Here is a 71,752-nt window from a genome sequence, read left to right on the forward strand (position 1 = left end):
GTGCTAGTGAACATATATAGTGGGGTATAGTCTTGGCTAGACCGATAGTTTTAATTCCGCATTTATATCGGTTAGCCAACGCGATTAAGTTTTAGAAAAGACTATTCACCCCCCCTCTAGTCGCCATCTCGACCCTTCATCACTGCCGAAGAAGTAGAACATATGGCTGGCACGGGCAGGACATGGGACTTTGGGCCTTCATTCATGATGAAGGATATGATCGAGGCTTTGGAACGGGAGGGTTGTTTTGGTGTGGGGAAGGCGAAGCCTCCACAGGGTGAGATGGTGCCTAGGCCATAGGCTTGTGTTTTGTGATTTCTTTGCCTGCGGTCTTCACTTCCCCACTGTGCGGTTTCTCTGCCTTGTATTAGAGGCTTTTGAGGTACAGCTGCACCATCTCACTCCAAATGGGATCCTTTCTTTGAGTAAATTTTGCTAGGCCTGTCTGTCTTATGGTGCGGAGCCAAACATTGGTACTTTTGTGAGTATTATGAGCTCCAGCGGTGTCACACCCAATTTTAAGGATAAAATGGGATACAAAATCTTATGTGCGCCTAGAGATCAGTCACACACATAAGCCAACAAATTATGAATAATATCATCACAAGTGTTTATTACATCACGAATAAGACAGAGTTATCACATAAATGTAGTGGAAGTAATAAAAGATCTCTCGCGGAAGCTCCATTTCACAGGGACGTCGACTGGTTGACCACAAGTCTAGAAGTCCTCAGGAAAATCATCATACCCAAGGCCATCTGTTACCCATCCAGGATTTTTATCCAAATGATGAAAATAAACAAGCGTAAGTACATGTCGTACTCAACAAGTGTAACACGGGGTTCATGAGGCTCAAAAGGCTTGATATTTGGAGGCTCTGGCATGTTGTTCTTTGCTGATTTGACAGAGTTAACGTTACGCTGTGATATGTAGATGTCTCTCTCTATGTTTCTTGCCTCTTTCTGACTGCCGTGGACCGTGATGATGCCATGTAGAGCTGGCATTTTGATACACAAGTAGCTCATGTGGATGGCTGCATTGAACTTATTTGCAAACCCTCTGCCGAAGATGGTGTTATACGGGTAGTAGAGGTCTACTACGTCGAAGGTCACATACTCTGTTCTTGCATTTTTTAGCCTCCGAAGGACACTGGCAGAGAGATTTTTTCCTAATGCATCAATTTTCTTTCCTCTAAAACCGATTAGTGGAGAGTCCGAAGGTTGTAACTGGTTTCTACTCAACTTCATCTAGTCGAAGGCGTTAGCGAAGATGATATTAGCAGAGCCTCCAGAATCTATTAGAACCCTATTGATTTCCTAGCCTGCTATGTTGGCCTTGATCACCATGGCATCAGCATGGGGGCAGCTTTCTAATTGGAGGTCTTGCTCTTAGAACGTAATGGGTGTCTTCGACTAATCTGTGTAGCGTACTGGACCCTAGACCGCTATGTTGTTGACAAGCCTAAGGTTATCTTTCTTCTGCTTCTTTGTCTAGAACTCCATTGAAGAGCCTCCGACTATTGGCAGTATCATGCCAATGGTGGGTAGCGATGTATGTGGGTTGAGCTGGTTTTCTAGGTTGGGCTCATTTTTGGGCATGGCTAGTTGCGGTGGGGGTGATGGCAAAGGTAGTGCTTCAAGTTGTCTATTGTGAGCTTGAGCTGGCTGGTTTGACTCTATGAATGTTATGTACAGAGGCATTGGGTTTATATAGGTGATGTTGGCTTCTGCGCACTGGTTATAGGCCTACCCTTACTGCTGGGTGTTTGGTCGCCATGCGAGTAAGAAGTTAGGGTAGTATGCGGCTGCTAGAGTAGATGGGTGGATTTGATTGAAGTTAAGACTTGGGTAGATTGGACAATATGGTTGTTGAGGGGGTGCGGTGAAGGTATGGTTGACTTCTCTTGCGGGTGTTGTGGCGAAGGCTGTGGGTTTGCTCTGTTCTTTATCCTCTCTTGAGTTTCCTTCGCATCTGGGCAATCTCTAGTGATGTGCCCTTTGTTCTCTCCATGAAAGAAACAATACTACCTTCACTATCTTTGGTCCTGGTTCTTGTTCCACTTCTTCACTTGATTGTATTTCTTGCCTTCGTACTGCCTCTAAGGTGCTTTGTTTAGGACTGCCTCCGGCATCTGCTGCCCTTGTTGGCTACTCCCTTGCTGCTCTATATTGAAAACTTGTTGATCTAGCGCTTGTTGAGGCTGTGACTGGCCTTGATTTCTGTTGCTCCTTTGAGTTTTCATGTTGCTCCCTTGGTATTGCTTGTTCTGTTTTGCACCTCTAGCCTTCTGCGAAGGTAGTTGTTGGACCTGCAATATTTCTGAAACTCATTGTACAACTCCTCTATTGTGCTTGGCTTTTCCCGAGCTAGATGAGCTGCGAAGGTTCCAATGCGGAGACCTTTGATTGCGGCTTCAATTGCCGAATCTTCTGGGACATTTGGTGCCTTCGCTTTCAGCTGCACGAATCTCTGAAAATAGTCCCTTAGGGCCTTGCCTTGATTTTGCTTGCACTAGAACATATCCATCGAGGTCAGGGAATTAGTGGTAAACCCTTTGAAATTGGCTATGATTTTGTCGTGGAGGCCTTCCCAAGAATATACCGAACTTGGCCTCAACATAGAATACCATGCCAATGCATCACCTTCGGCTGCAATAACGAATGATTGGTCAGGACAGTGTCATTTCTGCCTGCGGAGGCTACAACTGCCTCAAAGCTCATGGTGAACTGTCGCGGATCTAACTTTCGTTTGAATTTGGGTAGGGTGATGGGTTTGTAGGAGGAGAGCCAAGGTGAGCTTTGGATTCCTTCGGATAATGGAGATTTTGAGTCTATAGCTCTGTGGACTGTTGGTAGAGCGTAAGGTGTGTCGAAGGTTGGCTGGGCGGCCATGCCCAGCGAAGGGGTTGGCTTTGATTTGCTGAGTGGCGCTGGTTGGGTGTAATGGAAATAGGCTGGCTGGGCTGCATGCTTTGTATCTTCACCTGCAACACGGCCAACTGTTGCCTGATCTCTGTTGCCTGAAGGGACGCCTGAACTACTCTTTGGCTTGTGGCGAAGGTTGCAGCTAATCTATCTCTTTCTTGCTGCGTACTCTGCAACTGGGCAAGCTGTTGAAGCACTTGCTCTGGGGTGGGATTTAGGTCTGGTTGCTCTTCGCCCGCCACAGGCTGCTCCTCTATTAGTGTCTCTTCTATGTCTTGATTTTTGGGAGCGCTGGTGTAGGTGCTGCGGGCGCTACGCCTGGACCTTCCCCTTGTAGTAGGCTCCACTGATGCCCTGGCATAGGCTGCTCTTTTTTCTGGCCATTGTGGGATTTGCTTGGCCAACACGCGGTGGGCACCAATGTTGGGAAATCGGTTCCTCGCAGGATGGAGGAGCGAAGGTCTTCGCCTGGCCGGAGGCTCCAGGCGAAGGTGATCGGACAGGTGGGTCCGAACACAATTAGGGTTTCATAAATGTATTCACCAATCTCCACTTACATAGGATCCGGTTCCCCCTTTTATAGGGCACCATACACAGGGGTACTACTTTACATCTTTGCCCTTTGACAGCTAGGGCATATTCTCATGGATATTCCTATACAAGCATAAGCTACTAGGGGCATCTCTAGCTTTCTCTGTCCCAACCGCCTTTGCTTCCTGGGCCTTAGCTCCCGGCCCGTCAGCGCCCCATCTGCGCCGCAAGGGTCCCCTTGGTCGCGCGGAGGCTCCAGCGTTCCTGTCACAACCTCCGTCCTGAACGCTTACGCCTCTGTTTGGGCCTTCGTCCTCAACGCCTTCCCTCCGTGCCATTCTTGGTCGCAGCCCGCAGCTTCCGGTGGCCTCTGCCTTCGCCTCCGTACCTTCGCCAGACCAGGAGGTGTAGGCGAAGACTATTTTCCATGATGCTTGTAAATCATTACTTTCATAGCTTGGTTAGTGTTTTCAGTCCGTTCGTAAGTTTGCCTCCGCAGCTCAGATATCTGTTTCCCAACATATTTGTTTTCTAAGAACAAAGATAAATCGTTGTTCCGCTTGTAGGCAATATGACCATCAATAATGAGGTGTTTGAGGAAGCTTCAACAATATCGGGATCTGCTGGTTGAGGTCTTAGTCTTTTGAAGGTGCTCATTAGAGTTAAGTGTGTGCGTACGTTCATAACGCTGAATGTTCTACGTAAGAATATTTATATTTGTGATGTGATTTGTAAAAATATAAATAAACAGTTGCGTATCCCACGAAAACATCCGAACTCAAATAAAATCCAAGAGTACATGTACATGGATAATGGTCCAAGGTCAGGAGATGATTGTCAAGCTGGTAAAATCAAAAAAGGAATCCCCTTTTTCTTACACGTGACTTGCATGCATCTTTCCGCCGCTATCCTTCCTTGCCACATCTCGACACGGATGAGGATCCTGTGATCTCACGGAGCTGCGCACACACTCTCACGAGGTATTGGTTACCAAGCAAGTACCCCAAATATCTAGTATTATATTCCTCACGAATCACACGTGATTTAAGCGCATGTCTCTCTATCCTTGTATCCACATCGATAGGACAGCCCATGATTATGTATAAATTAAAGACAGGATAAAGATCGAGTCCCAAATCGTAGAAGCACAAGCACCAACGCACTCTGAATACTACATACATATCATAAAACGAAGTAGAAGAGGAGCAACAGTAATGTTGTCATCAGTGCCCATTTGTGCTGCTCTCCGGTCCAAAAGCAACAGCAAGTACCTGCGCTACTCTGCGGACGACGGCAACGACGCGGCCAACAGCCAGCTCCTTCGGCTCATCGGCGACGACGCTGAGAGCCCGCTCTCGAGGTTCTACGTCGAGCCGTCGTCCAAGAATGACGGGCTTGTTCATATCAGGTGCAGCTACAACAACAAATACTGGGTCGCCCAGCAGGGGCATGCTGACGAATGGAGGATCGCCGGCAGCGCCGACACGCCGGAGGAGGACCTGTCCCAGCAGTCATGCACGCTGTTCCAGCTCAAGCATGTCAAAGGCGATCTCAGAACCATCAGGTTTTCTTTCTTTATCAGCACTTCTTCTCAACAAGGTTGCGTTCTGCCACTACTTTTTAATAGAAGGGGTTACCAATGGATATTTGGAAACGAGTAAAATGCATAGCCGGTTCTCAAACTTATTTGGATCTTTCATGTCGGTCGTCATACTAATAAGTACATTATTTTGGTCCTTAAACTTGTTGAAGTGTGTCTTGCTGGTCCTCTACTCAAAAATTGCAAACGGAAATCAAGGACTGAAATGATGCAATTGCAATTTGTGAGCATAAGGTCCGCCACGACACTCCTCGACAAGTTTCAAGATTGGTCATGGACTTTACTCTTAAAAATTAATTATGAAACTATCAAATATATGAACCTTGATCACAAGGGACTTACATATATATGGTTGAAATGAGGCCCCGCTAATACTAAAATATCTCCCTTGGACTAAATAGCCAACATGAGACAGGTATCCTACGGAATATGGACAAGACTACATAGAGAAAATATCTGTTCTCTTGTACTATACACTGAGAACGACACTTTTGCTGATCCAGCTCAACTTGCTTCAATTTCTTTATCATTTCTCCTATATTTCAGGTGCCTAAATTTTATCTGGCAATACTCCTGTACCACCAAGTACAAGTAAATTGTTATTTTTGTAATCTGTTATTTGTCTTTGTGCAAACTTATTAAAAATAACAACTTACATAATTCATTTTCATGGAGTATTGATATAATTTAAATTGAGTTGTCAATGTCATTGATATTGATATGTAGTTTATGAAGGGAAATGTTTCCACGCATGAAAAACTATTAATATAAGTATTTATCCTAATGTATATATATTTCATTTACTTGGTCTCATGGGGCAACGTAGCACTGTGTGTACTTTTAACTTAAGTATCAAGCTATTATGGAAAATAATTGGATAGCCATAAAGTATGTGATATATTTCTAAATTATGTATTTCTGCCACTATTGAGTTAAAAGTAACAACTTACAAACTTAGAGGTTACTTTACATTATCGTTCATAATTGCATATATAAGTAGGTAATTTTTATACAAAATTAGGGGGTTATTTTAAATTTATTTTTATAATGGCAAAAGTGGGTAATGTTGATGCAAATTTAGGTGTCATTTTGAGTTACATTTCAAAATGACGGAGGTGGGTAATTTTTTATAAAACAAAACAGATCCGATGGTTATTGTTGGTGATGATGATTAGATTCTATCAATAAAGCGGCCAAATGATTTTGATTCCTGTGATAATTTTGGATTCATTTTTTTCTAGCACATCTTATGAGGATCAACATGGAGACTCCATTGGGGAGCCTCTGATCCTGGATTAATTGAATATGTGCCATTCAATTTACAACAAAATTTGAGGCTAAGATCTTTTGCATTCATAGTTAAAAGTAATCCATGCATTTAAAAAAAATGTTTGCAGCAATATTTGAATAGTCCCGGTGCACTGTTATATATTGGGCGTCGCTGTGAAATAAATTTATTCATAGTTGCCATGATGTTTAAGAAACAAATTTTATACTTTCCCTCCCTCGTCTAATTAACCATTTTTTCAGAAATATTTTCACTTTGTGATTGTATTGTACGATATAGGTTCTTTCATGCTCGGCTGAGGAAATATGCTGGCATTTTTTCCTCTGACTCGAAATGGGCAAACGAGAGCAACCAAGACTTCTTGTGCATGGGAGACGAAGAACAATCTGAACAATTTGTTCTTGAGCTGTTCCAATGGATGTTGCCCAAATATGTGTGCTTCAAGGGTGATAATGGCAAGTACCTCAGTGCACAGTCACTACACAACAAACCCTTTCTGGTCTTTGAATCCGAGGATATCAATGATCCAACCGTGAGGCACACTACCACGGCCAGTAGAGATGGTACCATGCGGATAAAATCTGATCACTTCGGACGGTTCTGGAGGAACTCTGGCAGCAGCGGCACAGGGTCATGGATACATGCAGACTCCACCGACGACACCAGCAACAACGACGACCCCAACACGCTGTTCCAAGCGTTTTATACCGGTGGAGCAATTGGGGTTCTGAACCAAGGAAGCAACCAGTACTGCAAGAGGCTAACGACGAAAAACGTGGAGCACGGCCTCTCTGCTACCGGAACTCGGTTTGAGGCGTGGTCCAGACTGCAGTTCGAAGAGCCTGTCGTATCCCGGGAGATCGACCACGTCCATTTCAAGGACATGCAGGCGGTGATCGTCGGCGACGACAGGTACACTGTTCTCGCGACGGCGTCGGTCACCAACACCACCTCGTCGACCATGCCCGCCGTGAAGCTCGCCTTGGATTACACGCTGGAGGAGACGTGGGGATGGTACTCCACGGTGACGCTCAAGTCGCCAGTCCGGACCTCCATCACCTCACCGTTCGTGTACGTGCAGTACGGTTTCCTGGCGATGTCACCGCGGTTCTTCCACGGGCTCATCAGCTGGGGAGCCGACCACAAGAAGCACTCCAAGGTGAGTGAAGAGTACGTCGTTGACGTGCCGCCGATGACTAAGGTGACAGTAACCTGCCAGGGAGTAGCGGCCAGCTTTGAGGTGCCCTTCTCGTACCGGCAGACTGACAAACTGATAGACGGAGAGGTGGTCACCCTTCAATACGATGATGGCAACTTCTCCGGTCGGAATGTCCACAGTATCTATTACGTGACCAGAGAAGAAAAGATTGGTCAGTAAGCCATATATTATTATATTATATTGGCAGTTAATTTGAGCGAATGAACTGTGTATATTATATGTAACGTGTGTATCAGGAAAATAAACTGTTGTCAAGCATAAATGTAACATGAATGACTATGATATGTATGTGTGTACGTATGTGACTGTAAGTATATGCCTAAATTTGTATATCCATATGAGATATCAAAGCAATAAGAACTAAAGACCATGTTTGTTTGAATTTATCCACCGGTCTTATTAGCGAAACGAACAGGGCTAATATTAAACTCCATAAAGCTCCCAGCATCCGCACGACGAGAGCGCTCCAGCTACTGTATAGACACTGTTCACGAATCGGACGACGTGTCTCGTGCGTGTGTCCGCGTCCTTTTGCGCTCTCCCAGTTCATTCAATCTGTTCACGAATCAGACGCCTCCACATGCCTCGTGCGTGTGTCCGCGTGCTTTTGCGCTCTCCCGGTTCATTCAATGCCGCCGCCTAGGGCCTTTGAAAAAAAACAACGACCTCCCAGTGCCTCGGCGCCTCCGCTTCATCCTCTTCCCCTCCCCCAGCCATCACCTCAGGTGGGTGCACACTCCTTTTAACCGCGCAACTCCCCCAACCGCGCGCCCCCGTTCCTCCCTCGGCGTCGTCGCTCCCGAACCTCCCATCGCTGCCGCCGCGTCCTCGGAGTCTCCTCCACTATACGCCGCCTCCTAAACGCCTCCTCCCCTCCCAGCGTCGCCGCTCCGCCCTGCGCGACCGGCCCCTAGCGCGGTGGCGGCGGGCTCCAGGTGAAGGTGCGTCCTCTCCGTTGCTCCCCTCCGCTTTCCCTCGCCGATGCCGCGGCCTCGCCGTAAACACGGTTGCGGGGCGCCGCTATAGCGGCCAGACATGCGCAGGCGCGTTACGGTGGAGGTCCTCTGCCTCGATTCAGGCTCATGCTGACGGGGCCTTCAGAATCGATTTTGATGTTTTCTTTCTTTCTTTTTCCCCCTCACCTTCTTCGGTTCCCGTCTTCAGGCAACGGCACACCGACCTTGGATTTGGTTTCTGCACGTCTGGATGCTGCTGGGTTACCTTTGCTATGTCCAGCCTGTCAGCCAACGTCAGGTGTTCCTTCACCTTCCGCATCTACAGCTGCCAAGCCAGGAAGATAGACAGTAGCGGTCCCAGGATTTTTCTCAGATGTAAGCCTAACTAATTGCAATCCTTATTTTGTTCACTGTATTGTACTTATTCAGATTGCCATAGAATTCTAATTATTGGCCTAAGCCATGTCATCATATATTCTACCTATTGGCCAGCTAAATTCGTTTTTTTTTCCAAAATTTGACAGAGAGGAACAAATAAATATGGTAATAGCTGTAGTACCTGCTGGTACTAACTGTAGTACCTGCTGCTAATTTACCACAGAGACCGTTTTCCATCAAGGAGAGCATAACCGATGTGTGTTTTAGTCTTACTTTTTTCTCCGGTCAGAATTGCTTTGTGATATTGTGAGGTTGTGCTCTGCTCACTGTCTGATATGTACATCCAGCTTACGTTTCTTCAGGTTTGTTTTTTTCCCACTCTTATTTTCAGATGTTGTGAGATTGTGTTATGTTCGCTGTCTGCCTGCCACAATGCTGGTGTACAATGTGCGTTTCCACACTCATACACCTGCAAAAATCAAGTGAGTTAATAGCGCCGCCTGCCTTTCCGCTGTTACTATTTATAGGTAACTAACAAATTACACAATTTCTTTTTGCCCTAAGTAATCTTGAGCATATGGAATCTAACTAGGTTCGTTGTAAAATTAATTTTCTTCATGTGTTTCTCTATACGTAATAATTGGTATGCTTACCTACCATGTCCTCTCTGATTACACAATATCAGTCGAATTAATGTATATAGATTTTATCTCACTTCTCCATCACACTTCCTGTGTTACCTCACACTATCTATGAATAATTCCATACCATGGTTGTTAACCTTGTGAGCTGAATCATGATAGTGTCCAGGTGTCTGTAGTTCGATAACAGTTAGTACAGGCTAAATCCAATGAGCCTTTAAGTAGTGTTTATTTTTCTTTATCAATAGTTTGGCATAACTATCTAGGTTAATTTTGTACTGCTGACCTTTACTAATTCTTAGCGACTCAGTATGTTAATATTAACTTTAGGTTGTTCCGCTTTTATTTCTACCTATTTCTTATGACCTCTTGCCCGATGTATGTTGTCCACTGACAGCAGCAAAAACACACCATAAGGCTTTGGTTATGGTTGTTGAATGGTTACTATATCCTTGCTCCTCTATTCATGGTTTCAGTTCCATTCTCTATCTATTTTTAACTAAAAAATGGTCTCCATAATGATTACATCAGAAATTATCTTTTACAGAGCACCTGTAGCTGCAGGGAATGTGCAACCAATCCTATTGGCATGTATTTCCATACGTTTTTCATTTTGCAATGCAGAAATTAGAGTTAGATAACAGCACTAGAGTATGACCAGCAGCATACCGTTATGTCTGTCTTCTAACAAGCACAAAACCCATACTGTATTGTATTGTTAGCTTATTATTTCCAATCAATTGTTTCATCTGTAGGTGTGGATTGTATGACTAATTTGGGTATTGCACCTTATTGGTGCCTTGCCAGTTTTAAGAGAGAAGTTTCACTATATCCAAATTCCTTTAGGGCACGTTCGGTTTCCATGTATTGAAGGCCTGGAACAGATCCGGCCAGGAATACTATTGAATTTTATACAGCCATACTTCACCGGGATATGTTCCGGTCAGGAATGGCATCAACCGAACGGGCCCTTAGGATACTCATTTCGGGATAGCATTGTCTCTGTACGAGGGTATGCCAGATTATGACATCTATCTGTTATATGGTCTCTCTTATATCATCCCATTATTTCGAACGTTCAGAGTTGTCACGATTGCTCGGTAAAATTGTCATGATCATGGTGCACGAGCAATCTGTTTATGTTGCAATGATATTCATGGCAAAAGTCAACACGATAATAGACAACCCACGAACCCGGGCAAAGCTAATCATGGACAATGCATTGCCCGGGTTCAGCCTGCTTGCTTAAAATGATTGCCGTCTAGCGTTTCACGTGCTTGCTTAGGTATGCAGAACTAAAAGCAATGCTTATGCGGGCGCAGCGCAGCGCGCCTGACGTCCTAGTGATATATACAGATGGGCTGTCATCCACACTTTTTCTAGAGAAGTGGTAGCCCCTGCTTTATACAAAGCAAAATTTACGATGGTCATCCATTGAGCGAGATCGGACAGTGAAAAAATAGGAGGTACCCAACTGAAATTATCTGAAGGTACCAAATAGGTAGGGATAATACCAAATTAGGCCCTAGGTGGGCCAGTACCAAAATTTGTGGGACAAAATCTATTTTCTATTTTATATTTTATTTTCGAATTAGGGTAAATCAGTCATTTTTGTACCGTCATTCAAGGGCAAAAATATGATTTCTCATGCCATCTATGTCTGAATCTGAAACGATGCCGTGACCGGTTGGCTCCCATCTCAGTCTCCCTTCCTCTCGGCAACTTCGGGCCGTCTGGAAATTGGATAAAATGGTCTCCGTCGTCGCCGCCGGTGTCGACCTCACCAACGGGAGGAACGTCAACGTCTGGATCTTGGCTCCTGCGTCGGGCGCTGCAGCGGAGAATGCCTCCGTGGCAGCGGAGGTGACCGGTTGGCTCCCATCTCAGTCTCCCTTCCTCTCGGCAACTTCGGGCCGTCTGGAAATTGGATAAAATGGTCTCCGTCGTCGCCGCCGGTGTCGACCTCACCAACGGGAGGAACGTCAACGTCTGGATCTTGGCTCCTGCGTCGGGCGCTGCAGCGGAGAATGCCTCCGTGGCAGCGGAGGCCTCGAGTCGTTTCCATGGAATGCTTTGCCTAGTGTTTGTTTGGTTCACCTCATTCTTCTCTCTGGCTCGGACACTGTCACGAGAGCACACCGATTCTCTCTCTTCTTGCAATTTGCTTCTAATCATTGTTCCACCTACTGAAGCTGAACTTGCATTTCCGAATGTCCTATCTCAAGAGAGGTCGAGCAGAGCACGGTTGCTGGGTTGAAAAAGGGGAGAATTATGTAGTTGGTACTGAAATAAATCGGTCTTTCGTATTTGGCACTAAAAATTTTAAACTTTCTTATTTGGCATCAAGTTAAAATTTCCTTTTCTAAATAGCACTGCCGTCCATTTGGGCTAGTAACGGTGTCAAGTGGCTGGTAAAATGACATGAATGTCTTTCTTTGTAGCAGAAATACATAATGCCAAATAGGAAAATAATAGATGGTCAGCTTGTTAAATAAGAAAATTATAAATATCACAAATATATTGTGAACTAAAACATGAGATTTTGATAATCGAAATATACAAATAAATAAATAATAAATTTCAAATTCTAAGGCAAGAGCAGGTTCCGCTGGGGTAGGCTTAGCACGGGAGAGATTTGCCCTGTCTAGTTAGCTTGGTCAGAAATTGTTTGACGCAGTTTAGCAGCTCGCTCATCTCAGTTTGGTCAGTCCTATATTTTTGTCATATCATCGCAAGACATGAAGACAACAACAAACAGATATTTCTCCACGAATGCTTAGAATAGTACATGTTTGAGCATCTGGTGTCACAGCTAGCCAATCATCTAGAGTTCTCCACAATTGAACATCACAAGTATACAAGTACTCATATTTCTTGCTCAATCGCCGAAACTACGAATTACTCCCTCTGTCTCTAAATGTTTGTCGTCACGATTTGCGTGTCAATAACTTTGACTCAATTTATAGAAAATACATATAATATTTCTATCTCCAAATATATTTATTAAAAAACTAAATTTAAATATCTATCAATGATATTAATTATGTAGCATAACTATTAATACTTTTTAATATATATTTAGTCAAAGTTATTTTTCGGGAAGCGAAAACGACAGACATTTAGGGATGGAGGGAGTATTCAATAAAGGACTTCGCTGGGGCACTGCTTGTCTTCCCAAGCTTTTGGATATGTAGCCGGGGTTAGCACAAAAAAAAGCATTGCAAATCTCAGAAATAACAAGTGCAAGAAAACTCTATCCCGTTCCAGATCCAAGAACATGCCCCCACAATCCTCCTGATCTGGCCTGGGGAGGCTGCCCTGCGGCCTGTGCGTCGGGAGCCGCCGCCACGCTGCCTCTGCCAAGCCGCTGGCTGGCTGGAGGGGCCGTGCCGCCTCCGCCATGTGGCAGAACCGCCTAATCTAATGCCTCACAGGAGTGCTCGTCTTCCATTAGACACTAAGCACCCAAGGGAGAACACCAAATTACTCGGTTCCGTCGGATACACCTCAAGGGAGAACCCGAAAATCCACATTTTTGCCACCAGGATCACAAATGAGAGAATAAAGCTTACATCATTCTTAACCATTTCTTACATCACTTTACATGTACATCAAAGTATAACATTTATTATTATAACAGCGAAATGTAATTATCTTATCAGAGTTATGAACAATTTAATATAACAGCGGAATATAAACATGTGATCAGAATTACAGCGGAAATAAATAGCTAATCACGATATGATAAAGTATTGATATATAAACTATGACAACATATTATGAAACTTTCATTTCTAAAAGCATTTGGTGAGAGTTGTAAATAAAGACTACTATCGCAGCGTAAAGGAATCATCGCTGAGCCCACCAGGAGGAATCCACACACAAGAGTCAGCTCAAACATCCACCTGTCACCTGCAACAGGAGGAATAAACCCTGAGTACTCAATTGTACTCAGCAAGACTTACCCGACAGGGGAAAAAGAAAAGACTCCAAGGATATGCAAGGCTATCTGGCTTGTGGGTTTATTGCATTTGCATGAAGCATTACTAAGCGTGCGTCCTTATATTTGATTTTTATTAATAGCCGCATTGGTTCATTAACTAACCATTCTATGTAAGCACCTGTGCTATTTTCAAGCAGGTGGTAAGCAATCAGATTTCTTTTTCTATCTTTCATCTTTCATCTTCAGTTCTTACTACGATGCTAAACCGCAGACAAGCCGTACCGGATAGTCCGGCGATTCGCGAATCAATGCCCCCAGCTGGGTACCCCGAAAACACACGCCCCGCTTGTACCCAAGGCACAAGCAGGATCAACCCATCACTCTCCTATCCCGGGTGTCCAGGTCCCCGTCCAAACTGGGACTCCAAGCCCCCGCCCCTGAGTCCCGGACTCAGTGCGGTGCAAGGACCTCCTCCACCAAAATAAAACCCTAACAGTCGGTCCGGAAAGAGCCGGATCCGCGACAAGAGAGCAACAAGTCTTCCAAGCGCCCATACACAAGTATGTGCTCGGGATAATAAGTCTGTGACCTGCCTAGAGTCATATGCAACGATCGGTCCTTAACCGACCAGACAGGGAAAAACGGTGTAACCAAGCTATGACCCGCCTCCGCGGCGACACAACTTCTTACACCCACTAATACCCAAGCCATATCCCTGCCCGGTCACCATTTTTCCTTTCCACCATTTTATATTTTCCAAGTGATAATAATTTGGTAATATATTTCCTATCTCTCGCGAGTGACAAACAATCACTCGACTTCTACCGGATTCCTGTAGCATAGCAATCTTCACGATCCTATCATACTAGTAAAACTCATAGGAATAAAGATATATATGCAAGTGGGTTTCATTCAACTCCTTGAAACTTAATGCACAAATATAATTTAAACTGCAGAAAGTAGGGGTTATGCACCGGGGCTTGCCTTGGTAAATATAACCAAAAGTTAGCATTCCATCTTCGTGATATGATCACCATAGCATCATCTTTCAGCTACTCCAGTTGATCCCACGATCCCTCATCGTTCCTCTGTCGATGTGTGGTCACCATCATGCCTTCTTTTGGTTATTCCAGTTAATCCACCATCGCTCCTAAATGGTATACATCTTTGCAATATGCTTGTCTAAGGAAAACATGCATAAACAAGATATTTAAAAGACGAAAGAGATAAGTTGGAGCTTAGCCAGGGCAACAGGTCGGCAGAGACGGAGTCACGTGTGGACGTCGCTATGCCGCGGGCGTGCGGAGGCAACCGGAGCGTGGTTGCGCCGGCGTGCAGTGGCAGTAGCACGACGTGCTGTGGTGCAGGGCGTGGTTGGAGACGAAGAAGAAATGGCCTAATGCAGCTTGCGATGCTTGGCTGCTGGTGCTATAAAAATGCTGCTGGTGCGCTGACTTTCATGTACGAACCCAAGACTAATTGGTCTCCTCTCCTTCGCATAGTACCGGGGCACCCCACCGTGCACGACAGGAAGCAATTTGCATATGCCACTGTCCTCTCCCTCTGCATGGCTGCTGAATGCACTAGCACGGATGCTTGCGTCATTTAACTCTCGTATTAACTCTCTGTTGGCCCTCTCGTCAAAAGTTTCGGCCAAGACAAGTCGCTGCCATCAAAATTTTGGGGCAAGACAAGTAGCTCAGTCAGTCAAGCCTGTATGCCTGGCTGCCATGCACAAATTAATGTTCGCTTGGTCTCCTTTCAAACACTGCACCGTTGGGTCAAAAATAATGGAGAAGGAGAATGAAGGAATTCTTGGAGGCTAGCTACCTCGGTCGATTTCAGCTTGCGGAGAAAACGATAGACGCGGCTTTCTCGGACAAGAACAGACGAACTGGAGTTGAGAGAAACAAGTGAACAGCGGAGCGGAACGGCTCGGCAGCTCGGCGTATCCTTTTTAAAGACAGGAGACGCGAAGGCGCGACAGCGACGCATCGTAAGGTTAGCGGCTAACTAGCTTGCTTAAAGGTAATAAAGCCCTCCTGGTTCATGACGTGAGGCTCGGGTGAACAGTGTTTTCTACGGTGAACAGTACTTTCTGCGGATGAACAGTAATCCCTGCGTGATGATTTCTGCGTGCTACAGTGCCGCGTGCAAGGCTGCAAGATGCGGTGAACCGCGTTTGGATTTCAGGTGGACTTAGTGGTCTTTGGTCTTTCGACGTGTCAACTGGGCTAGTTGATTCATGATGGATTTGGACTCGAGTGTACGTGTGCTAATTAACTTAAGAAGGGGGAAGGAGAAGACCATTTGCAGACTAGCTCAAGACGAACAAGCAAGGAGACGCGTGCAGGCTTGGTTACTTTTTAAACACGACGGCAGAACGCCCAGGCCCAACGTGGCCGACAGGGTGTGCCGGTTGGCACGGACAAGACCGCGGCCGCAGAGACAAGCAAGGCAGGCAATCAGAGAAACAGAGACAAGCAGTGAGGGAGGAAAAATAATGAGCGGCTCGGTAAATGTAGACAAAAGTAATCAAGTCAGAGAGAAACAAAGCAAAAAACCAGAGAACATGGATGCGGATGGATGAGGAGACTTTGCAATGCAGCAAATTGCAGGGCCACGATGAGAACGAGACAGTAATCAAAAGTAATGCCAGGCGAGTACGTTGCACGCCGGAAAAATAAACGAAGCTGCTGCGCTCTCTTTCTCGTTCGTTCGTGCTTAACAAAATAAACCCGTGAGTTTTTATATATATATGCATCATTCTATTTATTAATGGATTTTATTTTATTTATAAAAGTTGATTTTCATGCTTAATCTAACTGAACAAACCGTTTGTTAGAATCGCCGTCGGACATTTCTAAATATTTCTACGCACAGAGTAATTAACTTGGGCGTTTATTTGAGTCCACGAAACTAAGTCACACAGGATTCGCTTATCGCCTCAAGTATGTTTTAAATTAAAAACATGAGAAACTCGTTTTGAAAATTTTACTTAGGCCTAAATCGCGGTGCTAAACGAGATCGTAACACCAGGGGTGTTACACGCCACGCCGCGGGCTGGCCGGAGCGTCGGCCCCGCCGCCGCGACCGCGCCACAGCCTGGCTCCACCGGGTGAGGTCGCCTCGCTAGAGGACACGCGCAGTTGGTGCTAGGCACCGCCGGCCGCAACATCCTCTGCTCCATCATCCTCTCCTCCTTCCATCAATCTAGGATTTGGTGTTTTTTTGGGAAAGAAGGTCACGGACTCACGGGAGACAGGAGCGCTCGCCCGCTCAGGAAGTCCAGAGAGAAATCAGATGCGTGAGTAACAGAGGGTATGTTAGTCACACTAAGAAAAAACTGACACGGTCAAAATAGTCAACTAACAGATGAATGGATGAAATGGACGGTAGTGCCATATAGGGAAGGAAATTTTAACTTGGTGCCAGATAAGAAAGTTTAAATTTTTAAGTGCCAAATACAAAAGACTGATTTGTTTCAGTGCCAAATACATAATTCTCTCTTGCAAAAGCTAGTGTTCTCACTTGCCGAATGTGTATATTTTTTTAGGTTTCTATTTTAGAGGATGACTAAATCATAAGCTTTGTCTTATATTTTTAGCTAATCTCTTGGAGTTGCTCTTACATCAAGTTCCATAAGAGCACAACCACAATTACTAAAATACCCTTTATAATATATTTCTTAATTAATTACTTAGAAAATAGAAAAAGATGAAAGAACTTGAAGGAACCAAGATACTTTCTCAACCATTGTAAAAGATTTATATGGAATTGTGAATACTCTAATTCTATTACTCAAAAGATTTGAGCAATTACTTAAAACTATGAGATAAATAATTTGTTAAGGATGATCTAACAAACAAATTGTTCATTAAAAGGATTAGTAGGGGAATGAAGGGGATTTTATACATTATTAATTCAAATTGCCATCGATTCCTTCTCAATGAAAAAAGTCAACTTACCTCCCTCAACTATGGCATAAGTTTGATTTACTTCTCTCAATTAGAAAACCGTTTTGAGACTCCTCCATCTATTGAAACTAACGGATTTACCTCCCTAAGCGGGTCTGAGAGTGGTTTTGGCTGTCGTGGTGCCACATCAGCCATCCTAAGTGGCAAGAAGTGTTGGGTCGAAATAGCAAATTAGAGGAGGTTAAATAGTCCTTTCTAAAAATTAAACGTGTCGGCTAACCAAAATAAATACGGAATTAAAACTATCGATCTAGCTAATACTACAACCTGTATCTAAGTTCTAAAAAATTTACAAAAATTCTAATTATACAACTACGGTGCCATTTTAGAGAAAGCTCACCTAAATAATTCAGTTACCAAGTCCATAACTGCGGGCGATATGGATTTTGGTGCCTGCCTCAATCATACTCCACATTTTCCTAGACGGTAAACGGTAAACGGGCGGTGACCCTCCGTTTAGCGTTTAGACTGTGTAGACGCCGTTTAGACGGCATCTAAACGGATTAAACGGTTTTGTTACTGTAGCAAGGTTTCAACAGTTTTGTATATATAATTATATATAGATGTCAATTTTACATGTAAGATACCTTGCATAATTCCATAAGTCACAGAACATGTACAAAACATGAGAAGGGAAAAGAACATGAGTCACAGAACTGCACATACCTTGCATAATTTGAGTTTCTGAACTTGCATAACTCCATGTCCACTCCTTTGACTCGATATAATCTATGCACATATAGGAGAAAATAAGTACTGTGACATGCAAACTAAAGACACATGCAATATGCCAATATTTGACTCTTTGCAAACGAAAGCCACATGCAGTAATATGAAAGTTCACAAATCAGTTCAGAATTAGGCAATTAGCAGAAGTGGCAAGCATTAGGCAAATTACAAATGGTTCACAAACAACCAACACACAACATAGTTCTCAGTTCTCACAAGGCACAAATAGGACAACATTACACAAATAGTTCACACTCATAATAAAAAAACAAGGCTCTGATCATATCATATGACTTGGAGCAGCTCAATCGTCACTAGTCTCAGCCCCCTCCTCTGCCTCATAGCCTGCTGTGACCCCATCTTCTTGGTCAGATTCAAACTCAATTTCTTCCTCGTCAATATGATCATCCTCAGGTTCAGGTTCAGAGTATATGTCTTCTTCAATCTCTCTTGGCTGATTCAGTCTTGCACTTCTCCGAAGTAAAGTGACTTCCTCAGCACCACAAGTTTTTGCAATTAGCTGCCACGTCAACCCCATAACAGGATCAACATCATTGATTTCATCCTCTTCTCCACCTTCCACAATCCACCCTTAAGCATATGTTGCTTCAGTAGCTAGAAGGGGATCCACCTTTTGGTTCTTCTTAGCCTTATCTTTCTTCTGTGCATGGAGAGCATTGAATTGAACAAACACAAGTTGCTCAAGCCTCTCACAAGTGAGCCTGTTCCTTCTTTTAGTATGAATCTACAAAAATCAGATTGTGAAAGGAGTGTATACAACACAAATTTTGAGAATTTGAAGCTCTTCTTTATGAATTAGGATTTAGGATGCTTACCCCTTCATGGCAACTCCAATTTCTTTCACAACCTGATGCACTTGAAGTCAAGGATAGAATTCTGATAGCCATCTTTTGTAGTACTGGTACTTGTGTTCCATAGTTTCCCCACCATTTGGCTGCAAAAAATAGAAACAAAAAAATTAGTGAAACTTGTGCAGCCAGTTATAGCCAGCAGCAGCAGCAGCCAACAGCCAACAAAAAAATTACTAAAACTTGCATACCAGGATTCATGTCAAAGTCCTTACAGCCAGCAACTGCCACTTGTTTTCCAAAATGACCAACACGGTCTTTGAACCTGTGCACCTCCTCATTTAGTACTTGGGCTTGCTTATCATAATCACCATGGTAGAATGTTTCTACAGCTGTTAAGAAGCCATCCATGACTTCCTCAGATTGAAAGATGGAGTCATCATTGTAGCTATAATAAGGGTTCAAGAAATAAGCAGCCTTGTGAAGAGGACTGTCCAGCCTATTTTTCATCTTCACATCAATGATTTGCATGATAGAACTATACAACCCTGCTGCCCCAGGAATGTTTCCAATAGCCACCTTGATGTCTCCCTTGGCCTTAAGGATTTCTCCATAAAGAAATGTCATTGATGGCTTCACATCCCCATCAACCATCCGAAGGACTTTCACCAATGGCTCAAATACCCTCAAGCAAAGTGCAACAGAACTCCAAAAATTTGGCCTCACCAAGGTGGCTGTGGCTTGCACTCCTTTTGCACTCTTGACATGGCTTATCTTCTCCCACTCTTCACTTTGAGACATCTTCCTTAGCTGCTCCTTCTTCTCAAACAAACTCTGCAAGGTGAGAAAGTTGGATGCAAATCTAGTCACGCCTGGCCGAACAATCTCTCTTTTCTTTGTAAACTTCCTCATCAATGCCAAGGTCCTATGGTGTGCATAAATGAAGATTGTCAATGCCTTTGCTTGCTCAATTGTGGTCTTGAACTTCTTCATCTTTCCCATTGCTTCAAGCATCAAATTGATTGTGTGAGTTGCACATGAAGTCCAAAATATTTGAGGCCTCTCTACAGACAATAAATCCTTTGCTGCCATGTTGTTTGAAGCATTATCTGTGACTACTTGAACTATATTGTCAGCCCCAACTTTGTCAATGTAGCTGTTCACATACTGAAAAATGAGTTCTCCAGTGTGGGACTCGGCTGAAACATCTTTTGACTCAAGAAAGCTTGTACCAATGCTACAATTGACACACATATTCATAATGCTTCTTCGTTTCTGATCAGTCCAAGCATCTGTCATAATGGAGCAACCATTCTTGCTCCATTCTTTCTCATGTGCCTTCAACATCTCCTTTGTATCTTGAACTTCCTCTTGCAGCAGCTTCTCTCTCAACTCATGCTGATAAGGCTTCTTTGCACCCGCCCCAAAGCGACCGACAGCTTCAATCATTTGATCAAACTCTGTATTATCGATTGCATTGAAAGGTACTCCTAAAAAAGTAAAAATTAATGCAATTCATGGTTAAAAACTTGGAAGTTAGGCAACAAAAATCAAATACTTGCTGCAAAGGCTGAACTGAAACAAACTTACTGCGAACGTACAACCATCTTGCCACATATCTCTTGAACCTATGAAGTCTTTCTTTCTTGACATGCTCACTGATATTAAGCTGATGGAGCTTCTTCCCCTTGGCCAATGAACTAGAGTCCATAGGCTTTGTGAAGTTGTCCATAGGACCCATCACACGCGATCCTAAGCCTCCAATCTCACCAAGCCCAGTTTTTTCTTCCGGTTCTGCATCTGACTCAACATCAATTGTAACAGCATCTCTAACCTCTTGTTCTTTCTCCCTTCTAGCCCTTTTAGCTCTCCCAGACTCTTCAATAGCTTTTCTGCACTTTGCTTTGTCCTCTTCGGTTGCATTGGGGCATGCACGAACATCTCCTTTCTTGCCGCAAATATGCAATTTGAGCCTATAGATTCCTGCCTTCACAACCTTTGGGCACAGCTTGCACTTGATTACATTCAAATCATTTGGATCAATCAAAACCCCATACTCCCACCCCACATCATCAGAATTTCTCTTAAGGGCAGGGGCACGAGCTGGCTCTGGCTGGTCCACGGATGCACGAGTCGATCCGGCAGATGATATCCTGCAAATGGCATGTCATCGACCTTTCAATCAGAGCATAACAGAGCAAGATTGATGCAATTCATGGTGCTAATTCGAAGTAAATGGAATCAGAGCAAGATTGAATCATAACAGAGCAAGATTGATGCATAACAGAGCATAACAGAGCATAACAGAGCAAGATTGATGCATAACAGGGAATCAGAGCAAGATTGAATCAGAGCATAAGCATAACAGAGCAAGATTGAAGTACTTAATCGAGCTAATCAGGAACAACAAGTAAATGGAAGAACGGACAGAGCAGTACCTGGGATTGGGAGGCAGTTCGGTCGGAGGAGGCGTCAAGGCTGGAGCTGCTGCTGCTCGGAGGCGGCGTCAAGGCTGGAGCTGTTGCTGCTCTGAGGAGGCGTCACGGCTGGAGGAGCTGCTGCTCGGAGGCGGCGTCACGCGCGCAGGACGGAGGCGCGACGCGCGCAGGACGGAGCCGCGACGCGTTCAGGACGGAGCCGCGACGCCCGCGCAGCTGGAAGTTGGCCTCGTCGCCGGCGCGCTGGTCGACGCGCGTGCAGAGGAGGGAGCCGCGACGCGAGCGCAGCTGCAGGTCGGCCTCGTCGCCGGCGCGCTGGGACGCGCGTGCGCGAGAGCTGGCGACGGCGTGCGTACGAGCTGAGCAGAACGGGGAAATTTCCTCTCAACCCTAGCCTCCGGTACTTGTACCCGGCCCAAAACTTGTCGAGGAGCCCGCCAAGGCGCCAACTCTTCCCGCCTGCTGCTCCCGCCCCGTTCCCTCTTTCCGCCTCCCGCCCGGTTCCCTTCCCGCCTCCCGCCTGCTGCTCCCGCGCATCGATTTGGGCCGCGGCCATCACCTAAACGCCCGTTTATTCCCGTTCCAGGCGTCCATTCCCGTTTCCCTGCCGTCCCGTTTAGCCCGTCTTCAACCTTTATTCCCGTTTTTGACCGTCTAAACGGGAAAGCCGTTTAACTGTCCACCCAGGCCCTAAACTTCACGGCACCCTGTCGTTTACCGTCTAAACGCGTTTAGACGGCCGTTTAAAACCGTTTAGGAAAACGTGGATCATACTACGCTAGTAGTACTACAATATAGGATTTTGGTGCCTGTCTCAATTGTTTATTTCTCTCCTGACTTCACTTCACTTCCATCCAATCCCAATTCCAATCCAAGAAACTCGTACTCCTCCTCACTCACTCACTCAACACCTGTACGGTACCTCTGCTGCATTGCATTATTGATTGGATAGGAATTGCCCCCACTTGTTTTCACCTCTTTCTCAGCTTCTGCTTATTATTGGCAGACCAGTCTCCATGCTTCACGCCAAAACACCGTACCCTTATCCTTCAATTTCTTTGGCTGATCGATGAGACCAGCCTAAGCTCACTCGATAGCAAACCTACACAAGTCAAACAAGATAGCTCAACGATTATTTAACTATATAAACTAAGTAATGTAACCGGTAAAACTACTCAAGCCAGCTGGTTACTCAAGAGAGCAACTACTTTGCTACTAAAACAAACTAGTTATACAAGAGCAACAACACAAGCACAATATATGACCAAGTCATTACAAGCTTGTGTATGAAGATTCCAAAACAACCGAAAGATAATGATACGATGATTTTTATCTCGAGGTTCGGTGGTTTAGCAACCACTTAATCCCTATTGAGACAAGCTCAAGGTTTTTGTCAGTCCTCTTGCTAGTGGTGATTATTCGCAAGTCACACTCTCCCATATGGAGTGCTTACCACAAGCTCTGGCACTTGACACGGCCGGAGTACTTGACGCTCTTCACGACTCGCTCTACTAGAGTTACTCTTCACGTCTCCCACGGGGCGAGCACAACACCCATCACAAAGCTTTTCACCGGAGCACCGCACAAGCTTTTTACAGGCTTCACAACAGAGAACACGCCACCAAGCCATCTAGGAGGTGCCAACATCTAAGAGTAACAGGCATCACCAGCTTGCAACTCGATCACCTAATGCCACTCGATGTAATCTCTTAATGCAACGCATTAGAATCACTCACTCGCAATCGGATGTAATCGCAATGCACACAAGTGAGTTAGAGGCTCTCCTAGCACTCCCGTGCCAAGCACCAGCCAAGGTTGGCCACACACTTTTTTTATAGCCCCAAGTACTAAAATAGCCGTTACTCCTTCACTGGACTAAAAACATGAGTACTAAGCTCTGATTACTGTTCACACAGGACGCGTGCCAGTGCCCGGTGTATCACCCGATGACACATGTGAATTCGACCGTTTGTGCCTAATGGCTCTCACGCGTGCGCCTAAGACACTAGTGTCCGATGGTCACGGGACGCTACAGTCGCCAGTGTCCTATGCAATCTAGAGAGGTTCCAGGGGCGTCCAATTCCCATAGGACACGTCCGGTGCTTCACACCTGACAACACTTAGCATCCAGTGCTCCTTTGACTTGTGGTCAGTCAGAGAACAGTGCTAGCATCCTGTACGGTGAACTCCTAGTTAGTGTCCGATGCAATGTCCGAAGAATTATAGCGAAGACAGAGGAGCAGCCAATTCACATTGGACGCAAAATCTCAAAGTCCGATGCCACAGTATGCGTCCAGTGTCACAGAACACGTCCGGTGCCAGCATCTTATACTAGCTGAGCTACTCCTTCAACTTCTTTCAACAAACCCTTTGCAAATGTGCCAGCTCCAACTTGTGCAAGTAGGTTAGCCTTTCACAAATATTTCTCAAAGGGTTTTCACTTGCACTCATCACATCACTCGATTCTAGCAACATATGTAAAGTTAGATCACTTAAGTGGCACTAGATAACTGATATGCAAATAAGTTTGCCCCTTTTGATAGTACGGACATCTATCATAAATCCGATTATGCACTTCTCTACATAACATTTGATCGGTGAAATAAAATGCCCTACAAATGTACCATTGCCTTACATATTTCATTTCATCTCCTTCAATGTTGATACAACATAAGCACCAACAACCATAAAAAATGGTATGATTCACTTTATATCATCATGTGACCTTATTGATTCATCGATCGCAACTTTGCTCGATCTTCACCATTTCCTTGGTTCATCAACGTCAAGTCTTAGCTCAAGTTTTCCCACTATGTACGGTTTGTCGCTTTAAAGCCTCTGACTTGCCCTTCACGCTTGTAACCGGTTTATCAAGTTAAGTCTTTTCTTGATCTTCTCCACCTAGTTATATGACTCCATATCATGTCTCATATGCAATGAGCTCCTTTATTACATGTGTGAGCATTGCAACATATCATGCCATTTTTATCTCCATGGCATAGGTTGCTCACACTTAGTGTACCTGTCGATTAATCACCTATATATCTCACAAAAACACATTTCAACCCATCTAGATGGTCACTCAATTACCAAAACCAAACAAGGATCTTTCACCAAGTCAACCATAAGGGATGTAAATCAAACTTTCACCATTATTCATGGAGGTTAATTATGCTTCATAAAAAATATAGAAATAAATTTTCAAAAAGTTATCCAAATATTTTTTCTAGAGTAAATATGCATTAAAAAAATACGAAGACCTAATTAAATTTTATAAAATTTGTTTTTAACTTGGAAACACGCTGCAGCAACCAACATCAGTCTGCATGTGAATTCTTAGCCTCTCGAACCGACTTCGGTGACTTGGCCGACAACAACCGAATGGATACGATCGCTTCCCTTTCGTCATCGCCGTTTTAGGTTTACACATGCAACGGTAGCACATGATTCAGCAGGGAGGCAAACTGGATAGGTTTAGGATTGGACTTTATGCATTTCCTAAAATGAAGATTTATATTATGGTGCCTACCTCAGAAAAATATAGCGCATGATTTTTTTTTTAAAAAAGAATGAAATTGGTTTCATAATTTTCTAAGTTGAAATAATTTTTTCTACCATTTTTCTAATACTAAATAAAATTTTAGTGTTTTTAAATACATAATTGTTCTAGACTTTTTTGCAAATTTATTTATAAAAATTTTAGGAGCGTGATTTTAGGAAAAATATGAAACTTGTTCCATGTTTTGAGTTAAAAAATTCTATTATTTTTCTAATATTAAATCAGATTTTAGTATTTAAAAAATGCATGTTTATTCTAGAAAAATATTTAGATATTTTTTGAAAAAAATCTCTAAATTTTTGTATAAGTCTAATTGACCCTCTTGAAGTCCTGAAAGTCCAATTTATCTTCCTCGTGGCTAACTTGGCACCATATATGAGGCTGATGTGGCGCCACGTCGGCTAAAATCACTCTTAAAAACCATCAAATAGGTAAATTGGGCGGTTTCAATAGTTGGAGGAGTTCAAAAAATGATTTATAGTTGAGGGACGTAAATAAGACTTATACAATAGTTGAGAGAGGTCAATTATTCTTCCCAATTCACTCGATGTCTAACCGGGTCACTTTTGAGAATGGACCGCTCGTTATCGGCCGTCCTACTTCTTTTTAATATGAGATCTTATTTGGTAGGACTTTTTTAAGGTTCCTCCAAAGTAGCTGGAGTTGTTTTGGAGTTTTTACAGTGAAAAACTTTTTTTTTATTTTAACAAATACAGTGACAAATGGTTTCATCCGTTCGCCACAGCTCTTCCACACGATTCCTGGAATCGGAGCCGACGCACATAAGAATGGCAACGGGGATGTACCTGTCGGGTATCGCCGGAACGTTCTCTTCCCTGCTACGGAGAATTCAATCCGTCCCCGTCTTCGTTAACTGTCTCGGGTATAGATTCTTGCCCATCCCCGTACCCGTCGGGCATCGGTCGGGTAATAGATACCCGATGGGTACTGCATACCCGATAAACAAGGACATTTGGGATCGCAGCTTTACGATCGAAGACGTTTCTTCTTCACCCGGGTATAAATGTCGGAGTCTCGGAGATACCGAGGAGAAGGAGCGAGGTTGCGAGGAGGACGAGCTAAAGTGACAGAGAGACCGAACCGAGGAAACGAGGGGCACGAGCGCTCATGAGGCAGATGTGCTTGTGCTGCTGCGGAGATGGTGAGGAAAAATTGAACTAGGGTTCCTAGAACACAAACTATATATATGATTGTTCAGATTTGGACCAAAATACTTATGTTGAGCTTCTTTGGGCCTAATACTCGCATGACAGCTCAAATAGTCGGGTTCCCCAACGGATAACGGAGACGGGTAAACAGGAAACGTTCCCGTACTCGCTATACCCGTCGGAAATGGATTCTTGCCCATTTAAATGCCCACGAGTAAAGATATGATCATATCCTATTTCCTAATAGATTAAATACCCGTCAGATATTAGGTATCGGAGTCTGTTGCCATCTTTAGACGCACGAGAGAAACTCTGCCGCCTAAAACGGCCTTCTTACTTTGAAGCTCCCACAACACACGCTGGGTGTTCAGTTCAGTTTATTCTCTCGCAGCCGAAATTACAAGTCGCTCGTAAAAGTCGAAAACCTGGACAAATTAAATAAAAAAGGAAAAAAACCCCGCGAAGCTGCCGACTGCGAGCGCGAGGCCGCCGTCCTTAGTCACCCTCTCATCTCAGCTGGATCCTCCGCCGCCGCATCCTCAGCTCGTTGTTGCCGCCACCACAGCGCTGGCCCTCCGTCACGGGCGTAGATTTGTTCCCCTTTTGCTGGTACAAGTAATCCCACTAGCCCTCGACTCTAGCTTCCATGGGCGGACTCCCTTGTTCTCAGATTTAGTTTTGTTCTCAGAACCAAAACCAAATCTTTCTTTCTCGCTATTCAGTCTGTCGCGGATTTTTGCCCTGCAACTGATCTGAATCTACCTGTGAATGGTCATTTTTTTGTTCTGCGCCCAAGATCGACATAAATTGACACCTCCAAGATGCAGCTGCAGTTTATTTTTCGAAATGTTTTGGGGTTCAACTGTAGGATCCATAGTTCGTCCGTCCGTGTCTGCATGACTCTTCGTTGTCAATTGCTTTCTGCAAACATACTCGCTTTGGGCAGATAGCTTAAGCTTGGAGCTCTTGATTATTTGTTGACTTTCTGTTCAACTATCCTGGTCGGCTAGAAATTTCAATGGTAGTCACTCCGTATTGTTGAGAGTAGCTCCAAATGGGTGGCGACTTGCTTTGCTGGCTGGAAGGGGGTGTATTATTGAACCTGGAAATCGGATGCATCTGGTATTGCTATCTGCCAATGGTCTATTGTTTGGATCTGTTTTTATTTTTTATTTTTTATAAGATTTGGATCTGTTTTCTTGATATGCACTGAACCAATATATTAATAAGGATTTTTTTGCCAATGCCGATTGCTGAACAATTTTTTTCGGTATTGATTACTGAAATTTCGGGCATAATAACAATAGAAGGCAACACATTGAAATATTTTGGAAATGAATATACTTTTGAAAATAGGTGTTTGCGATTTGGATGTTATTCATTCAAGGATTCATTAATTACAGCATTAACTAGTTACATTAATCTTGTCTGTTTTGGTAGGGCTGTGTATACTTTTCCCACCTCACAATTCCTCACCCCCTCTCTGCCAAATGGTTGCTGCCTCTTCGTGCAAGTGGTTGTGGAGTCGATCTTCATGCCTGGTGCAGCCAATACACTCGCAACCAGCAGCGTGGAAACCCTTACCTGTAGCAACTCATGGATCCTCACCATGGACTGGCCAGTGTCAGCACCATGCAGTCCCTTGCCATCACTAAGCGTGGGCAACTTCAATCGTTTCTGGAATGGGAGTCAGTCAGATTCAGAGGCATGTCTGTATCACCCTCGTCATTGGCAGAGGTGGCAGGGCTATCTCACTGCTGCTGTTCATCCAGGGACAAGTCAAGTTCCCTTCCTCTTCCAAGTTGGCATGTGTGATGTGGTGTTGGGTTCTAAATCCATGTCGTTAGCAGGATATATTTTATTCATTCTTGCTTTTGGTTTGAGAAAGCATGTGCTTTTGTGCAAAATCAATGCAAATTATCAAGTTTCGCTTCCTTCTTCCTAAGCTTCAGGTTGTTTTACACTTCTATATGGTTTGCTCATGCTTGGTCTGTTTACAGTCCTCCAAACAAATTGATTAGTTAGCTCAAGCTGTTTATGTCAGTGCTGATTTCCCATTCCCTTTACATTTGTGTCCTGGTCTAACCATACAATCTTAGAATTAAGAAAGATATAATGTTATTTATATCCTATTCTCTATGATCCTTGGTTTCTGGTGCTGTGGTTTCTTTGTCTATTTTAGCTTATCTGCAAATGTATTTGTATCAATAATGACTGAGAACAACATTGTTCAAGCTTATTCATTCATTATCTGTGTGATGCAGGCGTCCCCTGAATGGATTTTTTCACTGAGTATGGTGAGGGAAGCAGGTACAAGATAGAAGAGGTCATAGCAAAAGGAAGTTACGGTGTGGTTTGCTCTGCTTTGGACACTCACACTGGTGAAAAGGTTGCAATAAAGAAGATAAATGAAATATTTGAACATGTGTCTGATGCAACACGTATACTTCGTGAGATCAAGCTGCTTCGGCTCCTGCGACATCCGGATATTGTAGAAATAAAACATATTTTACTTCCTCCATCAAGGAGGGAAAACAACAACAACAACAAAGCCTTTAAATCCCAAACAAGTTGGGGTAGGCTAGAATTGAAACCCAGCAGAAACAATCAAGGTTCAGGCACGTGGATAGCTGTGTTCCAAGCACTCCTATCTAAAGTTAAGTCTTTGCGTATATTCCATTCTTTCAAGTCTCTTTTTATTGCCTCTACTCAAGTCAACTTCGGTCTTTCTCTGCCTCTCTTCACGTTACTATCCTGGCTTAGGATTTCACTATGCACTTGTGCTTCTGGAGGTCTCCGTTGGACATGTCCAAACCATCTCAACCGGTGTTGGACAAACTTTTCTTCAATTGGTGCTACCCCTAATCTATCACGTATATTATCGTTTCAAACGCGATCCCTTCTTGTATGACCGCAAATCCAACGCAACATACGTATTTCCGCGACACTTATCTGTTGAACATGTCTTTTCGTAGGCCAACATTCTGCACCATACAATATAGCAGGTCTAATCGCCGTCCTATAAAACTTGCTTTTTAGGTTCCGTGGTATCCTTTTGTCACATAGGACACCAGATGCTTGCCGCCACTTCATTCACCCTGCTTTGATTCTATGACTAACATCTTCATCAATATCTCCGTCTCTCTGTAGCATTGATCCTAAATATCGAAAGATATCCTTCCTAGGCACTACTTGACCTTCTAAACTAATATTTTCCTCCTTCCGAGTAGTAGTGCTGAAGTCACATCTCATATACTCAGTTTAGCTTTGATCTGAAAGATAGGCCAAGTGCAGAGGAGGGGTTTTTTTTTTTTTTGAATAATCTGCTTGTTTTCCTATCAAATAGCAGCATCTGTCCTCTGAATGTTAACATCTAATTGACCTTATACATTCAGGCCCTTGCTGATCCATATTTCAAGAACATAGCCAATGTGGATAGAGAACCATCAGCACAGCCTGTGACAAAGCTGGAATTTGAGTTTGAGAGGCGGAGGATTACCAAAGAAGATATAAGGGAACTCATTTACAGAGAAATTCTGGAGTATCATCCAAATATGTTGAGAGAATTCCTTGAGGGGACCGAGTCAACTGGTTTCATGTACCCAAGGCGTGTTGTCATGCCAAGTTTTTTTTCTCTCATTGCATCAAAATATGACTGAAGTCCTGTCAGTGGGGTGTGTGTGTGTGTTGTAGCTCCTATTAATGCAATGATGCACAGCTTCCCTGCATGTTCGTTCAAAAATATAAATTTAGACTGTCTAGTTCTTTGTTAAACACTCTTATACGTTTTTATCTTGTTATTACTGCTATTTTTTTTTTAAAAAAATGAATACTAGTATGGCACAGTTAGGCGCATACTACCTCCATCCCAAAAAAAAATTCTGATGTTTAAGTTTTGTCTAAAGTCAAACTATCTTAAGTTTGACCAAGTTTATAGAGAAGGTCCACATAAGAAATGTACTATGCAAATATTATCCATGATGAATCTAATGGTACTTATTTGGTAATATAAATATTGTTTATTTGTATAAATTTGGTCAAAAATAAGATAGTTAATAGTTTGACTTAGGACAAAGGGTAATAATTGGTACTTAACTGTTTTGCAGATGTAATGAATAATTGGGGAAAAGTAATTGCAGGAAACTACAGATTACAAATGAACATTTTGGTGTACCATGCATATAATTTTAAACTCAATTTATTTGGAGAGTAACAAACAAAGATCAGAGTAGACATATATATTTTGTTCTGTTGAAGTGGGAGGGGTGATGGTTGATTGAACTGGACTCTGCTGCATCATTCGACTAAACTGAATTGCATTACTCTGCTTGCAGTGCTGTGGATCATTTTAAGAAGCAATTTGCATATCTTGAAGAACACTACGCAAAGGGATCAACAGCAGCTCCACCTGAGAGGCAACACAACTCTCTTCCAAGGTAATATTTCCGGCTGCGGCTTTTGGGACCGCGACTCCTAAACTCGCGTTGACGGGATAGGCGACATCCGGCTACGGCTCTTGGGACCGTGACTCCTAAACTCGCGTCGACGGGATAGGCGACATCCGGCTACGGCTCTTGGGACCGCGACTCCTAAACTCGCGTCGACGGGATAGGCGACATCCGGCTACGGCTCTTGGGACCGCGACTCCTAAACTCGCGTCGACAGGATCGGCGACATCCGGCTATGGCTCCTGGGACCGCGACTCCTAAACTCGCGTAACGGCTTCCTGAATTAACTAAAACTAACTCTTTCGATCCACGACGAGCACTGACGCCTAGGACTACTTGCGGCTCCACCATACCCGATCCCACGGCGCGCACCGACACCAAAGATCGAACTCTGTTGCATCCAAAACTAAGCTATTTCCGTTCGCGGCGCGCACCGATGCTAGGGCTTGTTTCAAAACTAAAAACTTCCTCGCCCGATCCTCGGCGCGCACCGACGCCGTGATCAATAAGTTCTGTCTCAATCCAATCCCCGCGCTTAAAAAACACCTCGGCTGCACAACGACGCCATGGTTAAACAAAATTACGTCTTAAAACTCAAAAAACACGCGCACCCACAGACACCACACAAAGAACCCCCAGCCGGTTTCGCCCGAACCACCCGGGGGCTCGGGGGCTACACCCGCAGGTGCGCTCGCGCGCACCTGCTAGGAAACGAAAAAAATCCCCCGGATGATTCGGCTCGAGTCGCCCGGGGGCTTGGGGCTCCTGTCGAGTTCATAAACCCGGAGTCCCTCGAGGACCGGCTTCCACGCCCGGGCTCGGCCCAGGAGAGCAACATATAATTCCTGGGCCGGCCCAAAAAACTAAAACACAGCGGGCCGGAAGGGTAGTCCGGTTGTCGACCGGAGGGACTACCCTTAAGAAGCAAGTGCCCGTTCGTCAACTTCTTCGACCCACCTCTCCGACCGGAGCACTCGCTTCAGGCACCCGCCGTCTCAAGCAGTCTCCAATCGGAAGGCTTGGTCCAAAACGCTGCTTCCGACTCCGACCCCGCGACCGGGGCTCGTGGGAACCCTGCTCACCGCTCTTCTCCGACCGGCGCACTGAGAGCCGACTGTGGCCATCCGATCGGGGACACCCCACTCGGAAGGAACCAGAAGACATGTGGAGAAAGGCAAGGCATGGCTCATAAGTCAAAACCACTGTACCAGGGACCATACCCTGCACGAAACAGTGCTCTGCAGCCACCCTGACACAAAGTATTGTAGGGGCCGCTAAAAACTCCCATATGGTAAGCCCCCCCGCGTGTCTCTGGACATCGATCGCAGTATGGGCTCCAGGATTTGCCATACCGGGTGAACATAGCGCGACTCCTCACATGCCACCAGGCATCAAGAAGTATTTTGCAGGTACCAGCGTCATCCTTTCTGAAGAAGATAGCTCGACCTCCTGTGCACATCTGACATCCTACAACGACATCGATAGTATTGGGAGGCATCAATCATTATCCAGTTTTCATTATCGTAGGCAGCAAGGCTTAGAAACATCCGTACTCTCTTCCCCTCACCTGTAAAACCATCCCCTTTATCTATAAAAAAGGATGCGCTCCCTCCAACAAGAGAGAGATCGACTTCTCATGCCCAGACTCACTAGATCGACATCAACACTCCCAACCGCAGGACCACCCAATTCCGACCGCGACCCTTTCGGTCGGAGCCAACCGAACCTCTTGTACACCCCCTCCTTTCTCCTTTTCGTTTGTAACCCCACTACAGACTTCGGGCACCTGGGCTCGGGAATAAAGTCACCGACCGACCCACACTGGACGTAGGGCACGTTGTCTGAACCAGTATAAATCCCGTGTCATTGAGTGCTAGGCCACCTCCGATCATAACGTACAGCAAAACTACAAGTTCTGCACCGACAGAAAGCATCTATACGCCCATAATCAAATAGGGTTAAACTTCAAAAGGAACTTGTTCCTGCAGCATGCACACATCTGAGCTCATGGGCCAGTAATAAGCAAGTTGTCTTGGATGGGTCACACATATGTTCGTAACTGAGAGACTAATTTTATTTTGTTTACCTTTTCATTATATCAAATTTAAATTTGAATGTTTTGTTCCAAAAAGCTCTAGAATTTTGTGTCATGCTAGTAACCTTTCAGTCGGATCTGATATTTTCTCTAAAATAGAATACTGAACACTGCACCCTGTCACCCACCTCACTTTCTTGTTTTGACCCCTTGGGATCCCTTTCAAGTCATCCTGAGCTTGTCACCATGCTAAACGTAATGGGCTAAAATGGCTGTGTGCTAAACTAGTGAGATGAATTTGTTTATCAATTATTTGTGCACTTTGGTATCTACTTTTGTTTGTCAATGGTTTTACCACTGGTGTTCTGGACAATTGATCCATGGCAATAGGTTCTTATCTGTTTTGTTGGGAATTATAGATTTTCTGTATTAAATTATATCCTGGACTTGTTTTTTCTAATGAAAAATTTTCTTTTCTCTTTAGTGGATTTTTCTGTTATTTCTCATTCATTTTGGGTTACTTCAAATGGCAGGTGGTGCTTCAAGGCCTGCTAGAGTGGTTGGTTCTGCAATGCGATATGGTAACAGTTCATCATCTGCTGCCTACCAATATGAACAGAGAAGGACAGCTAAAAACCCAACAATTGGTGCTACTGGTGTTTCACCTAGGGGCTCATACTCCAGAACAATTCCTACCTGCAAGAGCGAAACAAGCGAGGCTGACAGGATTGATGCAAGCCAAACTGGACAGCCAAAGCCATACATCCCAAACAAACTACCTACTACAGTAGATGGCCGGAATGGTAACTGGTAGGTTTACCTGCAATTTGCCAGCAAACTTAACAAAATATCTGCAGATCTCTTCATATGGTATCTCTGAGACATCCAGACACAGTTAAAGATGACATCCTGTACAGAGTGAACATTTTTCTGGGACAGTCTGAGCTGAACTGTAATTCAAGCAGGCTTGATGGGCTGCTTGGTTCCATGTAGATTTGGCCTTCGCTAGCTGATTGATGATTCAGATTAATCATGTACGGTGTATAGTAAAAGCAGCGGCGAAGCCACAGTGCATGTGTCGGGGTCATGCGACCCCGATAACTTTGTACGAATCAGTGGAACCCCGCGTATTCCGGCCAGCTACGACCCCATCAAATTGAGTTCATGAATCTGTGCGACCTCGGCAGCAGTTTAGTCTAGATTCGCCGCTGAGTAAAAGTATTGTGGTAGGCAGCAAGAGGCTGCTAGCCTGCTACTGACATAGCTTTGTTCTTGAAACTATACACGCTGTCTGATCGTTTCTGTAACATGTAACATTGAGATTGAATTCGTAGAAATATTGTTTCTTGTAGCTTTCGATTCAAATTTAGTAACAATCAACTATTTGTTTTTACAATGGAATCTTAGAAGACGTCAATTTGTGTACTTGTATCAAGCTTTCTCTGGAACCTATGGTTGTAATTTATAACGAATTGTGTGCGGGGCGAACGGTAAGTGACGTTCAATAAGTAGCAAAGGGCGGTGTTTCTTGTGACTTATGAGAACATTGCTCGGGCCCCTTTTACAAATCGATTGAAGTCGAAAGATAGCACTATAGCAGGTTTCAGATCGGCATTATACCTACCTATAAAAACCCAAACCCCCCTTACTTCTCTCCAATTTCTGATTTTGTAGTCCCTATTATCCCATAGATTATACCTGTCTAAAGAAGATATGTGCGTTATTGCACTAAGAGAGAAGAAACGGCAAATAGCCGGTTACCACCTCACATGATCATATACGAGCAAAATAAGGCCATGTTTGGTTTTCTAGTCAATGGACTAAAGGTTTTAGTCCACTTTAGACCATGAACTAAAAGTGGACTAAAGTGATGTTTGGTTCCTTGAACTAAAATAGATAGACGGAAATAAATAAGAGGCATGTGTGTCCCCAACATCTTTTAGTCTATTTTAGTCCAGTTTTATGGACTAAAGAACTAAAGAATTTTAGTCCACTTTTAGTCTAAATGTTTGACTGTTTAGTCCAACTAAAATATAGATTTTAGTCCAAAATGCTTTAGTCCATGCGAACCAAACACCCCCTAACCCCCTCTTTCTTCTCTCATCACGGTACACACGCTATCAGGCATAGAAACCATCTAGAAAGGAAGAAAAAAAAACTGTCAGGAATCATATTTCCAATAGGAATAACTCGTCGGGATGGCTGTCAAGATATTCCTGACTTTTTTGTGACGGTTGGCCATAAAAAAAATAATTCCTGATGGTTTTGTTTTGATCCGTCAAACCTTAGTTTTGTGAACATAACCGTCAGGAAAACAAAACCAACAGAAGTTCTGATTATTTTCTTGACATGAGCGCCAATATGATAAATGACCCGACCAGTAGGAAACCCAAATGCTCTAGAAGTACAATTTATACAACCATTAATCCAATAATTGTAACTGATGGATACACTCACAAATAGACATGTTTGTGCCTTAACCTATTATCTATCAAAAAGTATGTTATTCATCACATTCACATGCCATCGAAATACAAATGTTTGTGACTGATCAGTACATATTATTTGATCCCGACAATAGGAATTCAACAACATGACAACTCCTATACTATATGTTCACATATTACACAAGTCCAGCCCTATCTATATCAGGTTTAGAGGAGCATAATACTAAGTAGACAAAAGATGTTAAATGCACCCTTTGTCTTTTCATTCCAGATTAACGATGATGCCCCAATTGTCTTAGGCCTCGTTTGGTTGAGCTGTGGCTTTTGAAAAGGCTACCGTGAGCTGTGGGCTTTGAAAAAGTGACTGTGGAAAGAGTAGAAGACCGACTGTTTGGTTGAACAACTGTGGCTTAAAAGCTGTTGTCAGTGGACCTACATGTCATACATGGCCCACATGCCATTCACTTCTCTCTTCCTTGTCTTCTCCAGCATGCTGCCGTTCATCCTGGATGAGGCCGCCGGCGCCGGCCGCCCAGCCACCATGCTGCGCGCTAGCTCGAGGGAGAGGCAGCGAATCTGTTGCTCGTAACTGTAGGAGGTACGAGATGGCTTTCCGGATCTCGTGACCACAGCGTGCTTAGGCTGGTGGCCGCGAGGGACGGCGCGCCGGAGAGGACGGGGCTGCACCACCGGAGCCAAGGGAGCGACTGGGAGATGCGCCGCCGCGGCCTCTTGGAGCGGGATGCGACTGGAAGATGCGCCGCCGCCTGGAGCGTGGCCTCGTCCTGGAGCCTGGGGTACCTCGCCGGCCGCTGCGGATAGGGCAGAGGGTCACCGGCCGCTGGGGATAGGGCGAGGGTCGCTGGCGGAAGAAGAGCTCGCGTCGCCGGCGTGGGGAAGGAAAGGTTGCGGACGGAAACAATGGAAACAAAACCAAACGGTACCTACGTAAGCAGTGGCAGGTGGGAAAAACAGAGGAGGAGCTCCTTTCAGTAGACAAAAGCTGCTTTTGTTCTAAAGTAGTTTTGGCTTTTGGATTTTTTTGGTTGGCTTTTGACTTTTACAAAAATAAAAACAGGTTAAAAGCCCAATCAAAGGGGGCCTTATTGCCAACTTGCCAATCTCTGTAATGAGAACCAAAAGCTTCATTTTTAGCATGAGATAACTGAGTAACCGACAAGGACAATTCAACTTTAGTTGATTATAAAAATTATCATGGGATGCAATACATATTGGTCAATTACTGATTTATGGGCCAAATACCAAAGCTGACGAGTTTTCTTAAAGGCTAAATGATGTTTAATGATGATGTAGGTTAATCGATCTCATATTCAGTTCGTGATGGTTTTTGAATTTTCTGACGGTTCTTCCACTACTGTCAGGAATTATATAGGTCTTTTCTTCAGTTTTGTCCACCCAACAGCAGTTCATGTCGGTTTTTAGAAAACCATCAGCGATAACCAGAACCGACCAAAATAATCCTAAGTCTGGTAGTGACAAAAAACTTACATACACTCATCTCTATAGAAACACAGTACTCATATACTCTACTCTCTCTATAAAAGCACATACTTATATACTCTACTCCATTTGCAACTTTGAAAAATTGAGCCAACAGCTGTTAAGATTGATGAAGTCAGTTTCATGTGGGTTAAATCCTGTAGTAAAAATTCATACTAACCTATGGTTTCATGCAAGCATGGCTTGCCAAGCAGTATAAATTAATAGCCTTTGTCCAGTTAGTCTATCCAGGTGAGATCCACTATATAGACGATATGATTTGCTGCTTTACTGTCGGACGAGTTGGTTTAGAAAAATTAAGTACAGAGCAGTGCTAGCTATGAAGAATGGCTCCACGTGGAATGAGATCGGTCCCTTGACGCAGTCGAAACAAACTCGTAGGTTCGATATTAGGATCAAATGGCTCCAGAACCGGTCTTTGTGACGCAATCCAAACACATGGAAAATAGACGACATATATATCTCACTTTCGCCCTGCCTTATTTTCCGTTGAGCTTGTCAAGGAGGCCCTAATACATCTCTCTTAGAAATTACTATTGGTAGAGTGGTACTACCTCTATGAAAAGAATGTAATTCTAGCTATATCTTTAGTCCGACTTTCTAAAGTTTGATCAAATTTATAGAAACTAGTATTAATTAATATTTATATATCACAAAAGAGGTATACGACAAAAATATATTTAAGAAGAAATCCAATAGCACTTATTTGATATTCTAAATAGATATTTCTTTTACAAATAGTTTGATTTGATACTAGAGTTGTTTCTTTTCCAAACAGATGGGAACCAATCTGGGCCATGTAAAAGAGTTGGTGTGGCGGTCTGGCTTACCAAGCACTTCTAGGTCCTCAGAAATATCGCAGACACAAAAACTTACCATCCTAGAGTTCCATCGGGTCCTCACGGCGCCGCCAGAGTCAATGGACTACGGCCGGATCGACGTACCGGGCTTCCTCCTTGGAAGCCAGGGAGTCACCGGGGCGCTTTGCATGGCGGACTCGCGAGGCAAGGAGACGGTGGATGGGTCAGAGAAGGAGATATCGGAGCCTAGCCTAGAGGAGCGGCTTGAAAGCCTTAAGCTGCAAGAAGAAGAGGAAGAGGATCTGGATTTCTGTGGAGAATTTGAGGAGTTAGTAAATGACGTTCGTTGGCTTGCCCTTTTTAGGGTTCATACGGCGAAACCCTTCAGCCATGCTGCATTGTTTGGTGCCATGAGGATTGCTTGGGTGGCGGCAAAAGAGGTTACTTCCAAAGTTCTTGGTTGTAATATATTCTTAGTCCAACTCCACTGTCTTGGAGATTGGACAAGGGTGATGGATGGAAGCCCATGGTTGTTCAGGGGAGCGGCGGTAGTGATGGAAGGGTATGATGGATTCTCGAATGTGAATTCTTACAAGCTTGACAGGATTCGAATCTGGGCACGTATCTAGGGTGTTCCAGAAGGGTTAATGAAGAAGAAGGAACTTGCAGAAAAGGTTGCGAAGAAGGTGGGTGATCCTATTATAGTGGTGGTGAATGAAGGGAAGATAAATCCGACAACTTACCTCCATGCCAAGGTTTGGCTCGCTTTGAGCAAACCCCTAGTGCGGATGGTCCCGACCACTTCAAATGAGAGGATGATGTACTTGGTACAGTATGAAAAGTTGTCGGCCTTTTGTTTCCATTGTGGACACTTGGGACATGAGGTGATGGAGTGCGGAGATGGTGTACACCGAAGAGATAAGTGTGAATGGGGTGACTGGCTGAGGGTTCCCTATGCGCCCTTGGCGACAGGGCGAGATGGAGGTGGTAGGGGTCATGGTCGTGGAAGAGGCCGTGGGCATGGAGGAGGACGAGGAGACTGGGTGGAGGATGATGAAGAGGAGATGGATATTTCACAGGGGGAGGATGACGGCCTGGATGTCGATTCTAGGAAAAGAGATGTCAAGAGGTGGGAGGTAGAGGGCGTGTAGCTCAGCAGGTCAATTGCTAGAACACACTCCCCAGCTAGATGTTAACACGAGCCCTTTGAAAGAGCAGGAGAAAAAAAAGATTGAGGAGAAGCATGACGAGAATGCAACAAACAATTCTAATGCAAGATTGGCGCACTCCCTTGAGGAGAGTGATTGGGCACAATGAAACTCCTAGCCTGGAACTACCGTGGGCTCGCAAGTGCCTGGGCAGTACGAGCGCTTCTGGATCTACAGAAGCGTGAGAGACCCGATGTGTTTTTCCTATCTGAGACACATTTGGGAAGAGCTAAGGCAGAAGAATTGAGGAGGAAATTACAATTTGATTACTTCATCATTTTTGAAAGTGATGGGCGAAGCGGTGGACTACTGATGTTATGGAGGATAAAGAGACATCAATCCATGCGCAAGATGTCTCTGAGTATTACATTGATGTAATGGTTGATGATGGAAAGGATGGAGACTCACTGGAATTTATGGTGAGCCGCGTTGGGAGCACAAAGACGAAACTTGGGAGGCTTTGAGATCTCTCCATGGGAGGATGGATAAGCCGTGGATGGTGTTAGGAGATTTCAATGAGATTCTTTTGCATCATGAAAAGGAGGGAGGGAGACCGAGAGAACAATGTCATTTGCAAGCGTTCAGAGATGCTCTAGCTGATTGTGCACTCTAAGATATGGGTTATGTTGGTGACATTTTTACTTGGCAAAGGGGGAGAATAAGAGAAAGGCTTGATTGGGGGGTCTCAAACGCATAGTGGAATTCTCTCTTTGCTACTGCACGTTTGGAGAATGATGGTATGCTCAAATCAGACCATTGACCGCTGATTGTCGAGACTGAAGTGTGGGCGATTTTGATGTTAATGCAAGGTGAGGTCCTAGATGCTTTGAAGCATGGTGGCTTAAGGAGGAGACGGTAGAGGAGATGGTACAGGCGGCCTAGGCACGTGTAATGTCCAGAGGAGAGGTGCCTACTTTTTTTGCAAAAAACCAGACAAGTGCATGAAGAGCTATGTCTGGGATAAAAAGGTGTTGAAAGGGCCGGTCAATCGAATAAAAAAGATGCAAAAAGAGCTGGAAGATATTGGAAGGGGCCCTTGACCGATGACAGCATTGCTGCCCAAAGGAGCTACTGGTCCATCAAGAACTCCTAATGGAGCAGGAGGAGCTGACTTGGTTACAACGTGCCTGTGCTAATTGGCTAAAGCATGGTGACCGAAATACCAAGTTCTTTCAACAATTTGCCTCTAGTCAAAGGAAGAGAAATTTGATTACTGGCCTGGTTGATGAACAAGGGGTGAGACAAGAGGACAGCGATATCATGTGCTCTAAGGGGCAAAATTATTTACCCATCTATTTCAGTCTGAATTGCATGAGTTTGATGAATCAATCTTGGACTCGGTAAAGGTCAAAGTCACGCCTGATATGAATCGGAGCCTTCTAGCTCCATTTACTGCTGAAGAAGTCAAAAAGGCGTTGTTCGATATTGGAGATTTGAAAGCCCTAGGTCTGGATGGTTTGCATGTAATTTTCTTTAAACGGTTCTGGTCAATGTTAGGGGATGACCTGACAAAGGAAGTTTTAGTAGCAGTGAACACAACAAAAATTCTAGAGGGCTAGAATGGCACCACTACTGTTATGATTCCAAAGGTGGATAATCCAGACAAGGTAGCTTAGTTCCGTCCTTTCAGTATTTGCATTGTGGTGTACAAAGTTATTCAAAAATGCTCTCTCGCAGGATGAAGAGAATTCTACCTGTGATTATCAGTGATCATTAGAGCGCTTTTGTCCCAGGTAGATTAATTATTAATTATATTTTGATTGCGTATGAATGTATTCATGCTATTAATAGAAAATAAGGGAAACGTGGGCTGTGTGCAATTAAGTTGAATATGCATAAGGCGTATGATATAGTTGAATGGGGTTTTTTTTGGAGATCATGTTAAAAATGGGTTTTGATGCAAGGTGGGTGTCTCTTATTATTTCTTGTGTGACTTCTGTCAGATATATAGCTCGATTTAATTCATTGGAGATAGGAATATTTACACCTATGAGGGGAATTAGACAAGGTGAAAGGTCCTAAATGGCTAGAGGGGGATGAATAGCCTATAAAAATTTCTACAAGATTACTAGAGCAAATTGATTAGTACAACAAATGTCAATTGCAAGTTTTGCTCTAGCTCTACTAAGTGTTGCAAGCCACCTATCCAAACAATCTAGTAAATTATGATCTCTATGGCCCACAATGGCTATGTCACTACTTCTATACTAGTTGAGCTAGCTAGTCAACTAATTACAACTAAAACAACTAATCTAGCTACACAACTAGTCACTACTCAAACTACCACTACACAAGATATATCAAAGAATGTAATACAAGTGGTAGTGATGTATACCGATCGTGGCAAGAGATATATCAATCACAATGAATACCAAGGGAGACAATGAACCAATTGACACATGATTTTTCTCCTAAGGTTCACTTGCTTGCCGGCAAGCTAGTCCCTGTTGTGTCGTCGACCGTTCACTTGGTGGTTCGTGAGCTAATAGGCGTACACAAGCCTAGCCTTACACAAAGGTGCCGCAAGAGCCTACACAAATGAGGGTACTCACCAACACGAGCAATCCACTAGAGGTTCTTTTGGTGCTCCGCCGGGGAATAAGCCCAAGAACCCCTCATAATCACGATCGGGAGTGGCCACGAACAATCACCAACTCGTGCCAAGACTCAACAGCCGCTCCAAGCTGTCTAGGTGGTGGCAACCACCAAGAGTAACAAGAAAACCACAACAAATTGATCCCCAAGTGCCACTAGATGCAATCACTCAAGCAAATGCACTTTGGATCACTCCCAACTCATTTGGATGATGAATCAATCAAGAGAATGAGTGGAAGAGGTTTGGCTTAGCTCACAAGGATGCAACAATGATCAAAATGTCCAAGAGAGTGAGCTAGAGCTAGCCAAGTTCTATTTATAGAGCCCCAAGGGCTCAAGTAGCCGTTATCTCCTTGGGGGCGTCCGGACCAAACTCTCCGGGTTCGGACCCCTCTAGCGGCCAACTAGCGAGCGCCACGCGCCCCCATATTTGAAAGTAGCCATTGGTCCAGACCAAGCCACACCCTAGTCCAGAGCTGTCCAGGAAGCTCACCGAGCGTGTTTGGTCCAGACCAAACTCCACAGGTCTAGATCACTTTGGTTAGTCTCTGTCTTTGCGAAATAATTCTTCGGACCCGAGGCATGGTCTAGACGGTCAACCAGACCGAGTTCGGAGCGAGCCTCACTGTCCCTCGTTGTGCCATGTGGCCAGGGTTCCCAATCGGACTGAGGCACATTGGTCCGGACGCCCCACGCCACCAGGGTTCGGACCCTACGCCACAACATAGGGTACATAGGGTTAGGTTTCAGAGCCATGAAGCATGGTCTAGAACCACCTAGACCCTAGGGTACTCTAGAGCCCCTATCTCCTCCTTTTCTAACTTCTTTCTCCAACCCTTATGCATGTGTGCCAACTCCAAGTATTCCAACACATGTTTACGTGAGTTAGCAACATTTTCAAATCATTTTCAAGGGTTTTAAGTTAGCACACTCGGTCCTAATGCATATGCATGAACAATGTCACCAAGTGGCACTTGATAACTGCTTTAACCATGATTTTTCCCTCTTCATAGTACGACTATCTATCCTAAATCCAATCACACCCTCTATGGTGTCTTTTGATGTTCCAATATCTTCTTGTCATTTTTTCCACACTTCCTTTTTCTTTTTTCTTTTTTCGTCTTACCATTACGGAATTAATTTCTTTTTGAAGATTAAGAAAGAGCCGAAATAGCTTGAAATAAATAATCATTGTTCCGATGGAACCTTCTACTTATAATTGACCATTGATACACGGTATAAACATAGCCTTAATGAATTAATTGACTTCTTTTACTTATTAAAATACAATTAAAATTCAAATACAAAATCAAAAATCAGACCTGTTAGCATTCTAAGGTCAAAAGTATAGTTTAAATTAAAGTAAAAAAATTGCTTTATGTATACTTAAATCATATAAATAGGGGTAAACGGGGTCTCTGATGTTTCATAGAAATTGTTTGTTATGTCAGAATCAGAAGAAACTAATTCTGTATGGAGAAACAAAATATCTCTCATTTTCGACGCGAATAGATTTTTTTTTGGTGAAACAAAAATGTCCCTATCAAATATACCATTGCCTTGAGCCCATTTTTGTTTTTTTCTTCTCTTTCTTCTTTTCCAAGTTGGAGCACTTGATCTCATCTTTTGGGCCACCTCCATCATCATGGTTGCCATCTTGCTCCACCACATGGACTTGGACCACCCTAACTCATCTATAGACTTAGAAAAAGGGCTAGTCCAATAGATTTCATCAATTAGCCAAAACCAAACTAGGGCTTTCACAAGGGGTCCCCCTATCCCCTTATCTCTTTCTCTTTGTTGCAGAAGGTCTATCAAGTATGATCCAACAAGTGGAGGAGAATGGAGAGTTGGAAGGGATCAGAGTATGCAGAGATGCCCAATGGTTTCCCATCTTTTATTTGCTAATGATTCCTTAATTCTTATGCATGCTGATAAAAAGAATGCCGACTATCTGAGGAATCTATTGGACATATATTGCCAAAACTCAGGTCAATTATTAAGTGCAAGCAAGTCAAGTATTTTCTTTTCTAGGAATACAGAGCCGGATATAAAGTTGGAGGTATGTGAATCTTTGAATATTATGACTGAATCTCTCAATGATAAATATTTGGGTTTGCCTTCATTAGTGGGGGCAGATAGAAGCGATTGTTTTTGACATCTCATTGATAGAATTGTTAAGAGTTAGTGGATGGAAGGATAAATTGTTAAGCATGGGTGGAAAGGAGGTCTTAATTAAATCCATTGCCCAAGCCATGCCAACTTATGTGATGATGGTTTTCAAAATCCCAAAAAAATATGCAAAGGGATGACAGATGCTATATCGCATTATTGGTGGGGTGACGACGATGAAAAAAGAAGGATTCATTGGCAAGCTTGGTGGAAACTCTATGTACCGAAGGGTAAAGGCGGCATGGGTTTTAGGGATTTCCACAGTTTCAATCTGTCCATGCTTGCAAAACAAGTTTGGAGACTTTTATGTGAACCAGAGTCTCTTTGTGCATGGGTATTGAGAGCAAAGTACTACCCTGATGATAAATTGCTCTAGGCGAAGATGAAAAGTGGGAGCTCATTTACATGGCAGAGTGTGCTAGCGGGCTTAGATTGCTTCAAAAAGGGGTATATATGGCGAGTGGGAGATGGCACATAGATAAAAATTTGGGATGATAATTGGATCCCAAGCAGTTGAAAGGTCCCTAGTTTGGTTTTGGTAATTGAGTAACAACCTAGGTAGACTAATGTGTTTAATTGTTAGATACACAGGTGATTAATCCATAGGTACACTTGTGTGAGAAACTCATATCATGACGGTGAAGATGGCTTGCATTTGTTGCAAGGCTCACACATGTGATGAAGGAGCTTATTGCATATGAGACATGACATGGAGTCATGTGACTAAGGTGGAGAAGATCAAGACAAGACTTAGCTTGATGGACCGATTGCAAGTGTGAAGGGCAAGTTGAGTGATGACTTGGCATCGATGGACCGAAGCAACGGTGAAGAGCAAGTGAGGTCAAGATCGATGAACCAATATGGTCACGTGATGATATGAAATGGATCATATCATTTGTGTATGGTTGGTGCATGTGTTGCATCAATACCGGAGGAGATGAAATGGAATGCGCAAGGCAAAGGTATATTTGTAGGGCATTTTATTTCACCAGTCATAGGTGTGTAGAGAAGTTTATGACCGGGTTTAGGATAGATGGCCATACTATCAAGAGGGGTAAACTTATTTTTTATCGGTCATCTAGTGCCACTTTAGCGATCTAACTTTGCATACGTGTTAGGATCGAGTGGCATGGTGAATTAAGTGACTATTCCTTTGAAAAAAAATGTTTGTGAAATGCTAACACACAAGCACATGGTGAACACTTGGTGGTGTTAGCACATTTGCAAAGGTGATGATAATGGAGAAGAAAACTGTGCTAAAGTGAATGGAGGAGAGCACACTTGCATTGCAAAAGAGAGAGGGAGCCTTGTGTGCGCTCGGCTTCTCTTTCATTGCATTCACTTTGAGAACGGTAAAAATAGATGAGCATTGCATGCACTCTAAGCCAAAGAGAGGGAGTGTGTGGCTGCATGATTGCTTTGTTGACCAAGTGAAAGGATGCACCGCATGAAGTGAAAGAAACAAGTGGTCGTGGTGACCAGACGCTGGGTCCGGGATGACCAGACGCGTTCGGTCAAGTGACCCAAGGCGAAGGCAGCTAGCTGGGTGCGACCAGACGCTAGCTCAGCTAGGTGGCCAGACGTGCACCTAATACTATTCATGGGATGGCACAGAGGTGGCGTTGTGATCATACGTAGGGGTGAGTCCGGTCACCAAGGACCGGACGCGTCCGATCTTGGAAAAGAGGCTCTAGGAGCTCTCTGGACTTGACCGGACGCTGTGGCGTCGTGAGCCCGGTCATGACTTGCATGTGTGTCTGATCATGTGTGTGAGCGCTCCAAGGGCTACATTCAAATGGTCATGACACATGGCAGCATCGGAGTGACCGGACGCATGTGACCGGACGCGTCCGGTCTCTATGCATGTGCGTCCGGTCGATGCGCAGAAAAGTATAACGAGTATTTTTGGCCTTTGGGCTATAAATAGAAGGGGGTCTGCAACACAAGGAATTTGTTATTTTTATAGCTCTTAAACTATCTAGCCTAAACTCCTGAAATTTTTACCAGACATCAACCATCACCTGAGTAGCATTCCATGAAAATTTCATATTTATTTCAGCAATACAACTGCAATTATGAAAAAGACAAGTACAACTAGTATTCAAAACCTAACCTGCATAAATCTATTTTTATAGCAAAATCTTTAAACTGAAACATGCCATATTATAGATCTAATGCATATATAATTTCACAAGGATTCCAAAAAGTCCACATTTATTATTTTATGATTTTTCTACTAATTATTACGATTTTCTAAAGTTTAGCACAAAAATTTGCAAAAGAAAAGATTAAACCGAAAAAAGGAAAATACTTTTGCATTGGGAACCCTGGAGATCTCACAAACCAACTAAGCCCATATATGTAAATATATGTGTCTTGCATCTATGCAAAGTGAACACATCAAAAAGCTTCTATTTACGATTGACCCCCTCTTCTTCAACCTCACGCACAGAGCAGAGAAGGGCCGACCAATAGGGGGGCGTCGGTCATTGGCGATGGCTAGCCAGGGTAGGGCCCGCACCTGGCCATAGCTGGCCTTGGCCTGACCACGGCCGCTGGTGGCGGTCTGGTGGCGGTGGTGGCTGCGGGGTAGCTCTGGCGACTGCGATGGTCGGGGAAGCGGCATGCCATGGTGGAGGATGGAGAAAGGAGCGGCGGGGAGGAGCGAGCAGCATGGTGTGGTGCAGCAGAGGGGCAAGGCGGTGGTTGGGAGGAGCTTTGCTGCTTGGCAATGGCGGCCATGGCCATGGCGCTGGCAGCAGAGCGGAGGAGGAGAATGGAGAGGGCAGGGGGCAAAGCTCGGGGTCGGCCTCTCCAAAACAACGAGCGAGGACGAGGTGGCGCACATGCAGCAAGCACGCGAGACCACGCGACGCTCAGCCCTGCACACGGTCGGCCATGAAGGCCACGCAACACGGATTCAAAAATTCCAATTCTACCCCAAAAGTGCGACTGAACATCAATCTTTCTCCTTTCATAACTCCAAATCCGTTAAGTTTTGGCATAAGATGTAGTAACAAATGTTGTAGAGCTATATGAGAACTACAACTTTGCTTAAAGGTTTTTTTTATCTAATTTGGATTATATTGGAAGATAGAGAGCTGCAAAGTAGGGCTCATGAAACTGAAAATTCAGTTTTAGTTAACCCAGACTTAGCAAATTTTCGAGCTCCCAAAACAACCATGGATTTCAACTTGAGGGCTCGATTAGACGAAGTTAGAGACTGAACTAGGTCTTGACCTTTAAACAAAGTTTGTTCTACATAAGATGAATTACAACTTTTATTTATGTTCCACTGCCATACAAACACTCTAAGCCACAGTTCAAACCTAGTCAATGTAGCATCATGGTAAAGCTTAAATTAGAATTTTAGACCGATTGAGGCATTTTCTTGACTTCTGCTCAACACGAACCCTTCATAACTTTTATTGTAGAGTTCAATTAGAGTCATTTGGGCAAGGTAGAAAGGTTTGGTCAACATCTCATATTCCCATTTACTTAATAAAGCAATCCAAGAAAGATTATAACTTATCATTTCATGTGACTTCTTGATTCCAAACTTCATGAAACTTTTCCACTGGTCAAGATGGATGCATGTTGATGTAATGTACATGAAATAACCATGCTTAACATTACTCTTGCATAATCTTAGCAAGGGTCCACATGTAAGTAAGGATGTGTTGTCCAAGTTTAAGTTGGAGCTCCCTCTTGTAGATTTGATCTTTCACCTTCATCACCACTTAACATGTCATGCTTGAGCTCAAACCCATTGCTTAACTAGTGACAAACACCTAGGGCATTACAAGGAGAACCCCAAGGACCTGGTGGATGACTTCGAGGGAGCCGACGCTGCCATGGTGAACATAACCTCGGCCGAGGAAGTTGTGAACAACGTCTTCCTTGGCCCTTATTTTGTAACTAGGGGTTATGTTTAATAAAATTTCTTCTACACCTGTTCTTTGTACTTTTGTCTCTGAGCATCTCTTTTATTATCATTAATTCCCCTAGTGTCATCCTCTAGATCGATAACTTGAAGTATTCATCAAAGAACTCGAACTTAGGTCCTCTAGTTGATCCAAGAACAACCGATCAGACTTAATCGACTAAACTTCTGGAGTCAGGCCATCCTAGGTCAAAAAATGAAACCACATTGAACAACTATCGATGTTTCACCACTGATAGCCTGCCATGGGGGTACCCAGGGTAGTATGTTTGGGCTTCAGCGTATGCAGAACTCGACGGTAAACACAAGAGACAGTCGATTTATCCTGGTTTGGACCCTCGATATTTGATCCAGTAATAGCCCTACGTCCAGTTGGTGTTAGCCTTTGCGTTGGATTGATTGTAAAGTATTGTGTCATACCATTGTCGAAAGTTTAAGTCCTGTCTCTAGGATCCCTATCCTCCTTTATATAGTCAGGAGGTCAGAATCCTAGTCGATTTACAATGAGAGTCCTAGTAGGATTACAGAATAATACTACTACTAAGATTATAGGGGAATAATCCTAGTTAGACTTGGTCTTCTCCCTTCCTTGTGGGGTATCCCGTGGGTCCGGCACCGACAAGCCCCCACGCACTTCATGGTTGAGTTCTAGAAGCCTCGTTTTGTTCCTTCAAGTCTTGTCGAGCAGGAACAAGTGTCGTCCGAGTGCTTTCTTGAGTGAAACTATGTAGCGCTTCGTGAGATCTTCTCGTGGTGTGCACCTTTTTTGAAGAAAAAAGTATTCCCATTTGGATGTAGCCCTCGAGCCTCTTGCTGTTTGGCACAAGGAGCTTGAGGGTCTTTTCTTGAAATCACCCTGACTCTTCATCAAAGGGCTCCTGATCATATACCCAGGTTCTTTGTCGAAAAAGTGTTTGGATATAGCCATGTCTGGGTTCTTTTTGTCGTGTGGCCTTGAAGCCGTCTGCCTTGAAGAAGTCTTCTGAGTGATGTGCGTTTTTAAAGAAAAAAGTGCACTCACTGAGTGTAGCCCCCGAGCCTCTTGCTATTTGGAACAAAAAGTTGGAGGGTCTTGAATATTATGTCATTTGAAAAACTGTTGTCTTGAAGTAGTCCTCTTGGTGATGTGCACTTTTTTGAAGGAAAAAGTGCACTCACTAAGTGTCGCCCTGAGCCTCTTGCTATTTGGAACAAAAAGTTGGAGGGTCTTGAATCTGAGTTGTTCAAAAGAACTGAAAACCTTGCCTGTTGCAGCCCCCGAGCATATATCAGGGTTGTTTTGTTCAGAAAGAACTCGGATGCAGGGTCTTGGCATATTCTCTGGTAGTCTGTTGTTGTCAGATGTAGTTGTATGGTGGTGGTCGAGTGTAAATGCTGTTTGTTCATGAGTTATACAGTGTTGGTATATCCTTTCGAATATGCTTGTCCTTGAGCACTGTTCCTTCACGTCTGAGTCCTCTTTCATTGAATTCTATCTTTTCACTGTGTCCTTTGTTAGGTTTGTTCCGCTGGTGCTCCTGGTCCATGTGCACCGCTCCTTCGGTCTATAAATACCCTCCTGGAGTGCTATTTTGATTCATTGAGCATTTTGTTGCTTGTTCTGAAGTCTTTGTAGTCATGAATATGGTAGTTTGTGAAGTAGAGCAGCCCTCGAGCGTTTTTTATAGTTCTTGTATATCTTGTCGTAGCTGGAGGAAGTCTTGTGATAGGGATTAGAGGTAGACTAATCCCACGGCAGCAATGTACCAGGATGTACGTGGTGGTAGTTGGAGGAAGTCTTGTGATGTGGTCTTCGTTCCTTCATCTGGCAGTTCTAGGTTGATCCTCATCGCCTACCCTGAGACTGTCCGGTGCAGATCAACACCATATCCAGCATCACATCGGACTTGGGTAGACAGATACCTGCCGGCCTTCTTTGCTCCATGTTGTCCCACTGTGCTGTTGATTTCCGCCTTGGATGCACTACGTCCGTCCTTTGAAGAAAACAGTGTAGCCGAGGGTGGTTTGTTCTGCCAAGTAGCAATTTGGAACACGTAGTTGTTCCAGAGCCTAGTCATGTCCAGGTTCCTCTTTGCTACTTTGCTTTTCGTGGTACCGAGTTTGTTGGGTCTTGTAAGATGTGTAATCTTCTATTTTTTGAAACCAGTTATAATGGAAAGAATCTTGTCTTCTGAGTTGTAATTCTTTATTTTCCTGATGTCCCGGTTGTTGATGAGATTTTCGAGTTCTTTCTGTAAGGACCAGGTTGTTTGTTCCTTGTGAGATAACCCTTCTTTGCTTTACTGTTGATGAGTTCATTTTGTGGTAATATGATAACTCCGCCATGGTGCTGGATGGATAAGTCTGAAATCTGCCTGTTGAACTATACCGTTATGTGGATTTGAGCCATCCGTCATTTTAGCTACGTCGGTAAATGGACCATTGCGTCCTCATGCCGTGTTAAAACAGGCCTGGTGGGCCGTGTTTTTACCGGTGTAAAATCTATTTAAAGGCCTTTCTCCTCCTTTTCTTTGGTACCCTGCCTTTGCCTTGAAACCCTAGCCTTCGCAACTCCGCCGTCGCCATTGTCGTCGTCATCTGGGCACTGTCGTCCGAGCCTTCTCTTTCCCTAGTGCATTTTTGCTTCCGCTAGTACATGGGTAGGAAGAAAGCCACGAGCAAGTCCTAGGCGGCCTTTGTGGACGAGGAGTCATCACTTTCCATGATCAAGAACCAAGAGTTCATGGCCATGAGGGCTGCCTAGAAGGTTTGGCCAGCTCCAACAACGACTAAAGACCAGCTTCGCGAGCTTGTTGGCGATGGTCTGATCCAGAGCAAGGACATTGCTGAATGGAGGGCTCTGAGCGAGCATCGGGTCCCTACTTTAGGTCCTAGTGAGATTATTCTCTTCGTTTCCTTTATTCGTGCTGGACTTTGCCTCCCGGCTTCTGCTTTTCTTCATCGGTTTCTCGGCTATTTTGGGATTAGCCTAAATCACCTTGCCCCCAATGCTGTCCTTCATCTTTCTATTTTTGTTCATCTTTGTGAAACCTTCCTTGGAATTCCTCCTTCTCTTTCCCTCTTTTGCTACTTTTTCCGCCTGAAGCCATAACCCCGCCGCGATGACACTAATGTTCTTGGTGGCTGTGGGATCTAGTTTCGCCAGGGTCTTAAGAGCAAATTTTTTGACTATGACCTGGTTGATTATGTAAGAGATTGGCATGCTAACTGGTTCTATGCTGCCAACTTGATTCCTCCTCTTTCTATTCACTCTGGATCTAGTCCCTTGGTTAATGACCGATGGGAGAAGAACCCTGTGACGACTGCTGAGCTCCAAACGATCCAACCTTTTCTTGAGAGGATTAGCACTCTGAAGCAGCAAGGCTTGACCGGCTTTGGTATTATTTTAAGTTTTCTTCATCGCCGAGTTCAACCTTTGAAGGAGCACGAACATTATGGTTTCAAGTACTCTAGGCTGAGGACCCTTCTCGTATGGTCCCTGCCCTCGAGTTAACCGATGAGGAGGTGCTTGAGCGTCTCAAGAAAATGTTGAAAGGAGTAAGCATCGTTCCACTTGCTGTCCTTGAGTACAACGCTAAGAACCCACCCCCTGCTGTGAGTTGTTCTTTTCTTTTTGCGAGTACTTTTGATTCTTTTTCGTTGTATCTGCTTTTGCTTAATCTTTCTTGTCTTGTTGTTTTACTCTTTTATAGGAATTGGGGCGTAATTTCACCGATCCAATTCCCCTTGATGATCTCCCTGCAAATGTGGAGGCTAGGGGTAGTCTTGATGTGGCTTCCTTGACCAGTAAGTTTCAAACTACCATGATGCTTCCTGGTGTTTCTTCCGCATTTTCTGACGTATATGAAGAGTATGTTCCTCATCTAGTTCCTTGAGCTCCTCGCACTTTTGGAAAGAGGGGGCGAGCAGATAGCTCTTCTTCTGCTCCATCTGCTGCCAAGAAGTCCTGTCAGACAAGTACTCATCTAGGTACTCCAGTTGTAGCTAGCATGCTCTTAGGTGAGCATATTAATACGCTCTGTCCTTTTGTTGTTTGCTTATATCTTTGACTGAGTACTTTTGTCCTTTTTTAGCTGGTGCTATGGTGGCCTTGGTCGAGAGTGAGGAAGAAGAGGGTGATGATGCTGCCCTCGTTACTCATCGGTGCGTTCTTTTCTTGTTTCCCTATTGTTGAACCCTTCTTTTTGTTCTGACTTTGGTCTTGTTCTCTTGTAGTAAGCGGTCATCGAATTCGAGTTCTTCTGGGGCTCCAGTATTGGCTGCACCACTCCTGTCGCAGGGTGGTTCGAGTTCTTCTGGGGTTCTAGTACCTGCCGCACTGCTCCTGTCTAGGGTGGCGGTGATGTTTTTGCCGCTGTGGTTCCCCCTGCGAGGTCTTCTTTTGGCTTTATGAAGAAGAAGATAGCTGGGTGAGTGAATTCTGGTTTTATTTCTTTGCTTCTATTCTCCTTTTTTCTTATTCTTTTTGACAAGTTTCCTTATCAACTTTTAGGCCTTCGTCTTCCCCGAGCCTCTAGTCAACTTCTTGTCAAACCTCTGGTGCGCCCTTGCGTACTGAGTCTCAGGACTCAGAATGCACGGTCGCCGAGGTGGCTGTGAGGGGGATAGAGTCCACTATTGCTGAATTGTTGGCTCTAGAGGGGTTGGCCGTTCTAGCTCCCGAGGTGACCGTGGCCTTGGCGGCGGGTTCATCTGAGGGGTTGGCCATTCCGGCTCCCAAGGTGACCGTGGCCATGGCGGCGGGTTCATTAGAGGTATTGGCCATTGCTTCCTAGGAGATTGCCCTGGTCGTGCCTTCTTCGCCTCAGCCGTCTTCTCCCTCTCCTCTTCTTGCTTCTAGTGGTCCGCCTTCGGCTGATGACGTGGTGCAGCAGTTTGATGCCACTCATCGATTGTTGGAGCTAACCGCCGCCTGGGGAAGCTTGTCGACCCTTGCGACTTCTTTTGGGGAAAGGCTCTAGGTAAGATTTTCTGCAATTTCTTTCTTTGGATGTTTGTTTTTCTTCTGTCCTTATGTCTTGTTTTTCTTTCTCTCTTTTTGCTTAGTCTTTTTCTCATGATCATACCGGCTTCTTTTTCTCATCTGAAAACGAGAAAAAGTTGTCTTCTAAGGTGAGTACCCTGAAGGTAGAGCTTGACATCTATCGGGCCGAGTTGGAGACTGAGCGTCAGACACATCAAAATGAGGAGAAGGCTCTCCATGCCTGAGTAGTTGAGGCAGAACAGCAGAGGGATGCAGCTACCCTAGAGGCCTTGAAAAATGTGGAGGTCATGAAGAAGGAGTGCCATGGTACCGCAAGTTCTTTTTTGCTTCCCTTTGTATTCAAATTTGCTTTTCTATTGACTTGTCTTTTCTTGCCTAGTCTAGCTCTCCGAGTTGAAAAGCAGAAGCTCTCGGAGGGTATCGAGGAGATGAAGACACTTGTTCGAACTAGCCACAATAAGGCTGAGGAGGTAATCACTCAAGCTGAAGAAGAACTCGCACTTGCTAAATTGATTAGGCATGGAGCTAACAGAGATCTTGTGTAGGCCCAAAAGACCATCGAGGACTTGACTGGAAAGTTGGCAACGGCTACTAAAAACTGGAAAGCTTTGTGGAAGTCTTTTTGGTCAGTAGCCGACCTTCTTCAGACTTCAATAGACGATGGTCATTCTTGGGCTCAATTCATTCCCCAAGTGCCAACCCGTTTCCAGGAGTTCGTGAAGAGGTGCGCCCATCTTTGCACTAGGAACGTTCTTGCCTAGGTCCGGGTTCTTTCTCCAGATTTTCCTTTGTCCAAGGTTACCGATGAAGCCGAGAGCCAAGAGTACCTAGATGCTGTTGAGAGGTTGGAGCCTGAGGTCGATGACTTAGCCAGGAAGATTGTAGATAATCTTAACATTGATGTTTCTTCTCCTAATGACAATGCCTGATGTAATCGACCTTTGTATTCTAGCTTCTGTAACAAAACACTATACTTGAAAACTAAATGGAGAATCTTTATTTTTTGTTGATGTCTTCTTTGTCTGTATTTCTTTGTCTCATAAACAACTCAGCTTTGGTAAATCATTATCTTGACAAACTTTCTTGATCTGTCGAGTGCTCGTCTGGCTTTCATTTGTGACTTGTAAACAACTCGGTATAGATCGTTGTCTTGACAAACTTTGTGTTCTTGTTAGTACTGAAAAGACTTAGGACATCTCCAGTTTCTTCTTTTTGGCTTAACTTGGAGTGTGGTCAGCATCTTGTCCTATCTCTGGTTGCAAAAACATCTTAGGACCGGCAAGCCTTCAAGCACTTCATGCTTTCTTGAGTGAAACCATGTCATGCTTCTTGGGATCTTCTGATTGTAGCCCTCGAGCCTCTTGCTATTTGGAACAAGGAGCTGGGAGGTCTTGTCTTGAAATTGCTCTGATTTATGTTTAGGCTTAGTTTCAGTCGTTTTCCTTTTTGGTTCGGGTGTTAGCTTATTAGCTACCCTCATCGGCGGGCTCAAGCATCTTTTCAGCTCTTTTGCTCTCGGTTGGTATGCTCAGGCGTCTTTTTAGCCATTTGCTTTTTGTTTCAGGTGTTAGCTTGTTAGCTACCCTCATCGGTGGGCTCAAGCATGTTTTCAGCTCTTTTGCTCTCGGCCGGTATGCTCAGGCATCTTTTTAGCCATTTTGCTTTTTGTTTCGGGTGTTAGCTTGTTAGCTACCCTCATCGGTGGGCTCAAGCATGTTTTTAGATCTTTTGCTCTTGGCCGGTATGCTCAGGCGTCTTTTTAGCCATTTTGCTTTTTGTTTTGGGTGTTAGCTTGTTAGCTACCCTCATCGGCGGGCTCAAGCATGTTTTTAGCTCTTTTGCTCTCAGCTGGTATGCTCAGGCGTCTTTTCAGCCATTTTGCTTTTTGTTTTGGGTGTTAGCTTGTTAGCTACCCTCATTGGTGGGCTCAAGCATGTTTTCAGCTCTTTTGCTCTCGGCCGGTATGCTCAGGCGTCTTTTCAGCCATTTTGCTTTTTGGTGCTCATTGGAAACAACTCGGGGAAAGCCATAATAAGACATATGTTTGTCGGGAAAGAACCATCTTTATTGATCATGAATATTGATATGTCATAATAGTACATATGTTGTTGATGAGCGCTATCTTTGTTGATCATGAATGTTGATCTCTTGTGGCTTGTATATATATTTTCCCTTGAGTTGTTTTCATGCGTAGAATCTTTGTAGCTGGCTGATGTGCCATGTATTGTTGACTTCTTTTCCGTCTTTAGTTATCAACTTGTATGTTCCCAGTCCGATGACTTTTGCGACGATAAAAGGACCTTCCCATGGACTGAGTAGTTTATGGCATCCGTCTATTTTTTGTATTCTTCTTAGTACTAGGTCTTTGACTTGTAATGATCGAGACTGGGTATTCTTGTTGTAGTGGCACCTTAATCCTTGGAGGTATTTTGCTAATTGAAGGGTAGCGTTTACTCTGACTTCTTCTGTACAGTCGAGCTCTAATCTTCATGTGTGTTCTACTTCTCCTTCATCATATTGTTCTATCCTTGGTGATGTCCAGATCAAGTCGGTAGGTAGTATGGCTTCTGATCCGTAAACCAGGAAGAAAGGTGAGTATCCGGTGGCCCTGCTTATTTGAGTTCATAGCCCCCATACGACCTTGGGTAATTCTTCAATCCATTTTGATCCATAGTCCACTAGTTCTTCATACAGTCTTGGTTTTAATCCAGCTAGTATGAGTCTGTTAGCCCTTTTGACCTGTCCGTTGGCCTCTGGATGTGCGACTGATGCATAATCTATTCTGAAGCCATAGTCCTGTGCCCAACTTTGGAATTCTGTGGCTGTGAAGGGAGAACCCAAATCTATGATGATTCGATTGGGCATGCCGAAGCGGTGCATATTGGTTGAACTCAACTGCTTTGGCTGCGCTATATTTTACGAGCGGTTTGAATTCAATCCACTTGGTGAACTTATCAATTGCTACGAAGATGTACTCGAAGCCGCCTTTTGCTTTCTTGAGAGGTCCTACTTGATCCAGCCCCCAACAGGAGAAAGGCCAAGCAGGTGGGATGCAGATGAGGTTGTGAGCTGGCACATGAGCTTGTCTTGTGAACATTTGGCAACCTTTGCATCTTTTGACGAGTTCTTCTGCGTCTTTTAAAGCGGTTGGCCAGTAATAACTGGTGTGGAATGCTTTGCCGACTAGTGTTCTTGAAGTGGCGTGATTTCCATAGCATCCTGAGTGTATTTCGTCTATGATTTCTTTGCCCTCTTCAAATGAGATGCATTTTAGGAGTACTCCTGATGATGCGGCTCTTCTGTAGAGCTTGTATCCTACTAGGACGTAATTCTTGCTTCTGCGAACAACTCGGGTAGCTTCTTCTTTTTCCGCTGGCAACTTATTCTCTTTGATGTAATCAATAAAAACCTGGGTCCATGAAGTGGTGATTACCAAGATCTGGGTGCGTTTGGCTGAGATTTCAGGGGTTATCTCACTGGGTTGTTTGATAGAGGGAGCTGATAATTCCTCTATGAATACACTAGGTGGGACCTTCGCCCTGTCTGATCCAAGTTTGGCGAGGACGTCTGCTACAATATTAGAATCGCGCAGGACATGTAGAATTTCTAATCCTTGAAAATATTTTTCGAGCTTTCGTATTTCTGCACAGTAAGCGCCCTTGTTTTCTTTGGTGCAATCCCAATCTTTGTTGTCTTGATTGATTACCACTGCTGAATCATCGTAAAAGAGTAAACGCTTGATTCCGAGGGTAATTGCCACTCATAGCCCATGAATGAGGGCTTCATATTCTGCTTCATTGTTTGTAGCTTACCATAATATCTGAAGGACATACTTGAGTTGCTTTCCATCTGGAGAAATTAGGAGGACGCCTACACTGGCTCTGCCTAGCTTGAGTGATCCATCAAAGTACATCTTCCAATGATCAAGGATCGTGCTTGACATAGGTTGTTGAATTTCTGTCCATTTGGCAACAAAATCAGCTTGGGCTTGAGATTTAATTGCCTTCTGTGGGGTGACATCGATATTGAGAGCACCAAGTTCAACTGCCCACTTATATATGCGCCCTGTTGCATCTCTGTTGTGTAAGATGTCTCCGAGTGGGAAATCTATCACCACGGTAATCTTGTGGCTTTCAAAATAGTGGCGAAGCTTGCGTGAAGTGATCAGGAGGGCGTAGAGTAGTTTTTGCACATGCAGGTACCGGATTTTTAATTCTATCAGTACTTCGCTGATGTAGTATATGGGGCATTGTACTCTATATACATGTCCTTCTTCTTCTCTTTCTATGACAATTACAGTGTTGATCACAGTAGAAGTTGCTGCAATGTACATCATCATGTCTTCGTATTTCTTTGGAGGTGTGAGAACGGGTGAGGAGGTGAGATATGCCTTGAGCTTCTTGAAAGCTTCATTGGCTTCTTCTATCCATTCGAACTTGTCTGTCTTCTTTAGCAATTTGAAGAAAGGTAACCCTTTTCCGCCTAGTCTTGATATGAAACGATTGAGGGCCGCCATGCAGCATGTTAGTTTCTGCACATCTTTGACACTTCGAGGAGGGCCCATCTCTGTTATTGCTTGAATCTGCTTGGCGCTTGCTTCGATTCCGCGATGACTGACCAAGAATCCGAGTAGTTGTCCTGAAGGAACTCTAAATACACACTTGTTTGGGTTCAATTTCCACCTCCATTTTTTCAGGTTTTCGAAGGTTTGCTTTAAGTCTTCAATGAGTGTATTCGGGTTCTTTGTCTTTACTACTACGTCATCCATGTATGCTTCTATGTTTTTGCCGATATGATCACCGAGGCATGTTTGGATAGCTCTTTGGTAAGTGGCACTAGCATTCTTAAGTCCAAATGACATGGTTTTGTAGCAGTAGGCACCGAATGGGGTGATGAAAGATGTCTTGCTCTGGTCTTGTTCCTTTAATGCAATCTGGTGATATCTTGAATAGCAATCAAGGAAGGATAATAGGGTAGATTCTGCTGTTGAATTAACTATCTGATCAATGTGTGGTAGCCCGAACGGATCTTTCGGGCAGTGTTTGTTGAGATCTGTGTAGTCGACACACATGCGCCACTCGTCCATATTCTTTTTCTGTACCAAAACTAGATTTGCTAGCCAATCTGGATGGAGAATTTCTCTGATGAATCCGGCTACCATTAGTTTTGTAATTTCCTTTTTAATTACTGCCTTCTTGTCGGGTGAAAATCGTCGTAGTCGTTGCTTCATCGGTTTGGAGCCTTCATTGATATTAATTCTGTGCTCAGCCAACTCTCTTGGGACCCCTGGCATGTCGTCTGGCTTCCAAGCGAAGATATCTTTGTTGTCCCAAAGAAAGTTGGTGAGCGCGAGTTCCTATTTTGCCGAGAGGTTGGTACTGATGGTTGCTGTCTTGGAGGGATCGCCGGTGCCCATGTCGATTTGCATGACGTCAGCTTCTTTTGGAGGAGCTAGGATGCTGGGTTTTAGCCGATATCACTAGCTCTTCTGGGCTCATTTCTGCTGTAACTATGCTTTTGCTGCAATTTGGATTGCTTGAACATCGTAGTCAAAAGCGCGCTTCAAATCACTCCAAAGAGAAAGGACACCGTTAGGGCCTGGCATCTTAAGCAACAGGTACGGATAATGCGGTATTGCCATGAATTTTGCAAGTGCTGGGCGCTCGAGGAATGCGTGATATGATGAATCGAAGTCCGCAACTTCAAACTTGATGAACTCTGTACAGTAGCTCGAGGGAGTTCCAAAAGTAATCGGTAGAGTGATTTGTCCAAGTGGCACTACTGCCTTGCTGGATACTTTGCCATAAAAGGCGTGCTTGTTGGTGTAATCATCCCAGTGAGTTGTAGTCCCATCTTCCTTAGAGTTTCTAAAAAAATGATGTTGAGTCCGGCTCCCCCGTTGATTAGTACTTTCGTAATAGTCATACTGGCAATAGTTGGATCTAGAACCAGTGGGTAATGGCCTGCGTTTCCTATGCTAGTCCATTGGTCTTCTATTGAAAATTAGATTGGATACTGTGACCAATTGAGATATCTTGGTGTAGCAGGTTCTGCTGCCATGATGGTTCGTAATGCTAGCTTTTCTTGATGTTTGCTTCTAGAATCTGGAACCCCAACAAAGATTACTGCTACTATCCCCCTAGATTTTTGGAATCCCTTGTCTTCGTGGTTGTCATCTTCTTTTTTCTGACTGCCTTCTTTGGTATTCTCCTTACTATCTTTCCTTGTGTATCAATCTTTGAAGGTGTAGCAATCTCCGATGGTGTGATTTGCTTTGGGGTGCAAGGGGTAACACATGTTTTCAATGTCATCATATCTTTTGGGCTTGGAAAACTTCCTTGATTTGTCAGTCACTGCTACGGTGTTGTCTGGTCCACGTTTTCTTTCCTGTTGTCTATTGTTTCGATGATTTTGCTTGTCTAGGTTGTCTCGGTTGTTTCTATCCAGGAATCTTTCTCGTGTTTTTTCCTCTGCAGTAATCATCTTTTCCACTGTTCATTTGAATTCTTCAATGTTTCTTGGGTTTTCTTTGCAGAAGTCTTGAAATTGCCACCTAGCCATAATTCCATGAGAGAAAGCTTCGATTACTTCTCATTGGGTGATGTCATGTACTTGAGCTCGTAGTTCACCAAATTGTCGATAGTGATTTCTGAGACTTTCACCTCCTTTCTGCTTGAGTCCTTTTAACTCTGCGTGGGTGTGTAATGATACTCGTGAAATTTTCACAAAAAGCTCTTTGCAAGTCTTCCCAATTTCTGATTGATCCTGGGTTCAATTTGTTAAACCACTGAAGGGGCATGGTTTCTAGGGCCATGGGAAAGAAGAAAGTCTTGATGTCATCATCCCCTCTGGCCAATTCAATCGATTGTGAGTAAATCCTGAGCCACTACCTTGGTTTGGTCTTGCCATCATACTTGGAGTGGTTGGACGGCTTGAACTTTTGAGGCAGTCGTATTGAAGCAAGTCTGTTTGCAAAACTGGGGAATCTATCGTGCGTTCTGGCTTCTGTATATTCTGATTCAGCGCCCCCTTCTTGCCAACTATTGTCTTGGTGAGAGTAGTTTTGCATGGCCATCCGAGTAGGTGCTTTGCTTCTGGGCTTTCTTGGTTGTTCGACTTGGTCATTTTGACTATGATTTCTTCTACTTTCTCTGTTGTGACTTCCACTTGGTCCAAGTCTCTCGAAAGCGGACTTCCTTTGATTTTGATCTTCCTCTCATGAGATGTTGACCTGTCAGGTAGTCTTGAATGGGCCCTTCTGTCGTGCATCCTTAGGACTATTGATTGGAGGAAGTCGCCCTAAGTTCTTCTAGTGCTTCTTGGATCTTATCGTAGGGTGTATTCGCTGCTCGTCCTTCTTTGACCTCTTGCTCTGATTTTCTTCTATTGTACTCGGCTAGGTCTGACTCATATTTGATCCAAGTGTCCTTTCGCTGCTTAGCACAACGTTGACGTCCTTGTTTCAATTTGTTCTTTCTCTCTCTGGCTTGCCTCTGACTCTCAGTCTCACCATCATGCCCCTAGATAAATGGTGATATGTTGGATTCGGATTCATCTGAAGACCTGACATCGGGTGCTTCTGGGGGGACCAATGGTGATCGAGGATGGCGAATCATGAATACTTCTCTAGCATGTGTTTTTCTATCATCGTCATTGGTTTCCATACTGCCAGAGTTGTTGATAACTTCAGTAGAGGATTCAAGGTCACAGATCGAGTCTCCTTCTTGGTAGGGTAGAGCTATTGTTATCGCATTGTCGACTAGTTGGGTGCCGCTATCCTCAGGAATAGAACCTGGCCAGTGGACGATGTAGTCTTGAGAAGTTATAGTTAAGATGAGACCTTCCTGGGCTCCTTTCAGTGGCATTCTAAGCACTGGATTGGTGGATCCATCGAGCTGTGTTTGATAAGATGTTGCCATGTTGTAGAGTCCGAATAGAAGAGGACCTGACTTCTTGAAAGTACTCTAAGTGTACTTCGAGTAGTATTCTTGATAGGTTGATGTTGTATTCCGAAGCCTTGTTGAAAAAGAACTTAGTTTTCCAAAAGAACTCGAATAAGACTCCGTCTCGGAAGCAAAACTTGAGTTTGAATCAGATGCATGAAGTCACGAAATCTGAGTTGGATTGGACATCATGAGCTGCGTGAATCTTCTGGCAAGCTGATCTATCGTTGTTGCCAAAATGGAAAAGTCTTGATGATGATCTGAATCTTTGAGGGGATGGCTTTGGAGCTCGCCATCGTCACTCGCCTCACAGATCCATGAACCGAAGATGAAGGTTGATCCCTTTGAGAAGATCATGTTGTCGAGGTCCATCGAGCTCTCAGATGCAAAGTCACCGAAAGCCCCTACCTGGTACGCCAGCTATCGATGTTTCACCACCGATAGCCTACCACGGGGTACCCGGGGCAGTATGTTCGAGCTTCAGCGTATGTAGAACTCGATGGTAAACGCAAGAGATAGTCGATTTATCCTGGTTCGAACCCTCGATATTTGATCGAATAATAGCCCTACGTCTAGTCAGCAGTAGCGTTTGCATTGGATTGATTGTAAAGTGTTGTGTCGTACCATTGTCCAAAGTTTAAGTCCCGTCTCTAGGATCCCTGCCCTCCTTTATATAGTCAGGAGGTCAGAATCCTAGTCGGTTTACAATGAGAGTTCCTTGTAGGATTACAGAATAATACTACTACTAAGATTACAGGGGAAGAATCCTAGTTAGACTAGGTCTTCTCCCTTCCTTGTAGGGTATCCCATGGGTCCCGCACCGACAACAACTTCCTTCAAAAATTCATGGTCTAGATCTTGGGTGATAATGCGGTTGCAGATCTGGTGTTATCTGGTTTGATGCAATCTGAGTCGTTTTGAACCTATAAGCTTCAATCCTGCAGCACTTAGTGTAAACATCCTAACCGATCTAGCTCCTGTATAAATTTCTATCATTCATCGATCGGCTCCCTAGCGATTCTTTCTAGACTTTGGAAACCAGCTTCTAGCAACCGTCTTCGGTTTATTCATCCTTGGAGCCAGTTTGGGATTTGGATGGCAACAAAACTACAACGAATGGACTTTTTCTATAGTCTGAAACTGAATAGGAACGTGAAATTCTAGAAAATGGTAACTCTTCTACCCAACCGCTACTTTCTCATTTGGCTACGCGTGGCCTTCTCGACTTAGAGCTATCGCCTTCCATTAACTACACTTTACTTTGATGCGGCACGATGAACCTACCCCACATCATCCTTCACCATAAATATACCTTTCTTCCTGATGATCACATCAATCCTTTCTTCCTCATCCTCACATCTCAAAACTCAGTCCTAAGGAACAATGGCAGATGGTAAACGCCCCACCGGCGATCTCCCAGAAGAGGATCTTTCCTCACGCCGGTGTCTTCGCATCCCAGGGTAGGTTTAGTTGTGCTTCAAGATTCCTCATTCAAGGTTTACTCATTCTATATCTTCATAGGACCATCTCTTGTGTCGCTACTCATAGCACGCTAGTGAGATTCATGGCTTGAGGTGCTCAGTCGGCGGTGTCATCAACCTCCTCCAATGACTCTTCTGATTCTTACACTAGAGATGATGCATGACATTATCTCCATGAGTGGGATGATGCCTTAGGTTGTTGTTGGGAGGCGGCCCAAGAATCTGAGCATCTAAAGGCCACTCAAACTGCCTCCCAAATTGCTCTTGCCATCGTGGAAGGGGAGAGCAGTGCTGCCCGGGTGCGATTGGTAGAATCCGACACCAGAATTATGGGTAAGGTTTTCAGGACAATCCCTGTTCCTATCACTCTGCTCTATCATGTCTTTTCCTGATGATTCTTTTCTTCCTTGTTGTAGCTCTGACAGAGGAGTTGGAGGCCCTTCAACTAGCGGTGACCAATGCCACCAGGGCCCTGAATGCCTAGGGCAATCTGGTGGTGAGTCACCTCTAGGATATCCCTGTGCGGGTTGGGGAGATCGCTCTCCATGGCATTTGTCATGGGGCGGCTATTGCCCTGACGATTGCCCTAGTGAACTCTGGTCATGAACTCTAGGGGCTTCAGCATGGCTTTATCGATGATGGCGACCACCATGAATTGGTCAAGGCTTTTACCAGACATGCAGATGCCGCAACGAATCTTTCTTTAGCCAGAGATATCATGAACAATGTCTTCTTTGGCCCGTAGTTTGTGCTTAGGGATTCAATCATAAATAAAATCTTTTGATTCCACTCGTGTTCATTCCCTATTTGAATCCATGTGAATTGTCTTGAGACGACGATGGCCCACCTTTGAGTTGATCTCATGTGACCCCTTTTTTCTTCTTTTTATTTTTTACACTATAGCCGCATCGGCTTTTGCCTTCTTAGGCTGAGTTAGGATCTTTTATTTTTGTTCTAAAGGTGATACACTATTAGTACTGGCTGTTAATCCTGGTGATGATCCAAAATTGATCAAATTTGAATAATAACCTTGATCACCAGGGCTTGAAATCTCAAAACGAACCATTGCTTTCAAAATAGCCAATGATGATTCAAGTACTAAATCTTTCATGAAAACTCAAGAATCATCGGCCGTCAAGCTCTTTCAAAGTGTTGTGCAACTAAATCCAAATCTGACTCTTAAAACCAGAATGGCTACATTCTGACAAACGAACTCATAAGAGCAATGTTAACATTCATTAAAATAAACTCTCAGAGCCGATTGCCTGGATCGGCTATTGACGTTCATCGTTGATTTTGATGACGCCTCCTTCCTAGAGTCTACTAGAGAAGCACTTGCAATCTTCAAATTCCTAGTATGTTGGATCAGCGGTTGCGATGCTTATGGACGTATCGGCTTGAACCACTTTGATGTTGTCTCCCTACCACTAGATAATTCATTGGTGCATTGTTGAAGGGATGCAACAATTAGCGTGGATCTAGTCATGACCTAAGAGCAGACTATATGTTCCTTTACCATCAATGATGAAGAAAGTAGTAAGCAGGGTTTTACTTCCAATCATCAATTCGACATTAACTACCCCCCGTGTCTTAGAGCCATTGCCACCAAAGTATTTCAACATCATATACATTTTAAGCAGATCTCCTAGGCCTTTCCCAAGCTTACGAAAAGTAGTGTAGGGCATAAGATCTTGGTCATCGGCTTCCCATCGACAAATCCTTTCATGTATAAAGCTTTTAAGTGCCAATGCTGAGATGGCTTGTCAAATATAGCTTGTTGGGACTAGAGGGCTAACTGAGCTATCACTTCTCCCAACTCTTCTTCTTCATACTCCTCCCCATCAGATTCTTCTTGTTCATACTTGCAGGGAGCTCTAAATTCTACAAGCAAGATGAATACCATATTAATATTAGCCGATGGCTTACCCATGTCTGTTGTTTGCTTGACGCGCCATGTGCGAGGTCTGTTATACTTCTATGCTTCTAATTCTCTGTTTCTTAGGCATTGAAATCTTCTTTTCTAGCTCCTGGTTAGACCTCTAGGACACCATTGGCCCTCCTTCCAAACATACTCTTTCTCTTCATCACGATCGGCCCAATTTTAATCATGGACATGCTTGCCTAACCGATCATGAACTCCTTTATTTTTTATGCGTCGATCCATGTTTTTAGATTGATAATTCAAATGCTCATGGATGGACCGGTGGTTGGCTTGAGATTGCCTAAACTCTGCATACTGATTACTGCACTCTGTGCTGTTATGTCTTGTAGGCAATTTCAATCCTTCGTTCCAACAGTGTCTGAAGAAAGGACAACTCCAATGTAGCTCGGCTTGTTCTCTTTCGTACCTTTCTTCTTCACATCGATGCTCATATTCTTCTTCTTTAAGCCGGCGCTGATAGTCCTTCTTCTGGCATTGCCACTTGTTCAACAAGATCCTGGAAGTGACCCGAGGACGTAAAGCACCAACTCTGGATGTCTCGCTTTGTTCGTATCAGCTTTTTTGCTGATCATCCTTGAACTCATTTGCCGATATCTAAACTTTGGGGTCAATTGACCCATTTTCCTTGGCCTTAGTTGATGTCAAGACCTTTGTCTTTCCCTTAGCCAATTGAAACTCCACCATATGCACCCCTAGGAAGGGATGTCCATCTATGCCCATTGCTGGTTTCTTGGCTGGCTTGAACTTGATCTTTCCTTGCTCTATGGCCTTCTGAATATGTACGCGGAAGATTCTACACTCACTAGTATTATGAGTGGTGGTATTGTGGAACTTGCAGTATTTCTTCCCCTTTAACTCTTCAACCGAAGGGATCACATGATTTGCAGGTAATCTCAACTACTTCTCTAGCAGTAAGTCAAAGATCCTATCAGCTTTATTGACATCGAAGTCGTAAACATCTTTCTTTTCCTTCACCCATGGACACAATACCAGAGCCTTGCCCCATGTCTATGCAGTTATGTCTTGTAGGCAATTTCAATCCTTCATTCCAACAGTGTCTGAAGAAAGGACAACTCCAATGTAGCTCGGCTTGTTCTCTTTCATACCTTTCTTCTTCACACCGACGCTCATATTCTTCTTCTTTAAGCCGGCACTGATAGTCCTTCTTCTGGCATTGCCACTTGTTCAACAAGATCCTAGAAGTGACCCAAGGACATAAAGCACCAACTCTAGATGTCTCGCTTTGTTCATATCAACTTTTTTTGCTGATCATCCTTCTTGAACTCATTTGCCGATATCTAAAGTTTGGGGTCAATTGACCCATTTTCCTTGGCCTTAGCTGATGTCAAGGCCTTTGTCTTTCCCTTAGCCAACTGAAACTCCACCATATGCACCCCTAGGAAGGGATGTTCATCTATGCCCATTGTCAATTTCTTGGCTGGCTCGAACTTGATCTTTCCTTGCTCTATGGCCTTCTGAATATGTACGCGGAAGATTCTACACTCACTAGTATTATGAGTGGTGGTATTGTGGAACTTGTAGTATTTCTTCCCCTTTAACTCTTCAACCGAAGGGATCACATGATTTGCAGGTAATCTCAACTACTTCTTCTCTAGCAGTAAGTCAAAGATCCTATTAGCTTTATTGACATCGAAGTCGTAAACATCTTTCTTTTCCTTCACCCATGGACATGATACCTGTAACAACCCAGGTTTTTGGAGAAGCCAAAAATACGAACTTTTTTAAAATTTTTCCAGCAATATGTGAAGCATGTAGATGCTAGGTCCAACAAAGAACAATTTATAAATAAATTGTTGCATACATATAGTGTTGCTTGTAAGAGCTTGCCAGAGTTCCATATTTGGTTTAGGGTTTTGTGTTGGAGAGCACAAGTTCGTAGCAAATCCTTTTGACTCCTTCTGGAATCTCTCATGAACCCTTGACCTAAATTCTATAATCAACCAACTATCTTTATCAACTCAATGCCTAGACCCCACTACCCGTAGTTGACCTCTAGTGGACCCCACTAGGAGGTATACATGTTGGCAACACATGTATTCCAATGTGAGAAACCCATGGCATAGAGTAAGATAGAAATAAGAAATAGAAAAGGAAAAGAAGACAGAGGAAAAAGAGAAGGGGCATCTGGCCCAAGTAGCCAAACCAGCCCAACTTGGCCCCCCTACTTCTGGCCCACGCTAGCAGCAACAGCAGCAGCACCGCAGCCCAACTCGCCACCTTCTGTAGCATAGCCCGCCAACCACCGCTGCCAGCCTACTGCTTGTGCCCACAGATCGCATGGCCCAGCCCAGCAAGAAGCCCCAGCCACGCACCTGATCCAGGATGGCTTCGCCTTCCTCCCACGGCCACTGACAGCACGACCCTGCCAGTCATCCCCTTCCTCCAACCACTCCCTCGCTCCTCTGCTTTCCGTCAGGAGCCACGGCGTCTACCTTGGATGCCCCTACGAGACCCCAGCTGTGGGCCCCGTTGAGCAACTACCCCGTTGATCAAGTTAATTATACTATCCATTTCTAGATTAGCAACTATCCTGTGCCAAACATGTGGTATATCATTTAAAAGCATACAATATTAACCATAGCAGGTATTGTAATTCCATATTCATCTGAACCATCATGTTCCATAACACAGTTACTACGATGTTGGGACTAGCCAAGTTTCTCACTATCCGGGAGAGATGGCGATTCGAATCGATTTCAACCAGCTGGGAATTTATTCCTAACACAAACCTAGGCATACCGCGCGAAGACAGCCTTAGGTCACCTTTGGTACAACTCAGGTCTACATTTTGTGGGTTCGTACTACGCCGCACAATCTGGAACACCAGATGCCAGGATGTTCAGGCCTAGCCTGCCCTTGGCCTCAGTCTAATCGTTCCCCGGAAGGAGCGCACAACAAAATGGGTCCCGGCTTGAGTTGAATTACTCGGCTTCACGGTCGGAATGAGTTATCCGGCCAGCTAAGTGAGAGGCATGCGTTCACTCTTGTCAGAAGCGCCAACAATGGTACGGTCCTTAATCGACACAGACGGGGATAGATCCACACCCAAGACCTCCATGTCTTATTGCTTCTCTATCAACATCCCGCTCGGTCTCAATTTTCTTTTACCCCATGGTTCTGTTCCACAATAGCAAATATAGCCAACCGTGCTCCGGTATCCACCTATATCTCGTAGGTGACAGGATATCACCTGACTTCTACCGGTCTAAGCATGGCTAAGCATATATTCGATCCTGGACCTATATCGGTTAAAGGTGTAATATCTGGACAAGGAATGTATATGCATCAAGTGGTTCCATTCAACTCTTATAACCTAATGCAGCAATCATAAATACATAAGTAATCATTTGTAAAATACGGGGAGACTTAGAATGCTCCGGGGCTTGCCTCACAGAAAGGAAGTAGGGCGGTGGTCAGGACACTTCGGAAGCTCTTCAGGATTCTGCTCCACGCCTTTGGGAGCTGTGGCTTGAGGATTCTCCTGCTGGTCCCCTTCCTCTGCTTCTTCGAAGTCCAGCAACGTTATTTCTTCCTCCGATCCTAGATGCATGAATATGGCATAAGGTATTGTGAATGCATACATGCGTACAAGTATAGCATGATGACACATGATGAATGCATTCATACACATATTCGTAACAGCATGGTGTTAACAAGTGCATCTTGTTTATTGAGTAGATGCATATCTCTTCTCGATTATTTAATTAACTATTTCCACAATGCATCTACTATATCACAAAACAACAGCTACTTGTTTCACTCATAACTGGAGTTCTACTAAGCCAAATGCAGTGATCCTAGACTTTCTGGAAAGCTTATCAAATTATCTACGACTTTATTATTAAGCATTTTTACAGCAAACATAATCCCTATCATACAACTTATCAAACTACAGAATCTGTCTAGAATCCTTTTAAATTTGCAATTTAAAGCAACAATACTTCTACTTCATGTAATCACTCAAAGTTTGACAACATAAAGCCTACCAATAGTTTAAGCATACCAAATACATTCAAGACAATATAATGGTGAAGCCCAAACTATTTATTTAAATGCCTTTATTATTTTATTTAGATATTTAGGTTAAATAATAAACATATACCAGATGTACTTCATAAATTCTCAAAAATTTACAGTGCTTTACTAAGGTTACTAAAAGACTACTATAAAAGTTTCATGACATTTTATATAGTAAAACATTCTATACAAAAATGACAAGACAGAAGGGCTTAAAGTAGCATAAATAGAAAACCCTAGTGAAAAGTGTCAAGCAATAGATTTCCTATTTTTCTTAGCATCCTTATGGTACTAGGATTAGCCCCAACAAATTTCATGAATTTTGGATTCATAAACAATTTATAAAAATTCATACAAGGATTAACTATTTATAAAAGAAAAATCTATAACTATAAATCTACACATGCACCGATCCTTAAATTTTTACCAGAGCTCATACATGACAAGAATAGCTTACCACAAAAATTTCATAATTTTTGGAGCACAGGAACTCAAGATATAAAATAAACAATTTTGCATGCATTCAAAAACACATTTCAAATCTAAATTTAAATCTCCAAAAATTTCTACTGTAAATGTCAAGAATATATTTTTTCAAAATACTACACTTCCTAAGGAACACTACCAAATTTATTGCACAATTTTTGAAGCTACCAAACTGGAGATCTAGAAATTACAAAACACACACAAATTTGGAATATTTGAACTAGGTTTAGAATAAAGGGTCGCTGACAGCAGGGACCCACGCGCCAGTTGGACCCACGCGTCAGCGATGTGAAAATAGAGCAGTGGCGCTTGCGGAAGCTTGCGCGGCCATGGCTCGTCGACGGTGAGTTTGCCGGCGGTGAGGTTTTCACACGGTGATCTATGTGACCTGGCGCATCGATTGAGCTACGTGGGTGGCCTTCTCGTCGGAGCTAGCGGCTACGGTGGCTACTGTGGCGGCACGGCGGGGCGGAATGACGGCGACACGTTGGAGGAGGCCACGGTGAAGCAAGCTCAAGCTCAGACGAGCATACACGACCCAAGACGAACTCAACGCGCTAGCTAACACCGGGAGAGGTGGACCGTGGTGCTCCGGCCACGGTGACAGGGCTCGCGGTCATGCTCCGGCGAGGTCGTACACGCTACGGCGGCTTACCGGGCGTTGTTGGTGAGCACAGGCGATTGTGGTGAGACTCGGTGATGGTAGTGGAGTGGCTGTTGTGGCGAATGGGTGAGGTGGAGCGAGCCGGTGCTAGTAATGGCGACGGCGGCGCGCCTGAGTTGCGGTGGCTGTTGTGGCTGCGCGCAAGGACGAAGGAGGAGGCAGAAATTGGAAATGAGGGCACACTGAGGGAGCGAGCGGATGCTGGGGAGTTGAAGGCATGCTCTGGCCTGGCTCTGCCGCGTGGGGTAGGGCGCCGGCGATGCGTGGCCAGCCGTGACGTCCACGCGGCGCGCGGACTCTGCTCGGTGTCGACCACTGATCGGCGTTCATCAGACCGTTTAGTTCATCCACGCAGTGCCTGACAGCCGGTTTTGCCAGCAAATTATCTGCTAAACCATGGCTCCTTCATGCAAATGTCCTACATGACTTTTGTAGCCCGAAGTACCAGCTCCAACTCTTGTTCAAGTACCTCGTGCCAATTCTCAACCGAAACAAAGTAATATCATCACAAAGATCGACTTGTCAGGCTGTTCAGTTAACCAGGACTTAGAAAATTTGTTTGTTGAAATGTTGATTTTACTGATTCTTGTGATCCAAATTCAAGCTTGTTAGGAGCTAAATTAGTCAATGACCCAAAAATAAAAGTTGTTCCTTATGTCAAATACTACAACTTTGCTTTAGTGATCTCCTCCATGCAAGGTCTCTAACACCTAGTTCAAATTTGGTCAAACATGTCACATTTAAATGATGATACACTTCAAAGCATGGCTTAATGACCTAATTACCCCTAACCATGAATATCAAAGTTGTTCATAATGATACTCTAAACATGTTTAGGCTAATTACAAGGTCATACAATCATTTCATGTATTAGTCACTCATAGAGCTATTTAATGTAATCATATGAAACATGACTTAAGGGCTTGATCATGGGAAGATGACATTCATGAACTATGTTCCATTTGCCAACCTAAGTATTGCTAATATATTTTTGTGACTCAAATCAACCATCTACATGTATACACTCATGATCATATGCATAGACACATGGAGACATGAAATAATGAGAAAAGTTGCATATGTTCAAAGAAACATGCGATAACCAGCAAATGTTGCAGATGTTTCAATCCAATGTTTTAGTTGTAAATGCTTGTTTATGAATGCTTGATGCTCATGCTCATGTTATGCAAGTCAAGTTATGCAAGGCTAACACCCGAGGTGTTACAGCCCCTCCCCCTTATAAAAATCTCATCCCGAGATTTGCAAGACCTACCATTCTTGGAAAAAGGCGGGATAAACTTCTCGTAAATAATCTTCTCTTTCCCATGTAGCATCTTGTTCACTATGATTGTTCCACACCACCTTATAGAACTTAATAATCTTACTCCATGTTACTCTTTCCATCTCTTCTAATACTCGAATTGGCTTTTCCTCGTAGGTCAAATCCGATTGAAGCTGCACATTGGTGGGTGCAATAGCTTCTTCAGGTACTCGAAGACATTTCTTTAACTGAGAAACATGGAAGACATCAAAGATTGCACTCATCTCTGGTGGAAGTTGTAACTTATACGCAACATTTCCTTTCTGTTCCAAAATTTTGTATGGCCCTACATATCTTGGTGAAAGCTTCTTTTTCATCCCAAATCTCTTTACACCTTTCATGGGCGATACTTTCAAGTATACATAGTCACCCACTTCAAAAGTCAGTGGTCTTCTTCTTCTATCGGCATAACTCTTCTGCCTCGATTGAGCTGTCTTCATATGTTGTTGGATGATACGTACTTGCTCTTCGGCTTCATTGACAAAGTCAATACCAAAGTATCTCCTTTGACCGGGCTCAATCCAATTCAATAGAGTTCTACATTTTCTGCCATACAATGCTTCAAATGGAGCCATTTTGATACTCGCTTGATAACTGTTGTTATAGGAGAACTCAGCTAAAGGTAACCATTTCTCCCATGAACCTTTTGAAGATATAACACAAGCTCTAAGCAAATCTTCTAGGATTTGGTTCACTCGCTCTGTTTGTCCTGAAGTTTGCGGATGGTATGCCAAACTTCTGATTAGCTTGGTTCCCAAAGCCTGGTGTAAGTGCTCCCAGAAACGAGCTATGAACTGTGGTCCTCGATCTGAGATTATAGTCCTAGGTACTCCATGCAGTCTCATGATCTGGGAAACATATATCTCAGCATATTTCTCAACTATATACCGTGTGTTCACAGGTATAAAGTGTGCTGACTTGGTGAGACGATCAACAATAACCCATATTGAATCATGACCTTGTGGAGTCATTGGAAGGCCTGTGATAAAGTCCATGCTGATTTCCTCCCATTTCCATCCTAGAATAGGCAATGGCTGAAGTAATCCGGCGGATTTCATATGGACAGCGTTTACTCTACTGCAGTTATCGCACCTAGCAACATAGGCTATGATCTCTTTCTTCATCTTAGTCCACCAAAAATGGGTTCTCAAATCTTGATACATCTTACTACTACCCAGATGGATAGACAATTTGGACGAGTGAGCTTCATCTAAAATTTGATTCCTCAGCTCACGGTCTTTTGGTACCACTAGTCGGTCCTCAAACCATAAAACACCTCTTTCATCCAATCTGAACTGCTTGGTTTCTTGCTCTTGCATTTTTCTCTTGATGTGACTTATTCCTACATCTGTCTACTGTAGCTCTATGATTTTGCTCTCAAGTGAACAACTGATCGTGATATTGTGTAGTACCGCAGGATGTAACAAGTTGAATCCATCTTCCAATAATGCTTCTATAGTGTTGCGATGAGGCTTCCGACTGAGTGCATCTGCTACTACATTAGCTTTACCCGGATGGTAATGCACTTCTAAATTGTAGTCCTTAATTAGCTCTAACCATCTT

The 71,752-nt window shown here is 43.9% G+C and overlaps 3 protein-coding genes and 1 long non-coding RNA gene across 5 annotated transcripts; 2 read left to right on the forward strand and 2 right to left on the reverse strand.

Annotated features, from left to right (window-relative positions):
• The first annotated feature begins 4,279 nt into the window (after positions 1–4,279).
• LOC136484937 (uncharacterized) lies at positions 4,280–7,932 on the forward strand. Of its 2 annotated transcripts, none has more exons than XM_066481900.1 (2): positions 4,280–5,019; positions 6,623–7,932. In XM_066481900.1, the coding sequence occupies exons 1-2, from the start codon at positions 4,670–4,672 to the stop codon at positions 7,719–7,721; spliced, it is 1,449 nt and encodes a 482-aa protein (XP_066337997.1). In that variant the 5' UTR covers positions 4,280–4,669; the 3' UTR covers positions 7,722–7,932. The 2 variants fall into 2 exon arrangements, with proteins under 2 accessions (XP_066337997.1, XP_066337998.1); XM_066481901.1 differs by having other exon boundaries at positions 4,882–5,601.
• Positions 7,933–8,266: 334 nt separating this feature from the next.
• LOC136488928 (mitogen-activated protein kinase 14-like) lies at positions 8,267–33,458 on the forward strand. Its single transcript, XM_066485699.1, has 8 exons — positions 8,267–8,503; positions 8,727–8,893; positions 9,043–9,378; positions 27,602–28,817; positions 29,557–29,768; positions 30,496–30,597; positions 32,566–32,624; positions 33,178–33,458. The coding sequence occupies exons 4-8, from the start codon at positions 28,437–28,439 to the stop codon at positions 33,456–33,458; spliced, it is 1,035 nt and encodes a 344-aa protein (XP_066341796.1). The 5' UTR covers positions 8,267–8,503; positions 8,727–8,893; positions 9,043–9,378; positions 27,602–28,436.
• Positions 18,623–19,277, reverse strand: LOC136485963 (uncharacterized). Its single transcript, XR_010766620.1, has 3 exons — positions 19,247–19,277; positions 19,023–19,141; positions 18,623–18,931 (listed from the first exon to the last, which is right to left on the reverse strand). It is a non-coding gene; the product is annotated as an uncharacterized lncRNA (long non-coding RNA).
• Positions 19,391–20,736, reverse strand: LOC136488927 (uncharacterized). Its single transcript, XM_066485698.1, has 3 exons — positions 20,586–20,736; positions 19,487–20,485; positions 19,391–19,443 (listed from the first exon to the last, which is right to left on the reverse strand). The coding sequence occupies exons 1-3, from the start codon at positions 20,734–20,736 to the stop codon at positions 19,391–19,393; spliced, it is 1,203 nt and encodes a 400-aa protein (XP_066341795.1).
• Positions 33,459–71,752: the final 38,294 nt, after the last annotated feature.

The sequence above is a fragment of the Miscanthus floridulus genome, chromosome 10 (assembly GCF_019320115.1).
Source record: "Miscanthus floridulus cultivar M001 chromosome 10, ASM1932011v1, whole genome shotgun sequence".
NCBI lineage: Eukaryota > Viridiplantae > Streptophyta > Magnoliopsida > Poales > Poaceae > Miscanthus > Miscanthus floridulus.

Coding starts and splice junctions, on each gene's coding strand:
- LOC136488927 (XM_066485698.1), bottom strand. CDS start 20,736: ATGGGTCCTATGGACAACTTCACAAAGCCTATGGACTCTAGTTCATTG. Junction 20,486..20,585: donor AAGATGGTTGTACGTTCGCA/GTAAGTTTGTTT, acceptor TTACTTTTTTAG/GAGTACCTTTCAATGCAATC. Junction 19,444..19,486: donor GATGAAAAATAGGCTGGACA/GTCCTCTTCACA, acceptor CCCTTATTATAG/CTACAATGATGACTCCATCT.
- LOC136488928 (XM_066485699.1), top strand. CDS start 28,437: ATGGATTTTTTCACTGAGTATGGTGAGGGAAGCAGGTACAAGATAGAA. Junction 30,598..32,565: donor CAACACAACTCTCTTCCAAG/GTAATATTTCCG, acceptor ATAATCAAATAG/GGTTAAACTTCAAAAGGAAC. Junction 32,625..33,177: donor ACATCTGAGCTCATGGGCCA/GTAATAAGCAAG, acceptor TTCAAATGGCAG/GTGGTGCTTCAAGGCCTGCT.
- LOC136484937 (XM_066481900.1), top strand. CDS start 4,670: ATGTTGTCATCAGTGCCCATTTGTGCTGCTCTCCGGTCCAAAAGCAAC. Junction 5,020..6,622: donor GGCGATCTCAGAACCATCAG/GTTTTCTTTCTT, acceptor TGTACGATATAG/GTTCTTTCATGCTCGGCTGA.